The sequence below is a fragment of the Hemicordylus capensis genome, chromosome 5, assembly GCF_027244095.1.
Source record: "Hemicordylus capensis ecotype Gifberg chromosome 5, rHemCap1.1.pri, whole genome shotgun sequence".
NCBI lineage: Eukaryota > Metazoa > Chordata > Lepidosauria > Squamata > Cordylidae > Hemicordylus > Hemicordylus capensis.
In genome coordinates this window covers 18,769,885-18,825,669 of record NC_069661.1, presented here as the reverse complement: position 1 = coordinate 18,825,669, position 55,785 = coordinate 18,769,885, and the positions used below count along the sequence as shown (strand labels likewise).

The following is a 55,785-nucleotide window of genomic DNA, read 5'->3' as shown; positions in this document are numbered from 1 at the left end:
TGATGGATCCATTCATTCCATCTTTTGTTCTCTTCAGCCATCCTTGCTTATGACAAAATAAAAACCAAATGAAGGAATGTGCAAATTAATTTGATACCAAATAAACAAGATGCTGGTTTCCTGGTTACACACACACACCATGCAATCTTAAAAAAAAATAATCCACTATGGTTTGCAGGTACAAAGTATTCTGATTGTAACTTCTTGGGGTCTGTGTGTCTCTTGTGGATGATCGTGCATACCTCTAACACGAGTCACGTACTGGCTCAGATACAAAGCGGTTAGACTCGACGACGCGCCTGGTAGGTGCCCGGTCGGAGGCCGTCGAGGGCGAGTTCTCTTCTGTTACTATCCGGTCTATTATTCTGCAGCTGAGCCTGCCAGGCAGGAGTCCCGCGGCGAGCGTGTACGGGTCCTTAGGATCGCGATCCCTCGCGGGGTTGATTTGAGTTTTCTCCCGGAACCGGCATCATTCTCGGAGCCTACTGAAAAGCAATTTGAGTGGCTTAATTGCCGGGGGAGGGATCATGGGGAAAACATTTCCAGGAATATCTCCAGCCCGAGTTGGCAGCAGTCCTGCCTGCTCTGTGTGCCTCTCTCCTTGGGGCTGTTGTTTTCTTCCTAGCCAGCCGCACCTTGGCCGGCAGAGGCGCCGCTGACTATGGGAACTCCCCCGGGCCCTCCCCGCCGGATGGGGGTCCCCGGCTGGCCTGCCATGTGCCCGCCTTGCGCGCCTGCCGGGGTGAGCCAAGCGGCAGCCGCGGTGGGTGGCGGCGTTTTCGCTTTGTGCGCGCTCGTCGCAGGAGGCAGGGCAGGGCAGAGCTCTGGGCGAAGAAATGGGCGCTCCCTCCTCTTCCTCCTCCGGCCCCCAGAGGCAAGCGAAGGCAGAAGCCGCCTGCAGGAGCGCTGTGCCAGTCTCCCAAAGCCGGCCGCGTCTCCCCCAAGGATGCCGCTGCCGGGAATCTTCTGCTGGGCGCTGCTGACCGGAGGCGGCTTCTTGGCTGAGCTTCCCCCAGCCGATGGGGCAGTGCTGAGCCTCCAGCTGCAAGGCCAGCCGGTGCGGGAAGTCAGCCCGGCTTTCCTGTCTCTCACCCTCGATGCCAACCTGGCCACAGATCCCAGATACATCACCTTTCTCGGGTAAGTATTAAGGAACCCAGCCGTCTCTCCATTCCAGCGCTTCGCGGACTCTTAGCCAGGAGAGGTTTTTTCCACACCTCGCCTGTGAGGCTCCTGTGCCTTCAACAGCCGCGGGACAGGCAGGCACCCAACTGGCAAAGCTCCTGTTCGCTGCACTGGGGAGCTGCACCTGTTAAACGGCAGCCTGGCGGGCACCTCGTAAAAGAGCTAGTAGCTCTCTCAGAAGCCAGGGGGCGGGAGGGGGGGGGCCTGGCTGATAGTCCTGAATAGAATGCTATTTACTTTTTCTCTAGATTTCATTGTTTTGTTTTTTGTTTGAGGGAGGAAGAGAATCGCAGCTGAAGCCCTAAACTTGCTGTGCTGTTAGCTGAAACTTCTCACCAGTGATGCAGATCCCCCCCCAAGTATTTGAGGAGCCCCCCCCCTTTTACTGAACTCTCCACCAACAAACTTAATAAGCCTTATCTTCAATCCCCAAAACAGTTTTCCTCTCTCCATCTCCAAAGTTGCTCCTCCAAAATTAAGTGATGAGTTTCAAGCTTTTCCTCTGTCTGCATTTCTGCTTTCCACTTGGAGAGGAGTTGTGTCACTTTCTTAATTTCTTTGCTCAGGGGCTGGCGTTCAAGACTTCTAGGAAATTTTGCTTCCTGCTCCTGAAGTTCATCTTCCTAATTTCAGTGGAATATGGGGTGAAGAAGGCTCACTGTGATTTCTTGGGGGAAGTCAATGGGAGCCTCCTTGCCCAAGGCAAATAGGCAGCTATGGTAGAGGGGCCTGATCAAAATTGGGACCATACCAGGGGCCAAGGATTGAAACCCCTCCCCCCTTTAGGCCATGAACCCCTTAATCCAAATTGGGACCATACCAGTGGCCAAGGGTTGAAGCCCTCCTCCTCTTAGGCCTTGATCCCACTGATCTGGCTTATGTCCTGTGCCCAGTTGTTATTTAGTAAACAAATAAGCATATCAGTGCCAATGATGTGTTTAGCGTAACATGTAGTTTTGTCCCCAGTGTACATTTCTAAAGAGCCAGTGTGGTGTAGTGGTTAGAGTGTCAGACTAGGACTTGGGAGATGAAGGTTCAAATCCCCATTCAGCTATGAAACTCACTGGGTGATCTGGATCCAGTCCAACTTGTCGTACAGGAGAAGGATTGCAGCTCAGTAGAAGAGCATCTGCTTTGTAAGCAGAAGGTCTCTAGTTCAGCCCCTGGCATCTCCAGTAGAGATGTGCGAACCAGCTTGACCGCGAGTCGGTTCTACTCCAGCTAGTTTGAGGCTTCTAACATTTTTTTAAATTAAGGACTCACCGCTTCTAGGGGGCACTGTTGTGGCCATTGTGGGGGCTCCCACAGTTCCCCCTTCTCCCACTGGCCTCCCCTAGGTCTCAAAACTGTCTGGTTTGGGTGGTTTTCTGCCTGTTCTGGGTCTCTGTGTATGGGTGTTGGCCATTTTGGAGGACACGGCAAATGCACAATAGCCACTTGCATGACCGAGGTTGCCGCCAGTACACAGAGGCCCAGAACGGGCTGGAAACCACCCCAGGCTGTTTCGAGGCCGGAAGTGGGGCTGCTGGAGACACACAGCCTCGCAGCCGTGGCAGTGTCTCCTGGAAGCAGTGAATCCTTAATTTTTTTATTTTTTTAAAAAAAGTTAAACCCCTGAACCAGCTCAAATTTGAGCCGAGCTGGGAGGGTGGGGTGTTCAGGGGTTCACAAAACTGAACATGCCAGTTTCTGTTCGAGTCCGGTTCGGACTTGAACCGAACCAAGCAAACCAATTTTGTGCACACTCCCAATCTCCAGGAGCTTTCCCAGATGCTTTCGCCAGAAACATGCCCATTTCTGTTCGTGTCCGGTTGGTCTCGAACCAAACCAGGCAAACCGATTTTGTGCACACCCCCAGTCTCCAGGGGCTTTCCCAGATGGTGGCTTTACTGCAGCAGGAAGTGCCTACAGTTAAGCTGTTTTGAGCACTGCACCAAAGTGCTACTTTTAAAGGACGCATATAATGTGCAGTAACTGTAAATTGTCAGAAGCAAAGCTGAAATGCCCTTGGCTGTATGAATGGCACCTTCGGTCGCTGTCCCTGACATCACTGTAATTTTTTATTTTATTTTATTTTTTTTGCATTTATATACCGCCTTTCGTTAAAAAGATAACCCCCTCGTTTATCATTTAAAAAGATAAATGGTCCCCTCGTGTGAACTCTACCCAAGTGTAGCGATGCTGCGTTCAATTGCCGTTTGGAACAGCTCCAAGCAGCAAAGGGCAATCTCTGCTTGAAATCCTGGAGGACCATCTACTGTAGAAACAATGCTAGTCTTGGTATAAAGCAGCTACCCCTAGAATTCACAAGAACTCTCGCTTTATCGTGGATTAATTCATCTGGAGCCGACAGCCCTCATCACTGCAACTGCGAAAACAGGTTGGAAAGAATCACCACGTTGGATATTATGGACATGCATTGAAACAAGTGCAGTAAAGGGGGAAACACATCCTTGTAACCTTGGTTATGGCTGCAAAATACAGCCAAAACATGTTCCATGGCAATTAGTCCATCTCGTATTAGGCACATGTCTTTTGCCTTCCCACTCTCCATACGCCTTCATTGGAAGGACTTTGTGTTCATTAAGGACTGTCATGTTACACTTCCATTGCAAGGAGCTGACATCTGCCAGACTAAGGAGCACTCTTAATTGTTATCTGCCTGGCGCTAATATTTTGCATTGCCATTTCCTGTCATTCCCTCCTGGTGCTTTTGGCACATGAGATATGACTTAGGAATCCTGTTTTCCAAGCAGCCAACATAACTCACATTTCTTTCCTCTGTGTGTAGCCACTACATTGCACCACTTTAAAAAACAACTCCAGAGAGGTTTTATCATATGCCAACCAAGTAATGGCTGGTCTTGTGGTAGCAAGCATGACTTGTCCACTTAGCTAAGCAGGGTTTGCCCTGGTTGTATATGAAAGGGGAACTAGAAGTGTGAGCACTGTAAGATATTCCCCTCAGGGGATGGAGCCGCTCTGGGAAGAGCAGAAAGTTCCAAGTTTCCTCCCTGGCTTCTCCAAGATAGGGCTGAGAGAGATTCCTGCCTGCCAGTCTGTGAAGACAATACTGAGCTAGATAGACATAGGAACATAGGAAGCTGCCATATACTGAGTCAGACCATTGGTCTGTCTAGCTCAGTATTGTCTTCACAGATTGGCAGCAGCTTCTCCAAGGTTGCAGGCAGGAATCTCTCTCAGCCCTATCTTGGAGATGCTGCAATGGAGGGAACTTGGAACCTTCTGCTCTTCCCAGAGTGGCTCCATCCCCTGAGGGGAATATCCAATGGTCTGACTCAGTATATGGCAGCTTCCTATGTTCCTATGTTCCTAATTGTTCCCTGTGAGGTTCCAGCCATCTTTGGCAGCTTGTTTACTTTATAAAGCTGTCTTTAACCATCTTTAACCATTGGTCCATCCACCTCAGGACTGTCAGCGCTGACTAGCAGCGGGTGGCTATGTTTTCAAAGAAGGGAGTCTTTCTCAGCACTACTAGGAACTGATCCTGGAGCCTTCTGCATGCAAAGCACATGTTTGACCACTAGGCTACAGAAGTTCCCCAAGGGGCCAGCACAACTCCACTATGAATACAACAAATATTTGCATACCGCTTTCCAACAAAAGGTCCCAAAGTGGTTTACGTAGATAAAAAATAAATAAATAAAATGGCTCCCTGTCCCCAAAAGGCTCACAATCTTAAAAAGAAATCTGAGAGAGCAACAGCCACTGGAGGGATACTGTGCTGGGGATAGATAGGGCCAGTTGCTCTCCCCCTGCTCAATAAAGAGAATCACCACTTTTAAAAGGTGTCTCAGCAGGGGACTAGCACAAACTAAGACCATCTTCCATGTGGCTGACCCTGAAGAAGAGTTAACAGACTTGGAAAATGCCAACAAACCATATTTCGTGCTCTTTTAGAAATTTCTTCTCTTTAGTCCAACTACATCTAGGTAATATCTCCCCACACCCTTCCACAGTGCATTTGTGCTTCCCTGCTAATTGAGCAAAGAGGCACCTTTCAAAGTGGTGTTTGTCTTGTATTTAGCAGGGAGAAAGCACCTGGCCCTATCCAACCCCAGCACAGCATCCCTCTAGTGGCTGTTGCTGGTGTCTACTTCTAGAGCTGCATATATAGATCTTCTCTTATTAATTTTAATTTTTTACATTTTATATCCTGCTCTTCCTCCAAGGAGCCCAGAGGGGTGTACCACATACTTAGGTTTCTCTTCACAACAACCCTGTGAAGTAGGTTCGGCTGAGAGAGAAATGACTGGCCCAGAGTCACCCAGCAAGTATCATGGCTGAATGGGGATTTGAACTCAGGTCTTCCCAGTCCTAGTCCAGCACTCTAACCACTACACCATGCTGGCTCCTTACTTAATCTGAATCTGGGGAGCAGATTATGTCTGCTTTCTGTATATATCTTTTAAAACAGTGCTGCACAACTTTGACCCTCTTGAAGGTGTTGGACAACTTCCATAATCCCTGACTATTGGCCACTGTGGCTGGGGATGATGGGAGTTGTAGTCCAAAAATAGCTGGTGGGTTGAAGTTGTGTAGCCCTGTTTTAAAGGGCATATGTAGCAAATAGGTATTCCACACAAATAGAAATAGGCGGGACAGGGTGTGAGTATTCCACACAAGCACTGTGTCTGACATTGGCAACAGAATTCATCACCCAGCAAATCTCAGCTTCATCCCGTGAATTTCTGAGTTGGAAATGAGCTAACTTGTGACCTGTTGAACCGATTTGTGCCAAACTTGGTATACATGTTAAGATTATAGAGGACATTAAAACTTGATGAATTCCAGAACCCATTTCAAGATGGCAGCTGTGTGTGTGTGTTCCCTCCTAACAACTTTGCAATTCCTGGACCAATTTGGATCAAATTTAGTGCCCCCTAGGGATATTTAAATGGCATCTTTTAAGCTGGTCTTGTGGTCGCAAGCATGACTTGTCCCCTTAGCTAAGCAGGGTCTGCCCTGGTTATATATGAATGGGAGACTTGATGTGTGAGCACTGCAAGATATTCTCCTTAGGGGATGGAGCCGCTCTGGGAAGATCATCTAGGCTCTAAGTTTTTCCCCCTGGTATCTCCAAGAGAGGGCTGAGAGAGAGCCCTGCCTGCAGCCTTGGAGAAGCCACTGCCAGTCTGTGCAGACAATACTGAGCTAGATGGACCAAGGGTCTGACTCAGTATATGGCAGCTTCCTATGTTCCTATGATGATGTCCTTATCTCATTGCCACCCTCCACCACCACCCGTGGTGGACCCTGTTCTTACAGCTGAAACTCTGGCAACTACTGTTTTGCTGAACCCTGCATATTGCATTTGGTGTTGAACAACAAAAAATGCATGAATTTGAAGATGGTAACCATCAATAACAATATAGTGTAAGAGAAGTAGGCAAATTAGTTTTTACCAGAACTTCTCGTCTCTTTTTAGTGCAGCATATGCACAGCCTTGTAGTATCCTTGAGAGAGGCTGAGAGCTGCGTGAGGTTAGATTGACTGGGCACTGTCTGAAAGGCTTACTCGGTTGACTAATTCAGGAATGATTAGACTCCCCATCACAATCATGAGTACTAGCTTTTTTTAAAAAAGGAAAGTTTGTATTTTAAGGGTGCCAAATAAAATGCCGTATAGCACACCTCCACAGTGATGATGTGTATGCAATTGATCTATAAACCTATTCTATCTATCCCCCTCCCTCAGCACCATTTCTCCTCCCTTAGCTCCCTAAAAGTGCTTAATGGATGTCAATATGCTCAGCCGTTATTTTGCGCTGCCCTTTGAGCCTCGCCTTCATGAGCAAAGAGAAGCTAACCAGCAACTAAAAGCCTAATGCTTTTATCAGCTCCAATGGGGAAGTGGCGGATGAGCTGCTGCCTTTTGCCCTTTAACTGATACAAACACTTTCGCTGGGAGGACCACTCTGGGACATTTGCTGTTCTCTCAGGCAGGCTAGGACATTCCGAGGCAACTCTCACACTCTGAGAGTGAGTTGAGGAAGTCTCACGGGGCAAGGTGCTTTTTTGGTTTTGGTTTTGGTTTTGCGGGAGGGTGTGGGGTTTTGTTTTTTTTGACAAGTTTCTTTTTATTAAAAATCAGTGAACTCAGTAGCGCTCTTTGGCCTGGACTTCTGGGCAGAAGTGGCTGATTTGGAGGCGCGGGGGTGGCGCCAAATGCTAAGTGGTCCACTAATTTAAGTGGCAAGATTGTCCATGCAAAATGTAGTATCTCTCTGCAAGTCAGTGAGAAATATCTTATTCAGAATATCATCACACACACACACACACACAAGACTTTCCAGCTTTCCCTGAATATGTTCTGGTGTAAATAATAATGCATTGCAGCTTATCTGTTGGCAGCGGCAGGGGCAGTAGGGGGCCCCCCAAAAGGCCTTTAGGTCCAGGCTCCAAAATTACCAAAGTGCACCTCTGAACATACTACATCACTGATACAACAGAGGCACTACCAATTCACAAACCAGTCACCTTATAGACAGTTACTGCCATACAATATACACAAGGTATTCAAGAACGTATTATCAAATTATGGAGTTGATTGAACAGATCAGGTCTGATTGGGGGATGGGGCCATAGCTCAGTGGTAGAGCACTGTTGTGAACCAGGCCTGATTTGTATACTAAATATGCTTATGAGGTAGCATACAAAACTAGGTCTGTTTAATCAGTGTCACAAAATGACCAGCTCTTTTATACCGTGACCATGTAGGATCTGGGCGCAAGGGAAAAAAGGAGATCAAAGCAATCCTAAATGATTCAATGGGCTTTATTGAGTATAAAAGAATAACAACATCAATCTAACTGAGCAGAAAACAGAACAATCTATCAGTATTGCTAACAATATTGTCAACCCTAGCCAGCAGCAACATTCACCCAGTGTTCCTAACTAACATATGTGTGTGTTAAATCTTCCTAGAGCCTAATATAATTCAGATATAGATGGGAAAAGCAGAGGGGGGGTAAAGAAGGTTGAGGACTGGCATGGTTTGGGGAGATCAGGAATTAGTAGAGGGAAGAGGGGAAAGGAGAAGGAGGGGAAATGATGGAGAGATCCAAGGTTTGTGGAGCAGCATATTACCAGGGTCAGAGGCTTGAGAGCGGTGGGACTTTCAGCTGAAGGAGATAGGCTGTAGCTGGAAACAGGAGCTTGAGAGCGATGATCAAGCAGGCAGTTTGCTCAGAGCAAGGCTGAGAGTCAGAGAACCATGGCTGGGGAAGTCTTGACTTCTCACTGCGCAGCAGAAGTAACAGACAGTTCCTGTCCATGGACAGAGGTCCTGCTTATTGCCCCATGGCTTAGCAGCAAACTCTGGGACAGCTCTTGAGCAAGTATGCTTGTAGGCAAAAGGTTGCTTGGGAGTATCATGGCTGGGGAGTCTTGACTTCTCACTGTGCAGCAGAAGTCACAAACAGACAGTCCCTTCTCCCTGGAAATAGTTCCTGCCTCTAGCTCAGTGGCTTGGGCAGCAAACCCTTGGATTGCCCATGAGCAAGTCTTGCTTGTAGGCAAAAGATTGCTAATCTGCCAGGTCCAGAGACTCCTTCTTATAGTGGTTCCATCCTTTGATGTCCATTTGAGTCAACTGGATCACAAAAGGTGTCCTGTTATCCTCTGAATATTGTCTTTTGGTCAGTCCAGGGTAATCTCAATCCCATCTTCTGTTAGCTGTTATCTTGGGGAGGGGGACATTCTACTGCATCTCTGAGCTGCAAATGGGCATCTTCTCTTGTCCCCAGATTTCCCAGCCTGGTCCCAGAAGGTGTTAAAAGGTGTTAGTACAAGGACTAAATCTACAGATGTTTTCCTAGAGTGGAATTTCTATAGACAGCAACTGAGTATCCCCTTTGGGCATAGTAGAGCAATCATTGACAAAGATTAACATAGACTTCTTGCAACAGGAAAGGGGGATCAGCCTCTGGCCTCTTCCACAGACATTATCTGATAGTGAGTTACATTTTAGCATATTGATAGCTCAGGCCTAGCTCTTGTGTTTCTGTGAGTGCCCATTTCACAGTACAATGCTGGATTGCCTCTTCCTTCACAGAGCAGTTATCTGAGGTAGGCATGAGACCTGGATGTCAGTTCACCTTGAGTTCAGGCATTTAATTGAACTCTTAATAAAATGGAATCAGACACAGGCCTGAATCCTACACAATTCTGGGTTGGTATTCTGGGTTTAATGTTGCGGGTGGTGGTGTTCCCCTACAGCATCTGCTTGGCATGCAGAAGGTCCCAGTTTCCATTCCTGCCATCTGGGAAAGACTCCTGTCTGAAATCTTGCAGAAGCTGCTGCCAGTCAGTGCAGACAATACTAAACTAGATGGACCAATGGTCCAAATGTATTTTGAACAAAGAGCCCAAGCCTGCCAGGAAACGTTTATGGCAACAGGCAATAGTAATGAGTAGAGGGTACAAACAATTGTTTCCAGCTTTCCCTGAGCATGTTCTGGTGTAAAGAAATAGTGCATTGCAGCTGATTGGGCGGCGGTAGGAACTGGGGGGTGGGGCAGGGGGGGCCTTTAGGTCCAGGCTCCAAAATTACCTAGGCGCACCTCTACTCTAACCCATATTAAGACCCTGCGGGGTGGGGGTGGGGGAGGAGGAGAGACATTTTTGGAAGAGCAGTTGTTAGGCTAAATGTTAAGCAGTAGAAACTGGAGTCTTCCTCCACAAATTGCCAGTAAACTCCAGTTGTCCTGAAATCAGCCTATATAATGCGGCTCTACTTCCTCAATAGATAAGTTATGAACCTGTTTGACTGCAGCATCCGTCATTAAGAATCAAGTTTGCCTTCAAGAGCCCTAAAGCCAACACAGGCCAAGTTTATATTACTTGGTAATTGTTGGTGCAACCTTCAGAACATTGAGGTTTTCAATGGCATCTTTATTTATAGTTGGACATTTCTGCATGGAGGCAAAAAACGTGAACTCGTGACTCACAAGCCACTTGCATCAAGGAAGTCGAAGCAAATCCTCAGTCTGTCAGTCTCCTGTGTGCCTCCCTGCTCTGGTGCTAAACTCTTCCAGCTAAAGGAAATAGCTCAGGGCCAAACTACATTTGATGCAGGAGATCCAAGATGGAATCTCCTGATTGTCTTTTCCCCCCCTCACTTAAAGCAGCTGCATATGTGGTCTAAGGGCACATGATAAAGCCACCTTGCTGAAGCTAAGCCGGTCTTGGTGGTGACTGGTGGCTAGATAGGAGACCCATGTATGCCACCTTTGAGGTTGGGGTTGTAGCTCAGTGGTAGAGCATCTGCTTTGCATGCAGAAGGTCCCTGGTTCACTCCCTGGCATCTCTAGGTAGGATTTCGAAAGATGTCTGTCTGAAAAAACCTTGGAGAAGCCACTGCCGGTCAGTGTAGATAATGCTGAGCGATATTATTTATTTATTCAATTTCGATTTATTCAATTGCGATTTGAATGAATCCGTAGTCTGACTCAGTACAAAGTAGCTGCCTATATTAAAAACATAAGAACAGCCCTGATGGATCAGGCCCAGGACCTATCTAGTCCAACATTCTGTTTCCCACAGTGGCCCATGAGATGCTTCTGAGAAGCCCACAGGCAAGAGGTGAGGGCTTGCCCTCTCTCTTGTTGTTGCTCCCCTGCAACTGGTATTCAGAGGCATCTTGCCTCTGAGGCTGGAGATGGCCTATAGCCACCAGACTAGTAGCCACTGATAGACCTGTCATACTTGAATTTGGTAAGCCACTGTGTGAAGCAGGATACTGGACTAGATGGGCCTTGGGCCTGATCCAGCAGGGCTGTTTTTATGTCCAAGCCCCTTTTAAAGCCATCCAAGCTAGTGACCATCACCACATCCCATGGCAGAGAATTACATAGATTAATTATGTGCTGTGTGGGAAAGTACTTTCTTTTGTCAGTCCTAAATTCTCTGGCCATCATTGATTCCTGTTCTAGTGTTGTATGTATGAGAGAAAAATATCTCTGTCCACTCTCTCTGTTCCATGCATAATTTTATATCCCTCTATCATGTCTCCCTGTAGTCATATCTTTTCCAAACTAAAAAGCCCCAGATGCCGTAGCCTTGCTTCATAAGGAAGGTGCTCCAGGCTCCTGATCATCTTCGTTGCCTTCTTCTGCACCTTTCCCAGTTCTACAATGTGCTCCTTAAGATAGGGTGACCAGAACGCTATAGATTTGTATAAGGGCATTATAATATTAACATTTTTATTTTCAGTCCCCTTCATAATGATCCCTAGCATGGAATTTACAGTTTTCATAGCTGCCACACCCTGAAACTTTCAACGAGCTGTCCACCACGACCCCAAGATCCTTCTCCTGGTCAGTCACCGACAGCTCAGATCCCATCAACGTATACTTGAAGTTGGGGTTTTTTGTCCCAATGTGTATCACTTTATACTTGCTTACATTGAACCACATTTGCTATATTGTCATCCATTCCCCCATTTTGAAGAGATCTTTTTGGAGCTCCTCACAATCTGTTTGGGATTTCACTAACCTAAATAGTTTTGTGTCATCTGTGAATTTGGCCACTTCATTGCTTCTAACCCCCAACTTCTAGATCATTTATGACTAAATTAAAGAGCACCGGTCCCAGTACAGATCCCTGGGGGACCCCACTTCTTACTTCCCTCCATTGTGAAACTGTGAATTTATTCCTACCCTCTGTTTCCGGTCCTTCAAACAGTTGCCAATTCACAACTGAACCTGTCCCCTTATCCCATGACTGCTAAGTTTACTCAAAAGCCTTTGATGGGAACTTTGCCAAAAGCTTTTTGGTAGTCCAAGTATACTATGCCAATCTCATCATCGTTATCCACATGCCTGTTGACACTCTCAAAGATCGCCAAATGTTAGTGAGGCAAGACCTGCCCTTGCAGAAGCCATGCTGGTTGTCCTTCAGCAAGGCCTGTTCTTCTATATAACAATTTTATCCTTAAGTATGTTTTCCATCAATGTACCCAGCACAGAAGTTAAGCTAACTAACCTGTAGTTTCCCAGATCCCCTCAGATCCCTTTTTAAAAATTGGAATTACATTAGCTACTTTTTAGCCTCTGGTACAGAGCCTGATTGTAAGGGGTTTATTTTGGGGGGTGGGTTACATACTTGGCTAGAAAAGCCTGTGTCCCTGAGTGTGCTGTCTTTATAGTGCAGAGAGGGGGTGAAAGCAACCACATGGCTAATGGGGAATGCAGCAGAGCAGGGAGGGAGCAAGAAGGAGGAAGGGAGAGACCCCTGAGAGTTTCAGTCTACCAATCAGAGGAAGCCGGCACAGAGAGAGGGGGAATAAAGAGGAAGACCCTTCCTCACTATCTCTACTCCTAATGCTCCTAGTGGTCACTAGGATAGAAGGTGCAAGCAGACGATGCAATTGGAGCTGCTTCTCCAATATTTGGCTTGTGCCATGCTGGAATTGGGGTGTCTTTAATTAGGAAACCCAAATTCTACAAACAGGGTACAGATTGGGCAAGGCTGCTTATGGGCCAGAGTTAGTTCTGTGTTTCTAGAGTGCTATGGGCCACCATTTCCATGGGGCTTCTTCCCATGCTGGTCCAGTAACATGGATAAAGGAAGCATGGTTCTGGAGGTAATAACTACTCCTTCCTTCACCATCATCTGCCTCCCTTTGGACTAGCTGACATTTATGTTGGAAGGAACCACCTCATTGGCTCTGCTCCCAGTGGAGAGTGATTGGAAAGAGGCATAGCCGGAGCAGTGAAGCATTAAGAGGCACAACAGCTAGTCTCCTGTATGGGTGGGTACATGGGAGTCTTTGGCTTCCATGGGAGTCTTGAATTTATTTTATTTGACATGGTGTACTAGAGTTCCCCAGGACCCAGTTTGGGATTTCCTGAGTTACTAGGATGACTTAGAAGTCACTTAGATGGAAAAGCATTTATGTTGTTTCTTGGATTTCAATTTCCCCAGATCCACTAAACTGCGCACATTAGCAAGAGGTTTGTCTCCGGGCTTTTTGCGATTTGGTGGCACCAAAACTGACTTCTTGATCTTCGACCCTAAAAAGGAGCCAACTTTGGAAGAAGAAATCTTTCAGCATTTCCTGGTGAAACAAGGTAGGGTGGAGGTTAACCTATTAAAGTTGATGTATTAAAGATGTACACTGACTAGTGTAATATCTTACAGCTTAGGCCCAGATATTTAAGAGAATGCCTTCTTCACTATGAGCCCCATCGTCCATTGAGGTCATCCGGAGAGGTTCGTCTGCAGTTGCCATGTGTTTGTCTGGTGGCTACACAGGAACGGGCCTTCTCTGATGCCACCCCCAGACTCTGGAATGTGCTCCCTGCTGAAATAAGAGCCTCCCCATCTCTGACAACATTTTAAAAAGTCTCTAAAGACACATTTATTCACCTAAGCTTTTTAACTAGACTTGTGGTTTTAAATTGTTTTAAGGTTTTAATTATTGTTTTAATTTGTTTTATGTTGCTGTAAACCACCCAGAGACGGAAGTCTGGAGTGGTGTGCAGATCTCATGACTTTCAGGCTACTTAGTTATTTATTTTTCATTTGTAGGAATTAAGTTCTGGTTGGGAGACTACTCTTTCCACAAAGAAAAGTAGGTGGTAAGAAGAGAGCTGTCCAAAAGAACACAACCACCCATCCCTCTTTGTATAATATTGTTAGTAGATGCTATTAATCATTGAAGTGAAAAGATCCCCTTTCTAGAACGTCTGCTCAGGCTTTTCATAGAGGGCTGTCAGCTGTTCTATTATACTAGCTGTGCGTGTTGATTGCACCCTGTTTCAGGCATTAAGAGCTGCTGACAATTCTGTATTTCTGCACTAGGCTTTATCATTTATTCAATGGTTTGGTTCAGCCACTTTTTAAAGTGACGGCTCTCTTATATGAGGAGGGAGCAACTGTCCCTGGTCAACCAACCCATCACAGGATCCCTCCAAGCAGCTGTAGCTGGTGTTTCCCATGTGCTTCTTTTAATACAGAGAGCCCCTTTGGGACACTCTCCTCCTCCTTCAGTGGCACAGAAACATAGGAAGCTGCCTTCTGTTAGTCCATCCAGCTCAGTGTTGTCTACACAGACTGGCAGTGGCTTCTCCAAGGCTGCAGGTATGAATCTCTCTCAGCCCTATTTTGGAGATGCTGCCAGGGAGGGAACTTGGAACCTTCTGCGTGCAAGCAGGCTGTTGCTCTTCCCAGAGCGGCTCCATCCCCTGAGGGGAGTATCTTACAGTGCTCACAAATGTAGTCTCACAAATGTAGTCTCCCATTCAAACACAAACCAGGGCAGACCCTGCTTAGCAAAAGGGACCATTCATGCTTGCTACCACAAGACCAGCTCTGCATTTTGCACAAGAGATAAAACACACTGAGCACAATCATAGCTAGAGGTGCTAGTTATTTCAAGGCAAACAATTTAAATTTTTTAGCTGATTGTTAAAAATTAGCATCGACTGCAAAATTAACATTTTAAGTTTATTTTTAGTTGATAGTTTTTAGTTACTTTTTTAACTGACTAATTTAGCAAAATTTTATTGTGATCCAATTGGTCCTCGGGTTATTTAATTAAAGGCTCCTGCTTTTGAATCAGCTGCAATGCAAAGAAGTGCATTTATTGATGACAAAATCAAGCAGCACCTGAACCAAGTGATGTATATAGATGTTTTGCAAAAAGTGTTCAACACCACTGATGTGAGATGCTGCACAGAACGTAATACCGAATCAGCCCCCACTAAGACTTTATTTCATTTATTTTTACATTTCTATCCAATTCTTCCTCCATGGAGCTCAGAGAGGTGTACATGGTTATTTTTATCTTCACAACAACCCTGTGATGTAGGTTAGGTTGAGAGTTAAGTGACTGGCCCAAAGTCGCCCAGTGAGTTCCATGGCTGAATGGGGATTTGAACTCGGGTCTCCCCAGTCCTAGTCCAGCACTCTAACCACAGCAACACCTGTTAAGGTTGCTATGGGGAAGCTCCCGAAGTCAGCCTCCCCATAGTGTACAATTTTTGTACAATGTTACCTTGATTTTAGATGGAGAAGTTGCTAAAAGCACACAAACACAGTTTATTTCATGAGAATTTGGTTTACTGGATCAATATGCAATTGTTACAATGTCAGTTACAGGCAGCTGAGTTGCCCACAAGTTGTCCTCACTGACCAGACATGGGGGGCACTTCTAGAGTGTACTCTTGTCATTGCAATAAAGAATACAAAGACTGAACACAATCCGCCTAGTATTTGGCTATGTCAAATGATTGATCACTCCTTAGATTTATGTCACACCGTCTGCAGCAACAGCTCTAACCAAGCATAAACCAAAAGGCTGGTTTGCCATTGTCTTGAAATGTTCTCTAGGTGGGGAGGGCGTACTGACACCCTTCTCTCGTTCTTGGCACAAAACGCATTCCCTGAACCAGACAACTGAAGCATGGTCTATATGTAATGCTCTTGCTTACACGAAAGAGCTGCTTAAGAACCAGATGGAGCCCTGTAACCTAATTTTTGGCTAACAGTGGTGTAGGGCTGGGGTTCCCAACTTTGGGTCCGAAGATGTTGTTGGACTACAATTCCCATCATCCCCAGCCACAATGGCCAAAGCTCCATATGGAGAAAGCTCTTCCCAAGACTTGGGTGGAATATTCCAATACTGTTTAATCCTTTTACTGCTTTCAGCTTGGTTATCCAATTCAGGCCTGATCTCCACTGGCAGCAGAACGTAGTGGCAGAGTAGTCTGTACCACCACAGACTGCGTTTCTCACTACTTCTTTTTCTCACTACTTCTTTCTGAATCAACTGAAGGTTGACTCAGCCTTCCATCCTTCCGAGGTCGGTAAAATGAGTACCCAGAATGTTGGGGGCAATATGCTAAATCATTGTAAACCGCTTAGAGAGCTCCGGCTATAGAGCGGTATATAAATGTAAGTGCTATTGCTAATGTAAGTGCTATTGCTAAATACCTCCCTGCAGTGAAAAAGCTAGCACACCAAGGAAAAGTAAATTTGATTCCAGCCTGCTTTCTGTTGTGCTCATTTTCTAATTGCAGGGCGTTGTTTGTTTAGGGGACCATTCGTAAATCTGATCTGCAGTCTGAAGTGGTATAATCCACCCCTGAACTTTACGCTCCATTTTGCTGGACAAGTAGGGAAGGCCTGAGCCAAGAGAAACAGCAGAAGTGAATGGCCATGTGTCCAGCAATTGTACTTCTCTGCAAAAACGGAAGTTCCTTGTGGGACTGTAACTCAGTGGTAGTACCAGACATGCAGAAGGTCACAGTTCTATCTCCAGGTATGGCTGGGAAAATCTCCTGCCTAAAACCTTGGAGAGTGGTTGCCAGTCAGTGTAGACCAGGGGTTCCCAACCAGTGGTACTCCAGAGGTTGCTGAATTACAACTCCCATCATTCCCAACCCAGGGTAGGAATAAATTGTACCTGGGGCTGATGGGAGTTGTAGTTCAGCAGCAACCTCTGCCTGGAGTACCGCAAGTTGGGAACGCCTGGTATAGACAATACTAAGCTTGACAGACCAAGAGTCTGACTCAATATAGGGCACCTTCCTATGTTTCTATGACAAAGTCTGTCATTGTCCTCAGCATAACCCTCAAATGCTTATCACTGTAGCAATCTCTCTCTCTCTCTCTCATATATATATATGCTATAGATGCTGCTGGCATTTGTGGATTTCGTTCTGTTCCTTTGGACGTGGTGCAACATTTACGCTCTCAGTGGCCCTTCCAGGAGATGTTAATCCTTAGGGAGCAACAAAGGAAAAAGTACAAAAACACCACCATAACACGTAAGCCGTTTGTGATCATTATATGCTCGTTAGACGGTCTCTTATTTGTAGTTGCTGCAAATCATGGTGTCTGGAAACTTAGGAACCCTCCTGTTACCCTACGGCCCCCGATAGCCAAGGGAGTGATTTGACTTCTGGCACAGCTCCCAGTCCCACAGGCCTCCTCATTATATACCTCAGCTATGTTCTCGCACGTGAGGTGAAATGTTGACAGAGGGCCCTCCTCTTTCCCCGTGAGAGCAGCAAGTATGCCTTGCTTTTATTCTGCTCCTTAGCGCTGCTGACAGAAGCTCGATTCAGACATTATGCTGTACGAGTGTACAGATGTCTGTACACTCATACATGTGTTTGTGTGAATGTCTGTACCTGTGTTCATTTAAAAGTGAACCTGGATACAGGCTCTCCAAATGCACGGTGCAGACAGGAAGTGTACTTCTGTACCTGCGTTCAACAGAACATGTGAATAACTGTACCTATGTACACTGTACATGCATTGTATGAGTGTTGAGCATAACGTGCGAATGGGCCTAGAGAGGTTTGCAGAATGAAGTGGGAATGAGGTGATAGAGTTCTGAGGTGGTCACATAAGTTGTGCCACCTTGGACTGCAAGTAATGAGGGACTCATATTTTTTAATGTGCCTCTATATGAAATCTTGCCTGCAAGTAAAACAAACACCAGGACCAGCATCTTTGGAGAAAGAATCTAATTCTATTGTGCTAGTTTTCTACTGGCAAGGTGTTTTAAGGGAACATTGGGTGGGGGGAATTGCCGTCACACCCAGTGTTCTCTCTAATTTTTTTCATCTGCGTGCGGAATTAGATTTGTTCTGGATAGCAGTATCAAGTCAGTATCAAGTACTTGTTATGTGCGCACACATGCATTCAGGGTGGGGCCTTCCTGATTCAACCTGAACAGAATCAAAAATTAACTGAGTGGACATCAAAAAATGTGTGAGTGCTTGCACATGCGCAGGCCTTCGAGGGAACACTGGTCACCCCTACAATCTTAAGTGGTGTGGCCCCTTCTGTCACCTCAAAACCCACCATCTCATTCCCACTCTCTTCCATTGCAGATTAGACCAAGCCTCTGTGCAAGATAAAGGAATGTTTAACCTCTCTCCACTTGAACAGCAAAAAGGGCTCTGCCAGAAGTCCCATTCAGCCATTATAAAAGTGGGTCCAGAGTGGTCCCACATGGTGAGGGAAATGTTTCAGGTGCCACCCTCCAGAGGAGCTATTCTCCAGAGCAATAAAGTACAAATTGGCATAGGGGATTCAGTGTTACAGGTTTCCACCCACACACCCCATATACAGATTTCCGGTGTCTGATTTGCAGACAGGTCAGGGATCAGCACAGCATATACCCGTTTGCCACTTGACTTTTCATCTAAGATGAATTAGCTCACTTAGGATTGAGGGGGAAATAAGTATCCTAGAGTATCGGCCTCCTCGTATGGATTTATTGTTTGATCTGATTCCCACCCAATTTACAGAAAGCACAGTGGACATTCTGTACAACTTTGCAAACTGCTCGTATTTCCATCTGATCTTTGGACTCAACGCCTTGCTGCGGAAAGACTCCCAATGGAACAGCTCAAATGCTCAGCTGGTGTTGGATTATGCAAATTCCCAGAATTATAACATGTCTTGGGAACTTGGCAATGGTACGTGCAAGATGTGTGTGGGTGTGTGTGTGTGTGTGTGTGCCCTTGCAGGTGGGAGCATATTAGGTGCAAAATGCACACTAGGGGGTTGGAAACCATATCCATCCTTAATTTGGCACTGTGAAACTGCGTCTCTGGGTGTTCTGTGAAACAGGATGTTTTTTAAAACAAAGATTCTTACTCATCTCTTGCTGCTTTGTGAGTTGATGCCATAACAGTAAAGTTCCAGTAGATGACCAGAACTTCCACAGGTGGAATAAATATCTAGTTTGGGCTGCACAAGTTACAGCAATTAGGTTTAGTAACACCTTTTGTAAGACCTTTATTGGAATGAAAAACTGATATTATCCCATGCCTGGCTAACAAATATAGACTGAAGTTTTTTTGGGGGGGGGGGGGAGTCTTAATGCTGCTTCCAGAAGACACACAAGCTCAGACTTTGGCAAATCCCCAGTGGAAGAGCGATCCATAGGAAGGGGGCAATGACCAAGAGAGCCTCTCAAAGGCCTAACTCTCACTGAGGTGGTCAGCCTGTGTCTGGGTTTTACCATTTCAAATGGCAGGTGGGGCTCATGTGATTGGATGCTCTTCCATAGTGCAAAACAAACAAAACAAAACAAAAAACTCCTTTCACGTAGAAAACTAGCATGTCAGGGTTCTATCCTAGCCTTCTCCCTGACATACTAATTGTCTATTTGGAGCGATTTTTGTATGGAGGAGCATTCCATCTAATGAGCCCACACCTGCAGTCCAAAGGTGTACAGGGATTTACTATCTCGGTGAAAACTAGACTTGAGTGTTCCTGCAATCCTAACTTGGCACATAGATGGTAAACTAAAAAGTGCCATCATGGAGGTTGTGACCGTACATAAGGTGTTGGTAATTACCTTAAAAAACCTACATGGTTTGGGGCCAAGATATTTGCAGGGCCACCTTCTCCAATTAAAACCGCTCTCCCAATTACATCCTTCCTTTCAAATCCCCCACTTGCTTTCTACCTTTTTTATTGGGAAGGAAAGAGGAAAAGCTACGAGGTACCGTTTCGCCTTCCTTCTTTTGCAAGCCATCCCGGGGTGGGTCGAGGGAGATGCTGGGGGAACTGTTGTGGTGTTCTATGAATTGGCCCACAATCTGCCACCTGAAGCAGACTGCTTTACCCTGCTTCCTGGTAGGGCCGGCCTTGACTGTCTTACAGAATGGTGATGCAAGCTGTGTGAAAGCCCAGCCTGTACTGGCTGGAAATCCACCGAAGTGCTTGCTAGGAAGTTAGAGATCCTGTGAAGAAACTGGAGCAAAGGTTGGATGCTATAATCAATTCAGCTTTTAAAAAAATATGTTTTTCAGCTTTTTAAATTTGTAGGTTTTAATTTTATACTGTTTTTAAATTGTTAAACTGTTTTAACCTTTTATATTTGTTTTAATTGTTTTTATGTTATTATTAACCGCCCAGAGATGGAAGTTTGGGTGGTATATAAGATAGATAGATAGATTAAAATAAAATAAAATAAAATAAAATAAAATAAATTTGTTATTTAGGCAAATGCTTTGACAGCAGTAGGAAAGACACTTTTCATAGTACCACTTAGGCTTGGCCTGCACATGCTGTGTCTGAAATGGAAATAAGGTGGTAGAGTTCTGAGGTGGCAGGATGGACCTTATGCCTGTGTAGAGAGAGGCTCGTACATTTTTGAACGCTCTTCTATATGGAATACTTGTTGCAAGTGTAAAACTAGCAGATCAGGAAGCAGGCTGGGCTGGAACTGTTCTTCCTGATGAGCTGGGTTTTTACTTTCAGAGAGGTTTGTTTTTCGGGTTTTTTTTAAGATGAGGAGCATTCCAAAATGGTTTCCCGCACCTGCAGTCCTAAATGGAGTTTCACACATTTCCAGTTCCACATGTTTTCTGTGGCTTTACAGCTTCTCAAAAGGCCACTTTGATATTTGGTGTTCTGGACTTGTGGTTGATGATGTTCTGTGGGCACATTTTGGGTAACCTTGCTTTGGCAATCCTCTAAGGAAAGATTGCATTCTCTGTGCTTTCTTCAGAGCCTAACAGCTTCAGGCACAAGTCTGGCATTTATGTGGATGGCTACCAGCTAGGCCAGGACTTCATACATCTCCATCAACTTCTGAACAATTACAGCAACTACAGAAATGCCAAGCTCTATGGCCCTGATGTAGGACGGCCTCGGAAGCAGACTCAGAAGCTGCTAAGGAGGTAAAAACGATATCACTGGCTGGATAAACCAACAAACTGCTATTTTGGCCCCGTGCAGACATAACACTTAACTATGGTTATCTTTAATCTGCGTTTGTTACCTTGATCCGTCTTACAGTCACAAATGTAGCATGAAACCATGGTTTAGCTGGCAAAGCTAAGCCTTGTCTCTGGAAGGGATGTACTGGAGATACCAGTGAGACCTGCTGGTCACCTACAAGAATGCAGTGTTAACTATTAAAAATTACGGTACTAGAGATTTAGTCCAAAATTGGTAGTATATATCATGATTGCACGTGTCCCTTTTTAAAATGTTCTTTTTATTATGTTGTCAAGGCAAAATATATTTTATAAAATGTATACAAAGTAGGACAAGTGTATCCTTCAGTTCAAACAACAAACAGAAAACACTCCCCAGTTCTCAAACAATGGCCCTTTCCATGGACCAAAGATAGTAGCAATATGGTGTTGGAACTAGGAATAAAGTCTGATTATGTGTCTGAAACTAGGATGATGATGATGATTGTTGTTGTTATTGATTCAATTTCTATACTACCCTTCCAAAAATGGCTTAGGGCGGTTTATACAGAAAAATAATAAATAAGATGGATCCCTGCCCCCAAAGGGCTCACAATCTAAAAAGAAACCTAAGGTAGACACCAGCAACAGTCACTGGAAGTACTGTGCTGGGGGTGGACAGGGCCAGTTACTCTCCCCTTGCTAAATAAAGAGAATCACCACATTAAAAGGTGCCTCTTTGCCAAGTTAGCTTAAGTTAGATTAAAGTCAGGATGCAAAATAACCTGTATTTAAAATAGTAGGGCAGTTCACGTGATCAACTTCAGGGTAGAAGTCTCCTACCCCTAATTTGGGATCTCTGTGCGCTCCCAATTTTCAATCATGTGTCCTTTAAAAACAAGGTCGGAAGTGGGCAGCTTGATCGTGAGCTAAGCCCCAGCTGGGTAGGATAAGCATGCCGTACCCAAATCCCATCCCCAGCTACAGGACAAGGTAGGAAGGAAAATTGTCCTACCCAGCTGGGCTTAGCTCAGGATCAAGCTATGCTGATCCTTGACACTTGGTGAAGTCCCTGACACTTAGTGCAGATGTCCTGAGATTGTCAGACAATATGGGTTGATTTGTGAGCCAGGGGTGTGGACAAGCAGTCACATGAGTGCTTTGGCACGTGCCAAAATCTTAATGAGTCACTTAAGCATCTACATGCCCATTAGACCCTGTGACTTCTAGTCTCTAGTTTGACCCCTGGGAACAATGCTCATTAAGAAGCTAGTCTTGTGATAGCAAGCATGAATTGTCTCCTTTGCTAAGCAGGGTCTGTCTTGGTTTACATTTGGATGGATGACTAAATGTGAGCGCTGTAAGATATTCCCCATAGGGGATGGGGAAGAGCATCTGCAAGACTGCATGGAGAAGGTTCCATGTTCATTCCCTAGCATCTCCAGGGCTGGGAGAGACTCCTGCCTGAAAGCTTGGAGAGCCAGGGACAGTCAGTGAAGACAATACTAAGCTGCATGGATGGACCAATGGCCTAACGTGGTATAATGCAGCTTCCTGTTTCCTTAATGCCTGTCTGTCTGTGCATCATGCTTTACACAACTTTGCAGTTCCATTTGAATCAAAATTAAAAGGGAGGTGGAGTAAGTGGGAGCAATGAAACCTATCCTTGTTGTTTCTTCACAGCTTCCTGAAATCAGGAGGAAAAGTAATTGATGCTGTCACATGGCATCAGTAAGTACTGAGTTTTTACGCCGCAAATCCATTCTTCAACTGCTATACCTGTGTATAGTATGTAAGAATACGCAAATTGCTTTTGCTGGATCAGAGCCCTGTTATTAGACACTGGGGACATGGGATACATATATAGCATTCCTGAGAGTGCACACTGAAGCCCTGCCTCTGAAGCACCGATGTCCTATAAAGCCCCACTTCCAAGGCATTTTTCACACAGCAGGCTTTACCGTGAGTTGACTATAAGGCTTTACTGCGGGTTCGAAGTTGCCCCAAAAAACCAACACAAAAAGTGGATTTTTTTTTACCCTGAATATAAGTTGGGCTACACTCTTAATGCACTGTGAAAAACCTGAATCATATGTGAAGTGCTCCCCAATAGCTTGCAGGGACTTTGGGCCGATATGTGAACGCACACCCTCCATTCTGGAGGAGATGCGAGCTAAAATCCCTGTCTGAAAAATCCCCTGCTGTCCTTTGTCTGCAGAGACAAACATTGTCCATGACAAACACTGTCCATGAGTGCAGCATTTGCCTCTGCAGACAAATGCCATAATTGTGGGCAGGGTGGGGGGAGACAGCTTCATATTGCATTCTGTATAGGCGAGTATAGCTTCCCCGGGTTTTATAACCCCTGAACGGGGCTGTAAACTTGGATCTAATCCAGCAAAAGCAGTTTGTACATTTTGTAACATAAGCTATCTTTCTAACTTAGTGGCAATCAACACGTCTTGTGGTAGTGAATTCCACAAGTTAGGATTTGTGCAGTTTAACATAATTTTTGTTTGAGCCCACTTTATAAGAGCACTCGCTGCATTTTGGTCAGTTGTAGAATTGTTTCCATCCCCCAATCAAGCTCAGGGGAAACCCGTCCTCCTCCTATGCAGTCGAAGGGCTGTGCACTGCACGGATTGGCTGCCCCTCATGACAGTCAGAAAGCCGCCTCCCCCTTCTCCCCAGAGCAATTTTTCAAATATAAAACCTTTTTTTTAAAAAAGCCAATAACATTTTATCAGTCAAGACATTTGTGGGGGAGAATATTTTTAAAGGTAGACAACCTACTTGAAGCTTGGGGGAAGGGGCAAAGAGGAAATTAGTACTGGATTTTGATCAGATACATGTTTGAGAAGCAAATGTGGAAGAAAACCAAGCTCACTCTGCAACAGAAATAACACAGTGGTCAACATCCAGATTAACGCTGTACTGACATGGCAGCGTTTTTTGGCATGTGAGGAGGGGCAGTTTTGGCACACACACCCTTCTCTTTGCTGCCAACTATATTTCCTGAATATATGCCCCTGAGGGCAGTGGGACCCTAAGGGACATATTTTCAGGAGGCACAGGTGGCTGCAGAGGAAGGGGTGGGAGGATCGCCAAAAATTGCCCTTCTGCTCTCGGAGCAGAAAACGCTGCTGCACCAGTGCAGTGTTAGTCTGGATGTCAGCCATTTATTCCCATTATGTTTGTATGCGCCCTTAACTATTCATTTTGCAAGGAAGCACTTGGTGTCTATCTACACTTCCTGGTGTCTGTCTATCTTCTGCCAATCAAATTCTTGAGGTTCTCATAGTCTCTTGTTTTTCATAAAGCCTGAGGCTTAAATTCATGTATCGTGAATCCTCCACAGATCCCCACAGTCTTTAGATCAGTTGTTGTTTCCCATGATGCTCTTGCGTGAGACTTTTGCTTTTGTGGCCGGGGCCGAAGTTACAATATAAGCAGATTAGGCCACTGCTTCATGCTGCACGATTAAGGGCTTTGGCTGAAGCTGCACGTGAATCCTAGCCCTCGGTTTTGCCTTCAGTACAGAGCTGGCATCTCCAGGGAAATGAAAATGTGGCACAGTGGGGTCCTCCCCCACATCAGCCCTAAGAGTGGCTCTCTGACTGACTGTTTACTGGGCCTGTGTGAAGCTTTGACCAAATCTCTGCACAGTCTCCCTGGCACCATGTTAAGGCAACCATCCCAACTGTGCAGTGCTGCACTTTGCCCAGTGCTGGGGGGTGGGGACAGGGGCTCCTTTAAGGAAAATGGAGTCCTCTTGAGCCCCTACATCATCTTGGAAGGTGTGCACAGAGTGCTGGGAAGTGTAGCCCTTCCCACTGTGTTCCTCCTAGAGTCCTTAAGAGAGGGCTCTGTCTCTCTTAAAGGGCCCTCCCAACACTGAGAAAAGCACAGGACTGTACACAGGTCAAGGCAGTGGGAAATGGCTGAAGGTTTTTTGCCCCCACTTGAAAAATAGTGAAGGTCACTGGCGTAGCACATAATTCCCTGCACCATCCGGGCACCCTCTCCGTTTGCATACATATAGCCACACACTGACTTGGTTGGCAAAACTCCATGACTCAGCACAGATTGTGACTGTCTTCTTGGTTGTCCAAAGGTCTTGTGTTCGTGGGCTTCGAAGAACATTGTTTGCTCTTCCTTACCAACCCTTTTCAGTGAAATGCCTTCAGAGATAATTTCCTCTGGCAGCTTTCCAAAGCCATCACAAACAAACAAACAAACAAACAAACAAAACCCCAAGGCACTTCCTAGCTTTCCTTAGAAACATATCCCACATTAGCATGTCACTCAGACCACAGAGAGGTCTGCAGAGAAAATATGCAGGAAAGCAGAAGGAAAGCCAGTCGTGGTATGAATATAAAGTGCAGGCAATTGACTTCAAGCCCATATGCATGTCTTGAATTTGCAGCTACTATCTGAATGGACGGACTGCCACCAAACAGGATTTTCTCAGCCCGGATGTACTGGATACCTTCATCACAGATGTACAGCTTGTTCTCCAGGTACATGCATCTGTCTGGATGGGTGGATTTTGGGGTAGTGGTACACTGCATACATTCCAACAGGAGAGGCATTGTCACCCATCCTTGGGTCCCCAGCTGTTGGGGAAGAGAGCTGGTCTTGCAGTAGCGAGCAGGAGTAGTCCCTTTTATTTTTGTTTGTTTAATTCAGGGTTTCTTAACCTTGGGCCACAGATGTTGTTGGACTACAACTCCTATCATCCCCAGACATAGCCTCTGTGGCTGAGGATGATGGGAGTTGTAGTCCAACAACATCTGGGGGCCCAAGGTTAAAAAACCCTGGTTTAATTTGTTTATTTAATGTATTTATACATTGCCTGACTCCAAAGGCTCTAGGTGGTTGGTTCACAAAAATAAACACAACAAGAACCAAATGAAACAAACTATTATAACAATTTAAAACATGCAGAGATTACTAAAAGCCTGGCTTAAACATGTGTCTTAAGGGCTCTTTTAAAGGCTAGTAAAGATGTTAAACCATGACCATCTACAGGGAGCGCATTCCATAGCCCAGGAGCGACTATAGAGAAGGCCCGCTCTTGCTAAACAGGGTCTGCTTTGCATTTGGATGGGTGACTACATGTGAGTTCTGTCTGTTGTATTCCCTTAGGGATGGGGCCTGGCATCTCCAGGTAGGGCTGGTGAAGTCTCCTGCCTGGAACCTTGGAGGGCCGCTGCCAGTCACTGTAGACAATACTGAGCTAGATGGACCAATGGTCTGACTTGGCATAAGACACCTTCCTCTGTTCCTGTGGCCCCCATCATCCCCATCCACAATGGCCAAAGGCTAATGGCCTTGTCTATGTGCAGGATCCACAGACATCCCCCCTGCCTGCCACGCGCATGTGGCTTAAGACTACCTGCATGGCGCCACTCCCTCTCTTCCTCTGAACCCCTCTCCAGAATGCATCACTCTTGCAAACTCTTTGGCTGTAGCTCTTAGTTCTTCTCTCCTGAGCTGAGCCTATGTAGCTTTAACTGCGTCTGTGTATATTCTTCCCTGGCTACCCTTACTTCAGGACTTGACAAATCCCCAGTGCCCGGGAGCCATGGCACCTAAAATTTAACCATGCTGCCTAAACTAGGATATTCAGTGGCAGATGTATTTTTTAAAAAAAATCTTCATTTATTCCAGACAGCTCTGTTCATGTTCTACATACGTTACTTGTAAAGGGGATGAACAGAAGTCAATTTGCCCTCCCCCTTCACAATGTCCTACACAAAATCCAGTAATTTTGTCAAGAGTCATGGTCTGGTTCCTAAATTGTTGGGCTCAATCCACAGAAAATTGGTCAAGGCCTGCCTTTATCTCTTCGTCCTCTCCCACACCTCTGTGGTCTCCCCTTCTGTTGAAATGAAGATTGTAAGCTCCTCAAAGCAGGGACCTGTGTGCAGTGCCAGTACTGGTGGTCATTGTGCATTTTCAGCACAAGAAAATGATCATCTGCCAAGGCTCTAAAAACCAGCTATTTATGCATTATAATCCCTGCCTTCTTTGGGACCCGTGTACACAACTATCTGGGTGTAAGGTAGTTACTGTGAAAGCCTGTGAGCAAACCGGGTGTGTGCATCTGCCATCACACCCTCGCACACCTGACACAGCATGGCAAGAAAGGTTTTAGAGCATTTTTGTTGTGATGTTGTAAGATTTTTATATATATATCTGTAAGATTTTTTTATATCAAAATTCGCTCCTCTCAAAAGAGAAAAGAGCATTCAGAAGGTCTAGGTTCTTTTATCTTTCGTCTGGCTGATTGCTATCCCTCTGAGATTCAAGAAGATGTGCAGATAATAAAATCAAAAATATTTATTCTCACCCAATTCCTTGATAATCTTGATAATCTTAGAAGACAGCAGGGCAATACAGCATTCAAGGCGCAAGTAACACGTTCTAATCATAAATCAGAGGTCTAGAAGTTTCAGCCAGAAGCTGCCTGGTTTTTTTCTCACTTCCCTTTCTTCCTGTCTGCCCTCTGTCTTGTTACCTCACCCGTATATTCTGTAAAAGACATCATCCCCTCAAACTTGTCCCCTTGTTTTTCTTAACATTGATTGGCCAGATGGATTCAGACTACTCTTGACCTATACAATAATTTGTCAATTAGTCTAGGACCACGATTTACATAGAATGTATGCAATTGATACAGGTATTTTTACGTATAGGTGTATTTATCGAAACTTCTACTTCAAAGGAAGTATCATAAGAGAACCAGACAGAGACTTCTGTCGTTTATGCCCATCCCATCAATATATGCCATATCCTCTTGATTTCTTTGATGTAGAACCTCGCCCAAGGCGGAAAAGCTATTGAGGTGTACTTTTTGAGAAGAGGATCTTTGACATTTGGAAACTGTCTGAAAAACAAATTGTATCAGAAACTACTTGGAAGGCATATTCTTGACTTCACAGGCACAAAAGCCTGGATTTTCCTAAAACCCTTGTCAAGTAGACTGGTCAACTTGGTCATTGAAAAATGCCCTTCCTGTATTCTTACAACGTGTAAAAATGGAATCCTGCCCATGTCAGTGGATGCGAACAACCAACTTGCTAGATCGGGAGTTGATATAAGCCTATTCACACATTATGTTCAAGCACATATAATCTGTGGACGTTATACCTGCATACAGATCTGTACACAGGTATAGTTATTCACATGTTATATTCAACACATGTACAGCAGTACACTTCCTATCTGTGCCTGCCTTTGAGGGGGTCTGTACTGAGGTTCACTTTTAAGATTAACACATATACAGTAATTCACACACACACATTTAAGTGTGTACAGGCACTTGTACGTGGTACAATCTGATGTCTGAATAGGGCTATACAAAGGCTTGTCAAGTGCTTTTTCTGCGGCTAACACACAGTTGGGTAAACAGGCTTTCATTTCCCTATCAACATCCCTATTCTCCAGGGTTGTTAATGACAAGTTAACTCAGTTTCCTAGAGTTATTGACTCTCCCTTTTGCACTCTGTACATTTCGCAATGTTTTTCCAGATTGTTGACAACACCGTACCAGGCAAGAAAGTGTGGCTGGGAGAAACAAGTTCAGCCTATGGAGGTGGTGCTCCTCGATTATCCAATACGTATCTTGCTGGCTTTATGTAAGTATAATCATACCTGTCCAAAAGAGCAGAACTTTCTACACATGGAGTGTCAGGATCTGATCCACAACATTATTGGCCAGTGTATGCCAACAAGTCAGCAACTAGGACAGACTATTGCATGTAGGGTTGCCAACATCCCACTGCCCGAATAAGGGACACAAGGCAGGGTGTATGCAGCTGTCATTTCAAGCCAGAGGGCTCTGTGTGTTTTTACCATGTTGCTTCTCCTCTGCTTATTGATATAACCATGGTTAGCCAATCTGGGTGTGATGTAATTTTGTTTTCTAGAAAGAGGAGCATTGTTAGCCACTAAAAATAGGTTCCACACACAAGCAATATCTAGTAGTCATTGCTTATGTGATTTTCAAGATCCTGATACCGGGATAATGCTAAGTTAGCCAATCATTGATGGTAGTTAATGTTAATGTTTTTGTTAATGTCCCGTATCGGGTACACTGTTGGCAACCCTAAGCCGAACATCCCCTGCCCCCGCCCACTCCTAATTGCTTTAAGGTGGTTGGAGTTAAGGTTTCTCATCTTTTTCTTCCATTTTACTTGACAGGTGGCTGGACAAACTAGGGCTGTCAGCCCGCCTGGGCATTGATGTGGTGATGAGACAGGTGTTCTTTGGTGCTGGAAACTACCATCTGGTGGATGCCAACTTTGAACCTTTGCCGGTATGTATAGGCGGATTACTGCATAGGCGATAGAGGCAATTGCCTACAGCTGCAAATCTTGGGAGAAAGGCGAATCTTGGGGGGCGGGGGGGGGAAGTGGAATCTTTTTAAAAAATCTTTAAAAACTGCCACTGCTTGGTGGCGGCGAGAGCTCCTAGAGGGCCCGCCCGCCTCCCAAATTATGTCGGGCGCAGGCCGCTGCCTGCCTGAACAGCATCATAGACGGCGAGAGGGGGAGTCTCCATTTTTCTCTTCTAAAAGAAGGGATAGCAGTGGCCTTTTACATTTAAAATGCCGCATGTGGAGAAAGGTCCAAAACAGGCTGCGATGGGGGCGTGGATTCATTTGGGAGGGAGGAGGGTAGCTGGAAGGAGCTCTCCCACACTGTTCCTCCATGCAGCGACCATGGACGCTGCCTTCAGGTAGACAGGGAACTTTCCCACACAGACCACAACCCTCCCCACTACAGTTGCTGCCGTCCCATTCCGCCATGCAGGCAGTGGCGCTTTAATGTAAAAGGGGGGGACTTTTCCCTCTGACCCCCACAAATGCCACTGTGCCACTGCAGCAACTTTTAGAAGAAAAAAGAGGGGACTTCCCCCTCACCACCTCTACCCGCACTGTGGTGGTGGGGGCAGCAAATCTGGGAAAGGGCTGTAGTGGCAAAATGCAGTGCTTGGCAAGAAAGTCCCAGGTTAAATTCACGGCATCTCCTGCCAAAAGGACCTTGGGTAACAATGAGCAGTTTCCAGACTAAGGGATGCAATAATACTACACAGAAGTTAGTCTGTAGTCTGTACTCTAGAGTAGTTTTGTCTGGATGCTACCCAGTGTTAGAAACTCTTCTGTCAGACCCTGGTTCAACTTGATATAGAGCAGGTTCATATGTCCGACTTTAAAAAACAAACAAACAAACAAAAAAACAGCTGCTTTTTTTTCTGTGCCTGAAGAGAAGTTGTTCTACTACTCAAATGGCTACACATTCTGCAGAATGTGCCATGACTTAATTAACTGCATATCAGTGAGTCTTGTCAAGGTCCCGAAAACCGCAGTTATGGGTCAATGGAATGACTCTGCAGAAGCAGAACTTATCTGTTTCTGGATGTTCCCAAAGTCGTAACCACTAAAGCTAAGCACAGAAACAAACAAGCAAGTTGGAAGGAAACATATTCAAAGGGTATAGGGTGAGGGTGGAAAGATCTTGTTGCAGGAGGTATGTATTTTTCTTCATGGTGTTTAGAACATTTTCTTAGCTGTTTCATGAGTGGTCTCATGATACGTTAGTACAGCAAGGAAACACTCAGCACTAAAATAGCAAAAAAAACCCAAAACCAAATCCTGATATCATGCCCTATTTACCCGAGTCCAAGATTTGTTTCCCCCCAAGTTCTTTGATGTTAGAAATCAGGGGTTCATTTTAAATTCAGAGTCATCTATGTATAGACATAATTTTAAAGTTCACAAAATGGCATGGGCATGCAGGTATTTAATGGGAATAGTACTGGTGACTTCATGGGCACTAGAGCCAATTGGTGCCTGTGACAGTCTTGCAACTGTAGTCCGAACTGAAAAAATTGTTGCAATAGTTCCAGAAGCCTGGGAGGTGATTGCATTTTCCAGTTTTAAATGTTGGCAAAATATGATTTCCCTAAAATGAAAGCACTTCCTTGATGGAAGGTATCTGGGTTTCCATCAACAGCTGAAGAAGGCGGCTGAAGAAGTTCTGTATATGTAATTCCATCATAGGTAATGCTTTTTGCATCAAGCTGTTATTTTAAGATAGTGATTCATGGAATAATGTCAAAATTTCTTTGACAGTTCTTTAAAAAAAAAAAAAGCTGTTGTTTGTTAATGAAATATAGGATTATTGGCTCTCTCTGCTGTTCAAGAAACTGGTGGGCACCAAAGTCCTACAGGTTACCCTGACAGATGATGACCCAAAGAAGCTTCGTGTGTATCTTCACTGTACAAATGACAACAAGTAAGCATTCAGCACAACGTCCAGTAGGACCGAATTCATTAAAAACTAGCTGGACCGGGTGCAGAGCTTCTGTGCCTCTAGTTTGCTACCATCGCCATCCCTCCCCCCGCCATCATTGCCAATCCCTCCACCCTGCTGCCGTTTTCTTCCCCTCCCACCCGCCCGCTGTCACCATCATTTTCCGCCTGCCCTCTTCCGCCCGCCCACTGCCACTTTCTTCCCCCCACCTGCCAGCCAGCCAACCAACACTGCCATTTTATTTCCTTGCTTGCTCAGCTGGCTGGCTGCCGCCACTATTTTTTTCCTCCCACCCGTCCCCATAACTGCCCAACAGCTGCTCACGAATTCTCACAAGAGCTGCCACACATGGGATTAGCGACAGGTACGCCTAAGAGAAATAGATAGATAGCTCAGCCAGAGGAAAGACATGGGTAGGCTAAAGTACAGTGGCTGCCATCCTGACTGAATTTATGCCCAACTTGTTCTTTTCATTTCAGTGGGACTTGGTCAAGTATATGTAGTCAGGATGTCAGCCAATGGCCATTGCACTGATGCAACATCTCAAATTGTTGCATTGTTCTGGTGCTTGTGTCCAACTTGGGGCAGTGTTGTTGCACTCAAGCATTTGAAGCCCTACACTTGTCGGGATAGGCAAAGACAGAGTGGCAAGTTAATTTAATGGCTAGTGGCAAGCCAACCTAAGGAATTATTCCCACCTCCACTACTGAATTTGGTAGGAGGTGTGTAAAATTCCAAAAGTGAGTTGGGAATCTTCACTTTGCCAATGCCTTTCTAGGTCAGGATCCTGATTACTGTTGTATGTTGTGAAAGCTTATGTTGGTGCTAGTGAAATGTCGAAAATTACAAAAGGGGTGTGTGATATCCCTATAGGGTTCCTAGTGAAGGACACTGAGCACTTTGTCAAGGGGGAGATGTTTGTCACATTCCACACTTTCATCCCAGCGTGCAGCACCTTATTTTTCCCCCTAAGAGTAAATGGCAGTCAATCCTCTGTGCCAGAGGTCCCCAACCTTTGGTCCCCAGATGTTGTTGGACTGGACAACACTGTAATGGAGGCTTAACCTCCCCACTGGCTGGCAAATTCAGTTAATAAGGTTCAGGTGCAGGTAAATAAGTCCTTTCTCAAATGTGTCCCAGATTGCAGCCTATTACATTGCTCCATAAACTCAGATAACACAATTTTCTCAAGTGTGAATTAGAGATCTGTATTTCATAGCTGTTTTGCCATACATCCGGGGTTCTCAGACTTGGGTCCCCAGATATTGTTGGACTACATCTCTCATCATTTGGGGTTGGGGATGATGGGAATTTTAGTCAAACAGCTTTTTCAGTCCCAAGTTTGAGAACCCCTATCGTACATGATCATTTTAACGAGCCATTTCATTGTTTCTCCCTCCAGCCCTCGGTACAGAGAAGGTGACATCACCCTTTTTGCCTTAAACCTCTACAACAGCACAAAACACTTGCAGTTACCCTCTTACTTATCCAACAAGGCGGTGGATGAATATCTTTTATTGCCTTATAGAAAAGAAAATATACTTTCCAGGTAAGCAATCCAACTTTTCATCATTTTTATTTTATTTTTTAAAAAGTAGTTTGCATAACAAACAATATTGGCTGACATGTTCTGCAATATAATACAGGTGGTTCTGAGCCACCGATGCTGCTGCACGCCCCTGTTTTTATTCTGTTATATATCTGTTGTGTTTTTAATTCTGTATACCGCCTAGAGATGCACATATCAGGCGGTGTAAAAAGATAGATAGATGCAGCAGCATGCCTGCACTTTGGGGGACTACTTACTGAATTTCCAATGTAAGTAGCGCTCCCAAAATGCAGACACGCACTTTTAAGTGTTTGCACCGTGGTGCAAGACTGTTATTGGCTCCTTAGTGTTGGGATATGCAGCAGCTGCAGCCTAACTTACTGTGTATAGTTTGCATGTAATCTGCTATGAAGCCAGAGGGGGCACTGTACTGGTTCAGTACTGGTTGGGCTAGCTAGGAGCTTCTATTCTCCTTCCTGTTCCTGTCTGTTCCTGTTCCTCTGTGCGAGTTAGCAAGTTCTGTAAGCGTTTGTCTCACAAGTAAAGTTGTCTTAAACCTTTCTCTGGTGGTTGTTTTGAAAACCATGCAGACAGCTCACATTCTGCAACACTTAGAAGCCCGCAGCAGCGCGGGTAGGGTTGCCATGTCCCCCGGAATTTAGGGTAGCCCCCGGATTTCGGCTCTTCCACCCAGCTGCTAAATTCCACCCGGATTTACACGGATTTCAAATGCACTGCCTGGATTGCCTGGATTTTACTCTGGATACGATCACATGGGAGGGCAGAGAAGGAGGGGAAAATATACAAATCTGTCAAAGAAATAAATAAGATGCAAATTAGTTTCCACATAATTTGCATAATATGCAAAATAGTTTCCACATAATTTGCATAATATGCGAATTAGGCCACCCGGCTTTGGGAAGCTTGGATATGGCAACCCTAAGCACGGGCATCTTAGAACCGCCCGCATTACTCTGCAGAACATGCGGGCAACCCAATACAGAAAGGAAACTTCTTAAGGCAGCTTGGGAAGACCACATGAAGACATACTTTATCTTGTAATTGATCATCCAAAAATATTGCAAAAATATTTCTCATTCCTCAATAGCTTTACCAGTCTGTTTCCTACAGTTGCTTTCTAAAAAATAAGATATTGTCATTTAAGCAATATGCCAAATCTCTCTAAAGCAGGGGTGGACAGAATTAAGACATCAGGGATCTACTTCGCCCAAATTTTGTTAAAGATTTTAAAATGTTGCAGTTCCTTTGAACCTCCTGTACATGACTTCTTATGATTTGTACGTATTGGAAACTTGAGAGAGCTTGGTTAGGAAATCTTTGTCTTAGCACTTATATCTGAGAGTGCAGAAATCTGGGATTCTTATGGACAGTGAACCTGAGTGCCTGCAGGAAGGTGGGAGATACCGACAGATTTGGCGTGACCTGCAGATTTCAGTGTTCAAAAACCTGAAGGGAAAAAAACCCCTGAGGGCCCATACCCCCAGACTGCCCCTATGGATGTTAATGAGATGGAATATTCATAAGCTCAGACCGTTACCAGTTAACAGACAAGCAAGTGGGTGGAGGTAATGGAACTCAGTGGCAAGGGGAAAGAAGAGGGCTTGAACAAAAAGAGTGGGAAAGTTTATCAGCTTGAACACCCTCAAGACAGTCACAAGCCCTTCTGAGGGGAAAGGGTGCATAAAACTCTTTGGTTTTTTCACCAGCCATTTCACAGCTTTCTGAGGGGGGAAGGCTTTGAAAAGGAGTAGGGTCTAAGCACCAGCCCCTCCCTCCACAAAATGGTGGTTGTGGTGGGGAGTTGCGATGAAGTGATACCCAAGTTAAAGTAGACACAGTCCTATCTTTGTTGCTAACTTTTGTTTTTTCACCATGCTCAGGCACAGGCTCAGGTCACACATACACAGCGGGGTTATACTGCAACATGTCGTTGTGGCTTCATTCTTGTGTTTAAACTTCTAGAACCCTTTCCCTGCCCACGGTGTGTCTCTTTAACAAGCCTGCTATGAAAAGGAGGGGCCCCGTTTTGCTGACTTGGGAGTTCCCGTTCTGCTTGAAAGCACCGCAGAGGGAGAGGAAGCCAAGTGACCTCTTCACAACAAAACCCGTGTCCTCTCCTGACTTGGTTAGGGAGGCCAGTTACAGCCAGATTCTTCATACTGCTGCTGTTTTCTGGCCTTTTTGTCTGTGTTCCTCCCCACACCCTACTCTCACTTGCCCTTTTCTGGTCACATTTCTCCTCACGTGGACTTCCCTCATCATGTCTCTTTCCGTATCAGGCACATTCCAGTTTTTCTGTTTCATTGGGTACAGCTTGGACCCAAGCAACTGTAGTAGTTGCAGCCAATGGACAGTGCCCACCAAGCCTATTCTTAGCATCGAGGCTGAAATTTCTGCAAACCCCCAGAATTTTCCTTTCTCCACACCCCTGCACATTTCCGCACAACTTGAAGAGTCAGGACATTTGCACAGATGCAGTTAATGTAGTTCTTGGTTTAATGGGCTCATTGTAGTGTGATGGTCAAACCTCTGTTGGCCAGAAAGCTCAGTAGCATTATTCATTCGCAAGACTCCTCTCACCTATGAGGAAAGCCTACAATGTTTGGAGTATTTAGATTTAGAACAAGGGTTCCCAAACTTGGGTCCCCAATATGGTTGGACTACAACTCCCATCAATCCCAGCCACCTGGGGATAATGGGAGTTGCAATCCAATAACATCTGACATAGGAAGCTGCCTTCTACCGAGTCAGATCATAGGTCCATCTAGCTCAGTGTTGTCTACACAGACTGGCAGCGGCTTCTCCAAGGCCCTAAGGAGTCTCTCTCAGCCCTAACTTGGAGACACCAGGGAGGGAACTTGGAACCTTCTGCATGCGGCCCTATCCCCGAGGGGAATAGTTTACAGTGCTCACACATATAGTCTCCCATTCAAATGCAAACCAGGGTGGACCCTGCTTAGCAAAGGGGACAAGTCATGCTTGCTACCACAAGACCACCTCTCCTCCCGCACTCTAGGGATCCAAGGATGGGAACCCCTGATTGGGGGTGGGGGGACAACTAAGTGTATGGGGAGAGGGACGTGATAGAGGTTTATAAAATAATACATGAAGTGGAGAAATAAGGTTTTTTTTTTCTCCCTTTCTCCAAACACTAGAATCTGAGGTCATCCAATACAACAGACTGGCAGGAGAACCAGAAGAGCCAAAAAGGAAGGAGTTCTTCACACCACACATAATTACTGGTCTTGTAGCAGCAAGCATGACTTGTCCCCTTAGCTAAGCAGGGTCCACCCTGGCTGCTTATGAATGGGAGACTAGAAGTGTGAGCACTGTCAGATATTCCCCTTAGGGGATGCAGCCACTCTGGGAAGAGCAGAAGGTTTCAGGTTCCCTCCCTGGCTTCTCCAAGATAGGGCTGAGAGAGATTCCTGCCTGCAACCTTAGAGAAGCTGCTGCCAGTTTGTGAAGACAATACTGAGCGAGATGGACCTATGGTCTGACTCAGTATATGGCAGCTTTCTATGTGCCTAGGTTCCTATGTACTTTGTTGAATTTGCTGTCACTAGATGTGGTGATGGCCATTAGCCTGGGAGTCTTGGAAAAGGAATTAAATACATTCCTGAGGAATAGGTCATTTAATAGCTGTTAGCCAAGAGAGCTATATGAAGCCTCCATGTTTAGAGGCTGTATACCTCTGTATACTTGCTGCAGGTATGGCTGCTGCCTCCATGGTTCTTGGATGCACTGTGGAAAACAAAATGCTGGACTAGATGGACCTTGGGTCTAATCCAATAGAGCTCTTCATCTTACAGATGACTCTCTTTTGTGCTAATAAGACTTTCAAATAACACGAGAGAGATCAAAGGCAATTTAAGCTGCATGTGTAAAAATGCCTAGAATTAGGGAATTCTGTGATCTATTAATTTATGCTCAACTGAACAATCAATCAATCTTTATTACAGTCATGGACCAGAATAAAGTGTAGGAATCTATGCTTAAAATGTTTTCTAAAGGCATACTGAAAACAGTTTTTTGAATTTCATCATCTGGAGATACTGGCTGATGTGATGAGGGAAATTACTCAAAGTAGTCACATTGAAATTAAATTATTTTGTTTTTAATTTCAATGGGACTACTTTGAGTAATTTTCCTCATCATGTCAGCCACTGGCTGCATCCACTGCAGCATTAGATCTTTGTTTTGCAAAACAGGCAGATGCACAGACAGCACTTTGGCAGACTTCCTCATTTGGGACTGGGGAAATCTGCAAAAGTGCCAATTGTGCAACCCCGATACTACCTTTGAAGGGCGCAGCAGCCCCACAGCACAATGTTAAAGAGACGTAATGCTGCACTGGATGTCAGCCACTGTTTTACCTTTCAGAATTATTCTTGTTTTAGAAATGGCTTTATTCAATAATTTGTTTGTTTGTTTGTTTGTTTTTAAATCAAAGTCATGTTTGATTTATTCTTTGATTATACATTGTCCAACTTAGATTTGCATCTAAAACCTACATCCTCTCCTCTTGCAGGTGGGTTCAGCTGAACCATCATGTCCTTAAAATGCTGGATGATGAAACATTGCCAAGTCTCAGGGAGAAACCACTTAGTCCAGGAAGCAGACTTGAGCTTCCAGCATTTTCATATGGATTTTATGTAATTAAAAATGCCAAAGCGATGGCTTGCATTTAGCAAGTCATGCACATCTCCAAAATCTAATTGAAGGCCATATCTTGGAAGACTTTCTGCTGGGCAGTCCTGCTTTGGTGGCAAAACCAAACCTAGTCCGAGTGAAGGGCATATCATGAGCTTGAGTGTGTGTGTGTGTGTGTGTTTTCTTTCATCTTTCTACGATGGTTCATTTAGTAACACTTTGTTGTGCCCATGGTTGTCCCAAGAATGAAGGTGCTACTACAGCAGAGATTCCAGTCTGAAATGCAATGAGGACATCGTCAGCAGGGAGACCAGGCCCAGATACAAAACTGTTTTATTTTGGATGATATTTGTTTGAATGTAACTTTTTATGATATTTGCACTTTTGAAATAAACTAATTTATATTAATATTTGCCGTTGGGAAAGTTCAGTTTTTTGGTTCTCCCATAAGTAGCCACAGTGCTAAAGCTGCCACCTTTTGATGATTTCCCATGAGAATGCAGACAGCAGATATGAAAACCACATTTCCTGCTCCTTAGGGTGTTTTCATGTGAGAGGTTTAAGATATTTTTACGTGAGAGGTGCAGTCCAGTCCTGTTTGCACTCATTTGGGGGAAAGTCCTATGAATCTGTGACATTAAGAGCATGAGAGAACGATCAGGGCAAAGATTTAGCATGCGGTTTCCAACAGCAGCCAGGTGGGTGCCTTTGTGATGTCCATGGTCAGGGCATGAAAGTGAAAGTCTTTCCCCTGTTGTCCATCACCAGATTATGGTATTCAGAGTCATACATACCATTTCCATTGACATTCCACTGAGATCCATTGAGCTTTCATGACTACGAAACATGCAAAGAGCTGGGCTACAAATTGGGGTTTGTAGCTGCTAAGTCTGTAATGAAAATGTATAACCTACGTTGTCTAATATGCACACTGGCTATTTAAAATGATCATCTTCCAGTATGGTAAAGCTAAACAGCAGCTTAAAAATGTGAATAGGGCCATAGCTCAACAGTAGGGCACCTGCTTCAAATGCAGGTCAGGAAAGAGCCCTGTCTGAAACCTTTGAAAATCGCTGCCGGCCATTATAGACAGTACTGAACAAGATGGGCCCATGCTGATTCAAGATAAGGCTGCCTCATAGGTCTTTCCCAGAGATGTAGATTTTTCAGAAAATGTTGAATTAGAAGATTTTCTGGAAATTGTATCACACAAATGTCCCCATCATTTGCATAAAGTTTGCATTAATTTTTTTTTTTTTTTTTAAATACAAATGTTCCTGATGCCATTAATAGACTGACTTGATCTGGCATGTTATTTGACCTATTTATACATTTTTAAAAATACAAAACACCACCGCCACTCACTGTATCTCAAAAGTTTTTCAAGCGTGTAAACATTTTAGAAATGTTCCACATGGAAAAATATGGGGACATTTTCTACCCCATACCTCTGGACAGTCCATAACATTTTGACTCCTCAGGCAGAATATTTACATGAGCCACTAACATAATATTTAAACTTTCTTGTAAAGCATCTCCTTGGTATAGCCTGGTTTTCCCTGCTGTTTTTTTAAAGGTGTCTCCAACCTTTTATGACAATATTTGTGTGAAGCTTTGGCCTAAGCTGTAGTTGCACAATGGTGGCCAAACAAATTAATCGACAGACCTATGGGATCTGTGTATGTATGTCTGAACTGGAATCTATTTTTTAAAAAAATAGTGAGGAAAAAGAAGAAACCTTCACTTTCTGTATTATAAGTTTGTTGCCAATCAGCCTGGGGGTTCATATTTTTCTTCTCTTGTCCTGTATACTGCATTAACCAAATCACATCCTTGTCAGTTCTGTTTTCTTATGAATACATGATATATCTTTATTTTTGAAATGAACCCAAAATGAAACACATTGACAAAATCCTTAAATACAATATTTAATAATTTATACTAAAACATAACATATAATAATAAAATAAAATCATTACAATGATAAACATCAAATTATTATTATTATTATTTTAAAAGCAGCACACTTCAGACCTGTTCTAGTAACCCAAGAATGTATTGTTCACTGGAAAAGTGCAACTTAGAATGTGAAACACAATTTATCTAAGGACTGTCTCTAGTTGCTTGACAGGCTTGTCCAGGTCCCTGGGGGGAAAAATAGAAGTCCAGCAACACAGATTTATGTTGCAAAGTTGATGTTGTTCCTGCCTCCACTCCACATCCTCCCACATAGCCTTCTCATCCTGAGGTCTTCTGGACTTGGCACTTAAAGGGACAGTACACATCAGGAATAACCTTTTTTTGCTGCAGCAGGAAAACAGCAGGCACAGAAATTAGTTGGTCCCAAAGGCCTTTTTGAAAAGCTGGGTTTTTGCCTGGCATCGGAAAGCACTCAGTGGGCAGGTTCAGAAAACCTGCCAAAAGTAAAGAAGCTGGGAACCAAAGGTTCCTGGCAAGTGTGTACTCCTGGCAAGCGCTCTCCGAACCCACCAATCTCTGGTTGGTGGCTGGACTTACAGACTTCAGCCCAACTTTCTCCACTCAACTTCAACTCTAGGTTACACACATTGGGCTGAAGTGGTTAAGTCCGGCTGCCAAGTAGAAGTTCACAAGTTCAGACAACATGATGCCTGCCAGGAGTGTACACTCGCTGGGAACCTCTGGTTCCCAGTTTATTGACTTTTGGATCCCACCTAGTGTTTGGGCCAGCAAGGCTTCCCTTGGGGGAGGCAATTCAATAGTGTAGTGGCCAGTACTAAGGAGACCCTGCTCCTGGTGGACTGTGGCACCCACCACCAGGGCTGTCATCAGGGATAGGCAGCTGCCAAGGGCCAGAGCCTTCAGAAGGGCCCTCTGCCGATCTTTGTGACCACCTTTGTGTGCCCATAGCCTTCATACAGTGGTGGCAGAGTCATCCTCCCCTCCTCTTTCCCATTCCAGCCTAGCCACCAAGGTATGCTCTACCATTAATTTTACAGAGTCTACCCAAATAGAAGGAGTTCCATAGAATGCAGTTTACCAAGAGCGGACATAAATATTTCATATGTGGTCTATTTTACTTTCTTCCTGTGTTTAATTTTTAGATGTTTAGATGTTTTAGCTCTAGATTACACAGGGAGCTACATTATACGAGTCCCTCCATTGGACCATTTGCTCAGTATTGCCTGCACTGCCAAAAGCTCTCCAGAGTTTCAGATGTGCAATTCATAGCTCTACCTAGAGATGCAAGGGACTGAACCGGGGACCTTTTGCACCCCAAGCATGTGCTTTACCACTGAGCTATGGCTTGGAAGCAAAGAGATCTGGTTGAATTCACTATTCATAGTTTCAGCTCCATTTGTGGTGCTCTACACTAATCATCTTCCTCCTCCTCAGATATGACTGTAAATTAGGCCACTAATATAATTTGCCTATAGATAGCTTCACTTTGCACAACTAAGGTGTATGAGCTGTTGTATTTGTCACCCAACAACATTCTTCTCTGCTGAATAGGAAGGAGCATTTGCTGGGTACCATTATCTTGACCTTTTCAGGTTCTTCCAGTGAAGCCACTTTAAATAGATGTCAATTAGGAGATAGGTTTTTCAGGTCTGCACAGTTTAAAGGAAGATATTTTGGCATACGATATTGACCAGTCTCTGGACGAAAAGTATACAGTGTACTGTGCTTGATTGGCCAGCAAACTCGCCTGACCTGACCCCATAGAGAATCTATGGGGCATTGCCAAGAAAAGGATGAGAGATATGAGACCAAACAATGCAGAAGAGCTGAAGGCCGCTAATGAAGCATCCTGGTCTTCCATAATACCTCATCAGTGCCACAGGCTGATAGCATCCATGCCACGCCGCATTGAGGCAGTAATTGCTGCAAAAGGGGCCCAAACCAAGTACTGAATACATATGCATGCTTATACTTTTCAGAGGTCCGATATTGTTCTATTCTACAATCCTTGTCTTCTTGGTTCCATGTAATATTCTAATTTTCTGGGATTGTGGATTTGGGGTTTTCATGAGCTGTACGCCATGATCATCACAATTATAACAAATTAAGGCTTGACTTATCTCGCTTTGCATGTAATGTGTCTGTCTCATATATCAGTTTCACCTTTTAATTAGCATTACTGAAATTAATGGACTTTTGCACGATATTCTAATTTTCCGAGTTTCACCTGTACATGAAATCCCCTGCAAGAAATAAATCTGTGCATCAGAGTCGGCAAAACGTAGCACAGCAGCAATCTTAAGATTTTTTAGAACTCAGGGTGCAGGCTTCATTCCAGCTGCTTTAAAGCTCTATACTGCAAAGGTCATTCCGCAATTATTGTATGGTATTCAATTAGGTCCATACTCAAGGTTTGACATTCTGGAAAGAAGCCAATCAGGGTTCTTGAGGAACTTATTTGGCACTCCAAAATGTACAGTGAATGTGACTTTAAGGACAGAGGCTGGCTTTATAAAAATTGAATCTCGGGCCTGGCTTCTAATTATCTATTTTTGGTTGAAAATCTGCGACCAGTTGGTTTAATTCCTGAGTTTCTCTCAGCTAGTCCCCAGTCACTATGGTGTGCTACAGTAAGTAGTAAACTCACCTTTCTAGGCTTAGATCCAGCTCAATTGCTGGAACTGGGTCTAGCGAATGCGAAAAGAGTAGTGAGACAACGCCTTGTTGATATTGAGATCCAAGAAAACTGGGCTGTACTTCCAGAGTTTTATAGAGTAATAAGAACTAAGATGGACCTTTCCCCTGCAAAATATCTGTCGACAATCACTTTCTCTAAGTTTCGATGGATATTTACGAGAGTAAGGGTTAACTCCTTTCCATCTGCACTTCTCGCTGGGAGGTTTCAGGGTGTGCCTTTAGAAGAACGACACTGTAGTTGTGGGTCAGGAGATACAGAAACTGTTGCACACATTCTTCTCCATTGTAAATTCCATTCATATCCTAGGGAACATCTTATTGCTCCTTTAATATGTAAACTGGTAGATCAATCCGATGATAATCTTGTAAAACATCTGCTCTCAGATAAAGATGCTTCAATCTCTATTTCTGTAGCTAAGTTTAGTTATATTGCTTTTAAGAGGTATAATGGGACATCATCCTAATTCTAAACTCTGTGTGTGTGTATGTGTGTGTGTGTACACACACACACACACACACACACACACACACACACACACACATTTTAATGTCTATTAGTTTTTACTCTCTGTTTGGTCAATTATTGTAAATTAAATAAAATTACAATTACAATTATAATAAATCTGTGCATATATTTAACCTGAACCCAAATAACCTGAAAGGTTCCCTGGTTATTTCATGAATGAAAAAGAAGTGAGATTCAAAAGAGGGGGTGGCAAGATAACTATTTTGTTGTTTCTTTTCCTAGCTGCAGGGCTCCCTCTGGTGGAAAACCTCATATAATAATGTCTTCCTTGGCTTTGTTAACCAAGGGGAAAATCTGTTTCTCAAGTTTGGAATCCTGAAGGTTCCAAAGAGGTATTTCAGTCAGACATTTTTGGATGAAGTGTATTATTTGAGCATTATCAACTGATTCAAATATTGTTCAAGGCTTGAGCTGGTCTTGTGGTAGCAATTTGCAAACATGAATTGTCCCCTTTGCTAAGCAGGGTCCTCCCTGCTTGGCATTTGAATGGGAGGTGACATGTGTGAGCACTGCAAGATATTCCCTTTAGGCTTAGGGGATGGGGCCGCTCTGGGCAGAGCACCTGCCCGCTTGCATGCAGAAGGTTCCAAGTTCCCTCCCTGGCATCTCCAAGATAGGGCTGAGCGAGACTCCTGCCTGTAACCTTGGAGAAGCAGCTGGCAGTCTGTGTAGATAATATTGAGCGAGATGGACCAATCGTCTGCCTCGGCATATGACAGCTTCCTCTGTTCCTATGTAACTGCCTTAGTTGTGCTGGGAAATTATCTTTGCTGGGGCTGGTGGGGATAGATGGGGCCATGTGACTTTATGGGTTCTCCTGGAGGTCTTAACTACCATAGACCACAGTATCATTTGCATAATAATGACAGAGGTGAGAATCTGGGGCACTACTTTGCAGTGGTTAGGGAAGATGCAGAAGGTGGTCCTGAGGAATCTGCCCCATACAACATCTTCTCTGTTGTTTAACATGTAAGGCCTAATCAGGTCAATTTTATATTGAATATGTGCATAGATAGGTTAGCCATATTGTATTAGATAAATGCTTGACATGGGTCTGTTTGCTTGATACAGTTTAGGCTTTGATCTTAGCATGAACCCATGAGCAATGCTGTCATATAGGTAAAGTCCCAGATCCCCCGCATTGTGCTCGAAATTAGACCTCGGTGGAGTCCCAGAGCTTATACAGAGTGCAAAGTGAGTAATTTCTTGCCCACTGTTCAGGAAAGCCGCCACCTTCTCTCTCGTCTGATCTTAGAGACCCAGCCTGTCAACTCAGGCAAACTTCCTCATTTTTCACTGAAAAGCATAGTCTAAAAAGTAAGAGTATGCTAACCACAAACTTCACGCTTGGAAAGTTTGGTGCTGCCCAGAGTCTGTACCTTTCCGTTCCCTTATGCACAGGCCACCTTTGACCAATGATATTAAATGTCAAATGGACAGGTTAGCTGAAGGTCATGAATGGTCAGGACCCCTTCTTTATCCAATCACTGTTGGTGGGTGGGAAAGGTTCGAGGGGTACTTAAAACCCTAATTTGAGGATAGGGGGAACCAGGCTCTCTCCCTCAGGGAGGGTGGCTCAGGCACAGCACACAGGAGGAGGAAAGGAGGAAGTTGATCTGATCAATCAATTTGACGGCACCTAACATCTAGCAAAAAGAGGAACAAGTCGAGGTTCCCTTGGGGGTATAGTATATTGTGACTGAAAGGGTCTAGCTGTCCTGTCAGTGTCTCAAAGCTGTGAGTTTTGTGACTGTTTTGTGTGAGAGAAGTAATTTTGCTACATGCTGTATGCTGTGATTCATCTGAACATTGGTAAGAAAATAAATCTGTTTTGATTAAATATAATTTCTTCACTTCTCCTCGTGTCTTCTTGGGTCTTGGGATTCTTGACAGCCAGTACCATCAAAAAGGACCCACGTCTATGAATGTGAGGATTTTTGGAGCCCTCAATTATTCCTGGTTGCAGGGATTTTGGAGGTGTCAAAAATCTCTTACAAACACCTACAATAATTAGCAGCACTGGTTATACATCTAGGGGCAAGTTTTTACTTTTCAGAATACAGCTTGAAGTTTCACACAAAAAACCTACAATATTGATCAGAAAATATGGCAGGGTGAGACACAAACATGAATATGCATATTGATTGACATTCTGCACAAGGGGACAATAATCGCATGGTTTGAGCACTGCCCATGCATGCATGTAAACAGCTGTGATGGGGCTGTGCCCAGTGCTCAACAGTAAGGATCACATACATGGAGTTGCACAATGCACCACCAATTTCCAACGGGTAGCATGGCATGCCTGACAAAATGCAGACCTCCATTATCTTGAAGTGTGATGATCACGTCTCACAGCCCCTCCCTTCACTAATCCTCTAATCTTATCTGACACAAGAGATAGGGCCACTTTGCACCTCACCACCCAGAGGGGAGGAAATTAGCAAACTCTTTGAACTACGGACAGGTGTGAGATCCACAGTTGCTAGAGCCAGATCACCCCCTCTCTCATGGCTTTAAGGTAGAGGACAAAGGCCTGGCCAGTGTTCACTCTTTTCCATCTGCAAAAAATGGGTGTTCCATGGAGAAGCTGTAGAGATTATCGCTCTCTCCACCAACTACCTGCCTACTGATAGACTAAGGTAAAACTCAGTACTAGTGAGTTAGTAAATGCTTTTTTGTATTTTCTTTTGAATTCCTGTATTCCTTTATTTACTCCCAGTTCCACCATATTTCCCTCCAATTCCTTATTCTGTGTGCAACCCTTGTTTCTTAATAAAGTTCATAGACTTTGAAACAGTATTCCCTCTAACAGGGATTCCCAGTTGTTGAATACAACTCCCAGAACCCCCAAGCAAAAGCCGTTGCAGCTAGGGATTCTGGGAGTTGTAGTCAATAACACCTGGGAATCCCTCTTAGAGGGAGCATTGCTTAGAAGTGGCTTCAATCTGATTTTACAGGTTCTGGAGGCTTACTTGCAAAGCTGTTCCCCATGTGCCTCGTAAGGTCATTCACTACTGTTGCGTTGTTTTTAGCTTAATCTCTTGTTTAGGGCTGGGTTGTGTGGACTCTGGCTGTATAGTGCCTGTAAATCCCAAACTGGACAGTTCTAGGTTGTTGAAGCCCTGTCTAAGCCCGGTCAGTGGCTTTAGATCAGTCTTCAACTGGTGGCAGCCTACCTTGAAGGAGCAGCAGACTCCTAGATTTGGGATCAGAGCAATCTCTCTACTGAGAGTAGATTCCAGGAAAGCATAGTCATCCCCATTTTGTCACAGCATGCAACTCTGTGTACGGAATACTTGCCACTGAGCACTGCTGCTCCGCAGTTCCATCACAGCTGTTTACATGTGCACAGGGGTGTGGGCAGTGCTCCAGCCATCTGTGTCCCCTTGTGCAGAGTACACTTTTGGAACACAACCCATTTGTAAGTTGGAGACTTCCTATATGTCAGCCATATGAGCAGCGATAGCTGTGCCATGCCCTCCCCAAGTTGTTGGAAAGATATTTCTGTACAAAGACATCACATCTTGAAAATATACTCACAACTCTAATACCCTGGGGCAAGGCAATCAGTGAGGCCCAAACACTTATTATATTTGGTAGCTTTAATGCCCTAAAAACTCAAGAGACCAAAAGATAAAGAGCTCAAAAATTCTTCTTCTTGTAATCCATCATCATTCCGCGCTTGCTTTTCAGGGCTAGCTATTTGCCTTGCATTTAGGGAGTAAAACTTTGTCTGCAACTTGTAAGCCTTACCAAAATAAAAATAAATAGTCGGTGTGTGTAATGGGGGCAACTACAGACATTCCATCTATCCTCATTAACAGGAACAGTCCCTGTTTTCTCTTGTAAATCCTCAAAACTGTTTTAGGTTGGGTACAATTGCTGACATGCCCTTAAAAAAACGTTGCTAGCGTAGAAAAAGACTAGAGTGACAACTTCCGGTAAAAACCCCGGCAATCCTCCGGCGGCCAGGAGTCTATAGACGCAGAGAGGCGTCGCTCTATCCTCGTCTAACTCTATGGTGACACCTCTATATACTTTGTAATGGGAGTATCAAGAAAAACCCGCTTCGGTTTAGGCCGGAAGTGCCAAAACACCGTGACATTTTTATCTCTATGGAAACGCAGGACGTATGTCGTCACTGTGACGCAATTACGCGAAAGCATGGCGGCCGTGCGGTGGCTTTTCGGGGCAGCCAGGCCGCTTTGCTTCAGCTGCTGCCTTCTCTGTAGAGGCGGATTGGTTCGCTCCACCACGGCCGCGTTCGGCGTCTTGTCCAGACGTCACCGGAGCCATGACCGCCGCACTCTGTCGCGGCCTCTCGGGACCCTCTCCGCAGCGGGTCTGGTGCGGGCTGCTCCTGCCCAGATTCAGCCCTACCTGCGCCTCATGAGGCTGGACAAACCTATTGGTGAGTCTGACTGCCACTCAACGGGCAGGGGGCGGGCTGGCTCGATCGGCCCCTACCATCAGCTTGATTGCTCCCCCTTCCCCTTTTGCCCGAAGCTCCGCGAGTCTGGAGACAAGGAGGAAACTTTCATATAAATAAGCAGCAGCAGCCCGCTCCTACGCGTGTATACTCGGGAGCTGAAGAACAGAATTTGATTTGCTTCCAAGTGGGTGGGTATGTTGAAGACTACACTCCATGACCGTGTGCTGTGTGACACCAGCAGCCGCCAGTGGAGGGACACAAATGCACGATGGAGCAGGGAGCATTGGTGTCCCTCTGCTAAATTTAAGACAGCCACCACCTTAAGAATACATGTGTGCACCACTTTGCATACTCAAACAAAACAAAACAAAACACCCCACCACTATACAAATGCTAACTATTGCACTCAGATGGGCTTCCTTCCAACCCAGGCAAAGGGTTGGGCTTACCTCGGAGTCTGTTCCACTGAGAGCTGTTGAAGGGCACCTTTTCTGCCTCAGCTCCATAGCTGTAAGCGGAGGAGGATACTTGCAGGATGGTGGTAGTTTATATGCTGCTTTTCAACAACACTCTCAAAGCAGTTTACATAGCAAAAAGAAATGCAAATGGTTTTTCTTCCCAAAGGAACACAGTCCATGACTTTGTGCTGTGACACCAGCAGCTGCCAGTGGAGGGACATGAAGGCAGCGGTCATGGCTGCCCCCCCTGCTTCTGTAAACAGAAGAGGCTCGCCACTTGAACAGTAGCTGTAAGGATTGCAGCCAGAGAATATATGTAAATCACTTTGCACATTCAAAGGTCACTATATATAGCCTGGAGCCAAGGTTTCTGTTGGGCCACATTTGCCCATATGAATCTGCCAGGGCCCTTTGCTCATCTTCTTGAGCCCTACTCTTGCCCCACCCCCCTGCCACTGACTGAGATTTGGTTGGTGGGAACAAGAGACAAGGCCTTGTAAGTTGCAGCCCCTCAGCTCTGGAATGCCCTCGCAAAAGAGCTTCACCATGCTTTGAGTTCTAAAGAAGATCTTAAAACCCTCCTGTTTAGAGAGGCTTTTTTATTTTGAATTGGGTCTGCTTAATTGATTTATTCTACACTGTGTTTTCTTCTTTTGTTTTAAATTTTATATATTTCTTTTACTGTTCTGAGCCACCCCAAGCAGTATTGTACTGGAGGAGCTGGATATATGTATTTTAAATAAATGTACAACCACTATACCACTTAGGAGAGGAGAGCTGGTCTTGTGGTAGCAAGCATGACTTGTCCCCATAGCTAAGCAGGGTCTGCCCTGGTTGCATATGAATGGGAGACTTGATGTGTGAGCACTGCAAGATATTCCCCTCAGGGGATGAAACCACTCTGGGAAGAGCAGAAGGTTTCAAGTTCCCTCCCTGGCTTCTCCAAGATAGGGCTGAGAGAGATTCCTGCCTGCAACCTTAGAGAAGCCGCTGCCAGTCTGTGAAGACAATACTGAGCTAGATAGTCCAATGGTCTGACTCAGTATATGGCAGCTTCCTAGGTTCCTATACAACAACCCTCTAGGTAGGTTAGGCTGAGAGATAAGTGACTGGCCCAGAGTTGCCCAGCGAGTTTCATGGGTGAACAGGGATTTGAATGCGGGTCTCCCCGGTGACGGCCCTAGTACAATGCCACTACAGTGATGGCAACTACACCCACTGGCTATCAGTATATCTCTATATACTGCTTTTCAACCAAAAGGTTCACGAAGCAGTTTGCATAGCAAAAAGAATAAGAAAATAGTTCCTCCTTCCAAAAGGGCTCACAGTCTAAAAAGCAACACAAGGCACACACCAGCAACACTGGAGCGTACTTTGCTGGATTGAATAGAGACAGTTGTTATCTTCCTGCTAAATACAAGAGCACCCTCCTCACTTTTAAGCATTACAACAAAATACATGTGAAGCATTTTGTACACTTAAAATATCACTATTCAGATGCACTCAGATGTGCTTTCTTCTGAGAAAACATGCAAAAGATTGCACTGTACATCTTTGATCAGATTGATCAAAGTTTCTCATTTTATTCATGTTATTGATTTCAAATCATACTTTGGCTTCCCTTTTCAATGAAGGAGACATCTGTTTTGTTCCCTTTCTGACTTCCTCTTTGGCTATTTTTCTCTGAGTAAACATCTTTGGGAGAACGTCAAAACTGGACTTTTCACAGACATGCTCTAAAAATTCTGCCTCTACCTTTTAAAAAAACCACCACCAGAACCTGTGAATGAATCTGTATAGTTGGTTGCTATGTAGCTAGAATGGCCATGTGATCAGGAGTGTAAAAGCTTTATTATACTGAGTGTAGCTATTGGTTGACAGCTCTGATTGGCAGTTGTTCTCCCAGGTCTCAGGGAGGAGCCTTTCCCAGCATTTGTTGCCCAAGGTCTCTCTTAAACTGGTGATCCCAAGAACTGAACCTTGGATCTTGAGCTTACATCCTCCAAGTGTGTGTTTTAGTCTTTGGCCTTAAGGGTTCTCATTGCTGACCAGATTCCCAACACACACATGCAAATACAGTAACGCTTTTGCTTGTAATTGGTTTTGGTTATGGGTCTGAATGTACCATACATGGGACACCAACAAAACCAAACCCCAAGCTCTGACTCAGAGAGCCTCTGAGAGATAACTAGTGTTGCCAGTTTCTCAGCCTGCTGCTGTAGCTGTGCCCATAACAGCAGCTTGATATACAGACACTGGCAGTTGATAATCTTTTTAGTGAAAAACCTCACCTATCAATTTCTGCACCTCTGCCTGCTGCTTAAAGACACAAGAGCAGGCTAGACTGGTTTTCTTCAACCAACAAACCTCCCCCCCCTACCCCCGTGGAAAAGTAAATGTATAGCATAAGAAGGCAAAAGGAAACTCTCCCGAGAGCTATCTGACCTTGCAGATAGGGCTCATTATACCTTATGTTCCCATACGAGCATGTCTCACTTCCTTTTGCATTCTGCTGGTAGTCACTGATATCCAGACACAAGGTTTGCTGCTCCCATGCATCAAGGCCCCTGCTAACTTGGCAAAGAGGCACCTTTTAACATGTTGATTCTCTTTATTTATCAGGGAGAGAGTAACTGGCCCTATCCACTCTCAGCACAGTACCTCCAGTGACTGTTGCTGGTGTCTGTCACATGTTTCTTTCAGATTGTGAGCCCTTTGGGGACAGGGATCCATCTTATTTATTTTTTCTGTGTGTAAACCGCCCTGAGCCATTTTTGGAAGGGTGGTATAGAAATCGAATAAATAAATAAAATAAATAAGGCAAGAAGCATAATATCATTCTGTATGCATTTTGCATGAAACTTGGCCTGTGTTGAATCTTCTAGGACTATAAGGCCTTGGCTTCCCCTTTTAGGATAGTTTACTGTAGAGATGTGCACGGAACCAGTGGTTCTGCCAGTTCGATGGCGGGGGGTGTCTAGCTTTTAGAGCAGGGGAGGGTGCACCCTGCTGCCCCGTTTTCCCCTCCCGCTGTGTTCCCCCCGCTGGCATCCATTTTTTGAAAAGCCCGTATGGGCGGAAGTATACCTCCATGCTGCCCCATTGCCCCCATTTTCTGGATGTGACTGGAAGTCTCTGACGCACCTGCGTGCACTCTTAAAGCTGCACCGCCTCTGAGCCTCCCTGCCGCAGTTCTGTGCACATCCCTAGTTTACTCTTTTATTACCTAGGCCAGCAACTGATTTTCCAGAGGAACCTTTTGATAAGGGTGTGTGTGATGGCTGGCCAAAGCCTTGCATTAGCCTAACCTCCAGTTCTGCTGCCAAGATGCTTCCTGTCTAGGGTTGGAAACTGGCAGGTCAGCTGGCCACATTTTAGTTGCTAATTGTTGGCTCCCTACATTTGCAGCTCCAGGTGTTATACAGGACTTGTGTCACTTATGTACAGAAGTCTCGCTGTCCAACATGCTCAAAGTGCCCACCCCAGTCCACCAATTTTATGCAGACAAAAGTTTCCTTTAGTGCAAACACAGATCTATTCTGTCTTCAAGCACCTCCATTCAGTTCCATCAAAGTAGCAGCTCTGCAGATTCACAGGGATGCCTGTAAGAAGTTGCCCCTCTATTGAAACAAATGGAGAAGCCCACTCGCATTAAGAGAGTGGTGTGCTGCAGAGCGGCTTCTGATATATTGAACTGGAGCAATTGAGTCTCATTCAGTTCCTTGGATCTTGCTTCTCAGTATTGTGTTCACGCTGGGGCATGAGGCTGTAGTCTGATTAGTGCAGCAGTTATTGCAGGAAAGTATTCAGAGCTCATGTGTTCTCTCTAGTTTTTTTCACTTGTGTGCGGAATGGGTTTTGTTCTGAGTGGCAGTATCAAGGCAGTGTGTGCACATGTGCATTCAGAGTGGGACCTTCCTGATTTAACCTGAGCGGGATCTAAAGTGGACATCAAAAAACTTGTGAGTGTGCGTATGCCTTAGAGGGAACACTGCTCATGAGGCTTGGAAGCTTGTTAGTAACCAAACAAGTCTCAGTGCAAGTAAAATTCAGATTTAATGAACTGCTTCTTCATTCAGCTATTCCATTCCATTCCATTCCATTCCGCGCTTCCAAAAATGGCTCAGGGCAGTTTACACGGAGAAATAATAAATAAATAAGATGGCTCCCTGTCCCCAAAGGGCTCACAATCTAAAAGAAACATAAGATAGACACCAGCAACTGTCACTGGAGGTACTGTGCTGGGGGTGGATAAGGCCAGTTACTCTCCCCCTGCTAAATAAAGAGACTTCTTAAAAGGTGCCTCTTTGCCAAGTTAGCAGGGGTTACTTGCTTTATCTTATTGTATTGAGGATATTTGTAATATTTATTTTGCTCATAATTATATAGTTATTTCTGACAACATTAACAATCAAATGCATGAGTGAGGGGAGGCGTTGCTCTTCCTGTTTTCATTTTTTTTTAGTTGGTTTCTCTGTTTCTGGAATCCTTTTCCTGTTTCTCTTTTAATTGTATCTTGTGCCACCTCCTCCATTGCTGTGCTTTATTCCTTTTTCATTTTTGACTTCCAGATGGAATGAGCTGTTGTGAGTAATGGTGATGATAACCTTTTGGTAAAGTTGTAAGGTGGGTTACCTTGGCAAAAGAGGTGGTGCCTTTCTCTTAGTCCTGGCTATGGGTTATGTTTGACTCTTGTTGTCAAATTCACATTCCAGTCTCTTCTGTGATTAACTTTTTCTATTTTTTATCCCCTGAGAAAAGAATAAAACTTTTTTTCTTAGTAATATATTTGATGCACCATCAAAAAGAAAGCAAAAGGAATTGAGTGAACCAAATCAAATTAAGGAACAGATGTTCTGCATGTAGTAAAAGCCTGATTTCCTCTCTCTCCTTCCTTCCCTAATTCCTTTCACCATTTATGTTTCTAGGAACATGGCTGCTGTATCTACCATGTACCTGGAGCATAGGTCTGGCAGCTGAACCAGGCTGTTTGCCAGCCTGGGACATGCTCTTGCTCTTTGGTACCGGAGCAGTCCTGATGCGTGGAGCAGGCTGTACCATTAATGACATGTGGGATCAGGACTATGACAAACAGGTAGAGAGAACTCCATGGACTTGAAAAGAACAGGCAGGCTCATAATGTTTGCTAAGTAAGTAAACTGGCCTTTTTGGAAGCAAGTGTGCCTTTCGGGTATTTTTTTTTTTTTTTACCCAGAAGAGCTCATTGAGGGGAGCAGTATTGCCAGTAGTTGCAATCCAGAGTAAGAGATGTAGGGGCACATTTCTCTGTCTTTCTGTCTTTCTTCTTGCAGTACCTCCCAATACCAAACTTGTTAATGTCCTTACTCTGAATTTACAAGTTGTGTGAGTAACTGCACTGGGAGTTGCTGTCAAGAAGGCGAAGGCAACAAATCTAACTATAAAGCAAAAATCTGTGATCACTTGCTTTCTAGTGTATATTCTGATAATCTCACCAAACCATACATTTTTGTTAGTTTTGCTCATCATAACCTATTTGAGATTTGCCAGGGATTCATTTAAAATGTTTTTCAAAATGTCATCTGCGTGTCTAACTAAAGCATAATGTATACTTTTAAAGCTAAACTAGCTTGCTTTTGCTCTGTAGTTTCCCCATCAGCTGCAGTATTGATGGTGTTATCAAGGATAGTGTTATCTCCCCGACAAAGTGCAGAATGGCTTCCCTGATGCAGCCCGTTAAGGATGATTGCTGAGTGCTTAAAAGATTGGAAAGCACAACTCAGTTCAGATTAGGGTTGGGTGTGGTAGAATTTCAAGGGTTTTTATTTGTGTTTCTAATATCAGAATTCAGATCACTTTACATTTAGCATTCTTCCCAAAGTTTTGAAGTTCTTGGAATACAGCTGTTACTCCAGAGTGCATCGTTTTAACAAACATAGAGCCTGTGGAGAAAACTGATTTTTAAAAATGTATTTGCTTGCTTGCATGTAACTGTCAGGAATACAAAAGAAAGCTCAAAACTTTAGTACACACCCCTAATTGGAGTAGTGCCTTCTAGGTTTGAAGAGCTAGGAACATAGGAAGCTTCCTTATACCTACTCAGACCATTGGTCCATCCATCTCAGTATTGTCCGCAGACTGGCAACAGCTTCTCCGAGGTTGCAGGCAGGAGTCTCTCTCAGCCCTATCTTGGAGATGCCAGGGAGGGAACTTAGAACCTTCTTGCTCTTCCCAGAGCAGCCCCATCCCCAAAGGGGAGTATCTTACAGTCCTCACATGTAGTTTCCCATTTCAATGCAAACCAAGGTGGACCCTGTTTAACAAAGGAGAGGTCCAAGATTCCCTCCCTGGCTTCTCCAAGATAGAGCTGAGAGAGACTCCTGCCTGTATCCTTGGAAAAACTGCTGACAGTCTGAATAGAGAGCCAGGCCTGCTCAACTTAGGCCCCTACAGCTGTTCTTGAACTACAACTCCCATAATCCCTAGCCACAGTGGCTAATAGCCAGGGATTATGGGAATTGTAGGCCAACAATTCAAAGAGCGGTATATAAATCAAACAAATAAATAACATCTACTGGAGGGCTGAAGTTGAGCAGCCCTGGCAATGCTGAGCTAGATGGACCAATGGTCTGACTTGATATTCGGCAGCTTCCTATGTAGCCCATGTAACCCACTAGCTCCTGTGATCTGTGTATGCCCTCTAGTGGTCTGGAGGGTGCAGTATGCCCTAAGGCATACTCTGGAATGCTCTCCCAGTGGCTATCTGCTCCCCTGTCTCCATCACAGTTTTTAGAAAGTGTGTGAAATCTTGGCTTTTTACCCAGACTTTTATATGATTGCCTCTACTGCTGCTGCTTTGTATTTTGTATGGTTATATTGTGCTTGTATTTTAAATCTTTTTAGTCAGATCTATGTTCTTATATTCTGGTTTAATATTTTAATTGTGTAATTTTTATAGTCTTTTAATTTTGCAGTGTGGGATTGTTTAAATGAAAGGTGGTATACAAATTTAACGATTAAATAAATAAATAAAAATAAAGGCCAGAATTACTAGATACAGAACATAAACTATTCTATGAGGGGTAATTACTTCTGATGTACACAGTCTAAATGCTACAACGTGTGAAAGTTTGTGTATTCTGCATGTGTTGTTAATGATTTACAGCATTTGAAATAATTTTATGTGTTTAGGTTATAAGAACAGCAAGTCGGCCCCTGGCTGCTGGAGAGATTTCAAGCTTTCATTCCCTTGTTTTTCTTGGAGGACAGCTTAGCTTGGCTTTATGCATCCTTTTATGTTTAAATTATTACAGGTAAGTTAGACACAAACAGTTGATTGCCTGGCTATTTCTACTGTAATGTTCATCTTCATAGTCGTCCTTCTAGGAATCATCTAATTGAAGGCATTGGGAAAGCACGTCCCACCAACACCCAGTGAGTCAGCCTATAAATTCGCTGCTACCAGAAAATCTGAGTACCCCTCAGATATCTAATCACCTGTATGGATTTCCTCCCTTGTGTCAGGTTGTGGTCTGACATAGACATATTACCAGACGCAGAGAGGTGTAATAACAATGTACTGTTAAGGGAATAATTTAAATGGTTATTTAAGTTGGCTGACTTGGAAATTAGTTTTTAGAAAAAGGAAATAAACCTTAAAGGTATGAAGCATTTATCTAATGAGGGTGGGCTTAGTCCTAATAGCTGCCAAAAGCCTGGTCCAGATTCACTTTCTCATCCCAGTAACACATTCACTCAGAGGCAAAAAATAAATAAATAAGGGACCTATTTCGCTCTTTCCTGGCCTCTGATGGCTGTAGAGGCAGGTAGCCTTAAGATGTTAGACTCCTGAGAATTTAGCTGCAGCTGCCCAACTGCTGCCCTGTGTTGTCCTGCTGTTTCAGGCATGAAGTCTTCCTTTCCATTGTCGGCCAGTTGGCCCCTTAAGTGCCAGGTTCCCTAAAGATGAGGTATATTCACTAATTGGCTCTTCTTCAGCTGGCAGGGTTACTGAAGGCACAGGGGTGAAGCCCCTTACACAAGGTGCTCAGGCTGTTTTTGAGGGGATTTGGTGCAGAGCCAACCTTCTCACCTTCAAACTTTCTAGTAACCAGCTCTTCTGTGTCTGCCTTCCTGCTCTCCTTCCAAGACTCTTGGTTGTGCTCCTCCTTATTATAATGCACTTATACAAAACTGTGGTGTGGCCACACCTGGAGTACTGCATACAATTTTGGGCACCACATCAAAAAAAGGACATTGTAGAACTGGAAAAGGTGCAGAAGAGGGCAACCAAGATGATCAGGGGCCTAGAGCACCTTTCTTA

The 55,785-nt window shown here is 44.5% G+C and overlaps 2 protein-coding genes across 4 annotated transcripts in view; both read left to right on the top strand.

Moving 5' to 3' along the window:
- Positions 1-286: 286 nt before the first annotated feature.
- Positions 287-37,836, top strand: HPSE (heparanase). Of its 3 annotated transcripts, none has more exons than XM_053258561.1 (12): positions 287-1,140; positions 13,134-13,279; positions 16,847-16,981; positions 18,476-18,646; positions 20,692-20,863; positions 22,565-22,612; positions 25,308-25,401; positions 28,418-28,524; positions 29,090-29,204; positions 31,067-31,185; positions 32,606-32,752; positions 37,305-37,836. In XM_053258561.1, the coding sequence occupies exons 1-12, from the start codon at positions 662-664 to the stop codon at positions 37,462-37,464; spliced, it is 1,893 nt and encodes a 630-aa protein (XP_053114536.1). In that variant the 5' UTR covers positions 287-661; the 3' UTR covers positions 37,465-37,836. The 3 variants fall into 3 exon arrangements, with proteins under 3 accessions (XP_053114536.1, XP_053114538.1, XP_053114537.1); XM_053258563.1 differs by lacking the exon at positions 37,305-37,836 and adding an exon at positions 35,929-37,287; XM_053258562.1 differs by lacking the exon at positions 22,565-22,612.
- Positions 37,837-46,722: 8,886 nt separating this feature from the next.
- COQ2 (coenzyme Q2, polyprenyltransferase) overlaps positions 46,723-55,785 on the top strand; it is a 21,897-nt gene continuing 12,834 nt past the window's right edge. Inside the window, exons 1-3 of the mRNA XM_053258509.1 lie at positions 46,723-47,004; positions 52,412-52,578; positions 54,654-54,775. Coding sequence (XP_053114484.1) covers positions 46,758-47,004; positions 52,412-52,578; positions 54,654-54,775 — 536 coding nt within the window. The 5' untranslated portion in view covers positions 46,723-46,757. The remainder of the gene's footprint in view (positions 47,005-52,411; positions 52,579-54,653; positions 54,776-55,785) is intronic.

Bases quoted from the DNA above. Each gene is read 5' to 3' on its own strand.
- HPSE (XM_053258561.1), top strand. From the start codon at position 662: ATGGGAACTCCCCCGGGCCCTCCCCGCCGGATGGGGGTCCCCGGCTGG. The intron at 16,982-18,475 runs GTAAGCCGTTTG...CCCAATTTACAG, and splicing joins CAAAAACACCACCATAACAC to AAAGCACAGTGGACATTCTG. The intron at 28,525-29,089 runs GTAAGTATAATC...TTTACTTGACAG, and splicing joins ACGTATCTTGCTGGCTTTAT to GTGGCTGGACAAACTAGGGC.